This window comes from Carya illinoinensis, chromosome 12, assembly GCF_018687715.1.
Source record: "Carya illinoinensis cultivar Pawnee chromosome 12, C.illinoinensisPawnee_v1, whole genome shotgun sequence".
NCBI classification, from domain to species: domain Eukaryota; kingdom Viridiplantae; phylum Streptophyta; class Magnoliopsida; order Fagales; family Juglandaceae; genus Carya; species Carya illinoinensis.
In genome coordinates, this window is record NC_056763.1 from 18,727,371 (window position 1) to 18,799,459 (window position 72,089).

Here is a 72,089-nt window from a genome sequence, read left to right on the forward strand (position 1 = left end):
CTCGTGCATACACTTATGTATCTAGATTAAAAAAATTATACTCATCATCTCCTACGTCACATATCGATATATGATTTATTATTTTTATTATTTTATATATCAATATATATATTTAGATAAAAGGATAAAAATGATAAATTACATATTAGTATGTAGTGTGAGGATAATAAGTAGCAATTCTCTGTAAATTAACGTTAGATATAGTGCACAATAATCATGCATATCTTTTTTAAAAATTTATATTTGCTATAAAAAAAACATAAAATTTCTTTTAGATGGATGCCGTTTTTTATTTTTTATTTTTATTTTTAAAAAAGGCCTACACATATTATTTTCATAACTTGACATGATATGAGCTGAACCCTTTACTTATAACAACATATAAAGTAAAGGGTTCAATTTTGCAACTAATTCACACCCTTCATTAATATAATCATAATGTGCATGATCCCACTGCTTAATTACATATATATGATACATGACCTCTCACATGATCTTCGCGTATATATTCAGTCTCAAAATCAACAACAAGATCTCAAATCGTGGCTACATGTAAACCCTCAAAACTTAGTTACTTTGTATTGGCTTGGCATCAAACTTCTTGAGGAAGAAGCTGAGGAAGCATGGCACTACTAGTACCATTTGCTTTCAGTTTCGGCTAATTCCGGCCAGCCCTCTATATATATATATGAGTGCAAGGATGGCTAGGCATGAGAAAGATTATTGTCTCGTGATTAAGCTGATGCAACCTATCAAAATTGGGAGTTTGGGGTACCATATTTATAAGAACGTGTGATAGTGTGTAGGTATAAAGTGCATTTTGTTTTTTCATTTGATGTTGATGTATGGCCGGGATACAAAATTAATTTGATGATGCGTATATATTTGTCACATTCTTTGTTGATGTCATTGTATCATCTTGAAAAGGCATATGATCAGCCAAAATATGACAATAAGTGGTGAAAGCAATTCCTTGAATTGGGACAATACCGTGCATATAACTATTTTTGCCATAATTTTTGTTACGAGTATCAAAATTGCATATAAGACCCCAATTTAAAACATCTTTTTGTCATGTACATTCATGTGGTACTCACCACACGTTTGGACTCTAAACTCAACTAGCTATTGCTAGATCTCTTCAAATCATCAATATAAGTTATTTATCAGTTTTAGGAAATATTTAGTTTCAAATTTTGGAAAAGTGATTTTAATTATTTCAGCTTTGGGCATATTTGAGGTAGGATTCTTGTTTAATTAATTATTTGATTTTCAAGCAAGATTTGAGCTGATTTTTCCTTTTCTAGCAAAACTCTTATAATTTTTAGGGTTTCCATATCTATTTAAGCCCAAGTTGTTGGCTTCAGTGAGACATTCGAATTTTTGTTTTTGGTCCATATTTTTCAGAGTTTATCCTTTTGAATATCTTTTGAATATTCTCAATCTTTTAATTTCTGTTGATAACTAGTGGTCATTTTTATTTTGATCGTCGTCATATTTTATAAAAAATATATCACACACCTCCCGAAATGGTTTAAGAGCACTAGCATTGGACTCATCAAATGAGTCCAATCTCCAAATTTTGATGATTTTTGCTTTAAAATCCTCGCATTGGATTCACCATCTACCCAAATCTCAAGCTTTGGCTACAGGACATTTTCATTTATCTTTAAATTTGAAGAGTCACTATTCACACTATAACTATTATTTTATTTACTTAAATTATTGTTTCCCAATTTTGAGCCACAATATATTTAAGTTGGGAAATAATAATTTAAGTATCAAATTAAATTATTAATTAACATATAGTTAGTGTAATTATAAAATATGAAAAAAATAAATTAAAAATATTATTATAAAAAAATAATATTATATTATTATTTTGATAAATGTAATAACTAATCTAATGTGTGGTTATAGATAGAAATGTTTTAAATTTATAAAAAATTTGTTATTTTTATCAAATTTTGAAAATGATTTTATTGAAACAATGTGTATGCTCTTAGACAGTGATTTTGTTGAAACCAATGTGTATTCTCTAAGACCCTGTCATTCAACTGTATCTTTTTCTCATTCTCTTTCATTCATGTATAGGTTGATCTGGGTTTTGGTTTTGGTTTTTTGACTTCTAGCCGGCAACCCTAGGATAGGAATTAGGATGTCCCCCTGGTCTGAGGCTTCCTCCAGCTCCCTTCATTTGGCTCTCCCTCTCCCCCACCGGCATCCATCCCGAGGATTGGCCGATAGGTTTTCTGTTTCACTTCTATTATATACTGATCTTTATCGTTGATTTGCTTTGATATTAGTCACAATGACGGTGAGTAGATGCCAGCCAGAAAACCTCGGCCTGTACATGCCCTAGTACTGCACCTACTCCCTAACTTTAATTCACAGCCACCCGGCCATCAAGTGCATATATATATCATCAGGTACACATAAACGCTAGCTAGCTAGTGTGGCCACCCATGGCGGCACATCATGGATCGAGCACTTTCATTCTTCTACCTTAATTTTCATGATCAATCTTGTAATGAGTATTTATTATGCGCCCAATCCCAGTACTTAACGTGTCACTGCATGCTGATCTGCACATCAGCATGCCTCATCAAGCACTCAATTATATTCTGGAATATCGTTCCTGCAACAGCTTTTCCATATTAGACCTTTGACTCATCGAAAAAACTCTAGAATTTGACAAAGTGGTCGATGTTGCCAATAATTGGGGTTCACTCTGGGCCACCTATGTAATAATTTTCAAAAACTAATATATTAATGACAAATTATTGAGGAAAAAACAGCTGCCACGTAATCTAAAAGTACTAAACATAAGGGTATATTGCCATTTTTTTTGGTACGCCATAGTACTAGTGCACAAAACTAGCTAGATCAGTGATATATGGTCACTTTTGCCGACTCGGAATAACCTAGCTAGCTAGCTACCTTATAATTAAGCCATTTCAACACTATGTGAAAACCTAGTTAGAGCTAGTATTCCTTAATTCCCCTCAAATTTTAGAGGGGTCCATCACTAATCAGCAGCATAATATTTCTAGGAATAAAACATGATATTCTTATCCAAGATCCTGGTTTAGTATCTACAAATAAGAAATGGTATTTGACTTCATAAATAAGTACTCAAATGCAGAATATATATTTCAAAAGAAGAGCATTTCTTTACCTCATAATCTTGTATTTGTTTATGATCGCATTGATGGCAACCATCATGGCAATCATCATTGGTAATCTGACACAAAGACCACTTTATGTATAAAAAGTTAAAGCTGGCATGCATCAATCCTACAGAATAACCAAAGCAAAACATATGAAAATCAGTGGTTATTAGCCACATAAAATTACCAGCTAGCTTTTCTAGAACAACTCATGCATGTGGCTCGATCTCGCGCGTGCGTGATAATTCACGAAAGCTAGCTCTATACTGGTATAGGTGCATGCCAGACGTTCTTGGTAAAGTACACTTCACAGTACTAATAGTACTGATGCATGACAGACTAATTAACCTGGGAAAAAATCGAAAATTTTTCATGTTCATGAGTTCTCGATCTGGTCGAAAAATGCGGCCTAGACCGAGGTTGATCATAAATCTGATATTCTGATCAAGTAGCAGTAATTATATATACAGCATGGTTTTGATATCACTAATTAAAATACGTATAATAAAGGCATATCCATATTTAGATTTGAGTCATGATGATGCATTCGGCGGTACTAAAACTGTTCGATATTGCATATATATCATATATAATTAAGTACCAGAATGCATGATTGAGTCCTTTAATTAGTTGAGATATGTGCATGCATTCTACCCATTATTTTAGAACCAATTATTGATTAAGTGCTGATCTTTCGATATGTTGCATTATCTAGCTAGATCAGATGGATCTGGTTCCTCAAATAATTGATGTACGTACTTTTCTCATATCTTTCCTCTTTTATATTCATAGATATAATGCAATCATTAATGCTTAATTGATGACGAAAAGTTGGAAAATTAGGCATTATAACTTAAAGCAGGAGGTCCAAAATTAAGCATTAACTAAAAATAAAGAGAATTACAGATCGAATTATATATATAAGCTTCATTACAACTCATGTAAAATCATCACTAATTCCAAAATCTTAAAATGATGAGAATGTGTAGATTTAACTATTTATATTATATCTTAATGCAACCCTCACGTATAGGCCGGACTAACAACCCTCACGTATAGCTTAATAAGTGGGTCTAATAAGTGAAATATTTAATTAAATAGGTAAAGTGTAGAATTAAAATTTGAATTCAAAAGTTGATCTGCTCAAATATTATGTAAAATCGCGGCCACCTAACCCATAAGTTTAAGATGAACAACTACTTGGAATATTTCGAGTGCGACAAAGAACAAAAACTTATAACGAGTTAGTACGCACGATTAATTTGGTATATATGCGTTTACATCACCAAAGGAGTGGATGATGATTTATATACGTGACCCTAGATCATTAGGTTTGAAAAGTCTATCCATATGAAGATTTTGTTGAAAGATAATCGATTTAAATGAACCATTAGTACTCCTATATATATATATATAATCGATCCTAGCTACATCAATCCAACTTTTCAAATGCTTTGAAGCATCTATTATATGTGCATATATCTTCTCACTTTTAAGAATTGAATTTATGAAAAAAGTAGTTGCAAAAGCAAATTATATGATCAGGATCTCCTTTTTCCTCACAATGCTAGCTTTCTTAAATTAATTATGATCACTTTTAATGTTCTCTTGCGGTGCTTTCATTATATTTGAATATATATTGCCCGCAGCTGGTTATACTTTTTTTTATTTATTAAAAACATGCAATGTGGCCACCTGCATGGTAATTGAAACAAAAAGATATGCCTAGCTCGCTGGGTTGAAATCTTCACACACACACACAGAAATATATGTATGCATGTATGTACAAGTAATGGAAGCTGCTAGCCCGCTTGGCTGTAAGAAGTGCAGCTACCTTGGCCCAACAGTATGCAGAAAGTGCAATGGACAATCATGCTTTCGATTCTATTTCTTCACAATTAATAAATAAAAGAAAAAGTACAGCTCGTAAAATATTGATCAAGGGCTCATAGGGTATACTTCTTGAAGCAATTAAGATATTGACTTTGATAAAGAATCAAATCGTTAGGCATTATTACCACTTCATCTAATTGTGGTTAACTCAATGATTCTTGAGCTAAAATGTCCAAAAATGGTGAACCCTCTGTTCCTATATATCATATAATATGTGTATATATACCGTTGTAGTTTCCTGAACTCCTTGAAACTTTTTTTTTTTTTTAATTTAATCTGAAAACATTACAAGCAAATTAAGGGAAACTTCTTTCATTTCTCTGCCCGTGTACTCTGGACAACCTTTTCATCCAACAATGATATGGGTAACCCTAATAATTCCCACTCTTTCGGGTTTTTGGTTGTATTGCAAATAACAACACATGTGTTGGGTCAGTGCGGGTGCTGTTCCTCTAATAACTTTAGATATACTGATCAGAGTCTGAGAAGGAGTGATGTAGAGAGTCCCAGAAATCCAAAAACATCCAACCTGAAAGGAACAAATCCAGCGTCCTTTTTCTCTGATTTATTAGAACCTCACGAGGGACTTAAAGTATTTCTTGTGGGGCCTTCAAATAGAACCCGGCCCCCACTGCCTATTCTGTTTGTCCTTTGTAATAGAACTCCTGCAATTTTTCACCTGCTCTTTGCTTCTTTCCCACGTCTCCGCAGAGACGAGATTAAACCGATTGGTTTGATGGATTCTGGACAGATAACTATTGCAATCTCAGAGAAAAACCCAACAAGAATATATTCAGAAAGCCATGCTACTTCTTCCCCTTTCTGAGGACCCTGTGAACGCAACAGTAAAAGTCTCTGTTTTTACTTTTACTTTTTTTATATAACTAATAACAAATTGCAAATTTCGGTAGATATGGTGGGTGGGAAGGGGATCAGATGATTTGATATATATATATATATAGAGATTATGGGGAGAACAAAAAATTTCCGAGACACAATAAGGAGAGGCTTTTGGTGATCATCTCGAGGATGAGTGGAGTGACAGAGGGAGAGGCGATGAATTAGAGAACATGGACGTGAGTCACTGGGAAACTTCTGTCAGACCCAGATCCAGAGAGCTATCCTTTGTGTGTGAAAGAGAAACAGAATAGGACAGTTTCAAATTTACTGAATTTTATTAATTTAATACATGTAATAGTGTGCGCGTGTGCATCTTTGTGTGTCTGAGAGATAGAGAGAGACGTCTGACAAAAGTGAAGGGAGAAACCAATAGTTGGTCCATGTTTAATGATGATGAAAGCTTTGTGCTGCTACAGTTTGCCAGGATAAGAGAGAGAGAGAGAGACTGTCGTAGAAAATAGCTGAGGGAAAAAACTCCGGAAAAATAAAGACAGTCGTTGAAAATAATGACAAATCCTCTCTCTCTCTCTCAATCTAATCACATTCTCCTCTGTCGGACGCTTCGGAGGTGTATGGTTTGCATCTTTTTTTTTTTTTTTTTTTTAAATTTCCTTGGCTGAGAAAAAGGAGAATATGCTGCTGACCTTCGCCGAATGTTTTTTTTTTTAAGTTGTAATATGAAACCTGGACCTATTTATCCAGAAAAAAGAAACCCTAACCCTGGTATATATGAGCTACACTCTTTCCGTCCTGATCTCACCTTTAGTTTTTTTCTTTTCTTTTAGTGGGACGGACACTTTTGTTGCGTTGCACATTGTCTTGATTCATGCATGCATCAGAATACTCAATAACACAGCAAAGTATATATAAATAAGCTTATACAAGCTGTGAAAGCATAGAGGGTTTTACTGTGCATGACTTAATTTTGTCTAAGGTTTCACTGTTGTGTCTGGGGAGTGTTGGAGGATGAAAACAGTGAACACGTCTGAAAGGCAAAGATGAATTAAGAACGTCTCCTTCTTGGTAGAAGAAACAGCTTTACTGATCGGATCCAATGAGCCTCCCACTGTTTTAGATATTTGCTGTCTTTGATTAGACAAGATCATCAGGTGGATCGAGCTGATCAATGAATTTCATAAACAAAAATGATATGTGTAGTCAGATTTGCGTATTCTTTTATATATTCTATTGATATGATTAATTGTGTATTAAAAAATAATTAATACGACTAATCACATCAATACAATTCATAAATAATACACAAAAATGATTATATATAATATTACTCTTTTATAAAACTCCACAAAAGTAAAGATGCATATAGAAGGCCAATTGCTGCTTTTCAGGAATGAAGTATCAGCGGTTTTCCATCAAGTTATAAAATCTAAATTAACGATTTCGGCAAGAAAAATAAGTATTTATGACAAATTCTTTATGAACTATTTGTAACAAAAATATATTTATTTTGACAAGAAAAGAAATAAAATAACTGATAATAAATAAACAAATAAATAGTAATAATGTAAATTCAATGGTATAAGGAAGTGCAACTTGGAGCAGTTGGATGACATCTCTCTATGGGTCTCCTAAAAACAGTGGCTATCAATCAGCACAAAAGATAAATAAATAAGAAATTGAAATAGGCAGTGGTCCTCGAGATCAATAAGAGGCAGAAACAAAGGTGCAATAGATATATGTATAGGGTTAAAAAGAAGTAAGCCTTAGACTTGGGGTTAGAGAATCCTCTTTGAGATAAACTAATTAATAAATGTTATATATATATATATCATTCATTATTGACCATGAAACAATGATATATATAAAAACATATATATCAACTTGATCCACATGCGCATGCCTTGAGAGACTCAGTACACTAATGACACAACAAGAGATCTAAATAATAGCCTTGCTGTACTCTATGTTCTACAGCCTTATTTAGGTCCCAAGTTCCACATGACTGATAAAATACAGCTCCAGTGTTTACTCTTGGTTTTGACAGAATTATTATGCAGTAGTACTACTACTACTACTACTTAAACCCACCAAATTATATATAATTAATTACTAATTAAGAAATATTAGGACTTTGGGATCTAGCTACAAGCTAGAGTAGTACTACTACTACATGTGCAGCTAGCTATAATATACCATACCAATAGCAAGCAATATCTTTCTTCAGGTCATGATGCCCCAAAGAGAGGAAGCTAGCCCTTGTTTCACATACCATCCTGGCTGCCTCCTTCGTCGTTATTCCCTGAAGGATTTTCATTCCATGGAAAAGCGTAAGGTAGAGGGAAAGCAAGAGGTTGTTGATAATTAAACCCTCCTGCTTGATTGTCAACTCTTCTACTAAGCTGAATCGGTCTTGAACGAGCTGGAGCCATTGATTGAACTGGGTTTAGCCCCGGGTGTGGAGGCAAAGCCGGGGGAATTTCATTGTAAGCATAGCGTATCAGGTCAGCATTGGCTGCATCAAGTTCCTTCTGGAGCCTTTGAATTTGTCTCTGAAGGAATGAAATGGCACCAACACAGCCATAAACGGGGTCTTTTACTCGTGCCTCAGCCTCATATGCTAGAGAGTTAACTGCATCCTCTCTCTGGTGAGGAAGAAGCTCATTGAGGAGCTTAGTCACATTGCTGGCACCAAAGATCTTGTGAACATTGGCGAATTTTTGGGGCTCCTCTGGCGGGAAGTAGGGTGCAAAGATGCAACCTGGCATGCATTTTCTCCTCAAGAACTTGCAGGCAGCACAGGGAGAATTGTAGGAGCTGGATGAAGCCATTTTCACTGCACCAAGATAATCAGACTAAACCCATTAAGCATTTTATTTTATTTTTTGTCTTCTTCACCTCAGGGTTAGCAGTTTCAATTTTATTTTTGAAAAGAGAATCTTTATCTATGAGTAATTGCTAGCCGGCCTTTTTTCTTTCTTTTTTTTTTAAAAAAAAAAAAAAAAATTAAACAAAAGATTCAAGTAGAATCCAATGGCCCCGTTTTTTTCCCTCTCCCCTTCTTTCCCTATCATATCCGTTGTAATCATCAACAACCTCTGAGTGCTAGGGTTATCTATGAAGATTTATAGTAGTGATGAAAAATCAGCAAAAGAACCCGGAGTTTCTACATGCTTTCTTTGTTTTGAACACACGTAAGAAATAATCGCAACCGGAAACCACCACAACCCTCTCTCTCTCTCTATCTCTCTCTCCCTCTCTCCCCTACACACACGAACACTAAGAAATACATGCTTTCTCGTATAATTCAGGAAATTATATATATTTGTGAGATCACATCCTGATCAATCTAGTTATATCTATCTTTTCTCGCTTTCCATGGCCTTCTACATGCTTCCTAAATTTTCGAATTCCGTCTCTTCTTTAACACACACACACACACACACTCTCTCTCTGTGGAAGAACTCTAATTAGCATGATAAATACATGTAGAAAGTTAATTATGATGCATATATATACATATATCCTTTTAGACTTGTTGAACACAGGATCTGATTGGTGCAACTCGATGTAGTTATGTTAACACAGCTTTATTGAGGTATATAAACATAGAAAAGCCCTAAACAGAGGGATCTAGTCTCTCTTTAATTGGCCTTTACCTTAACCAAAAAACAAACACAGGAAAGAATTAGTAGCATAGAAAAGGAACAAACAAGCTACATATGTTTACCTGTTTGTGATCTAGGTTTCTTGATCAAATGAATAAAAAGGGAAGTACCTTTTCCCTTGCAAGAGCTATTTCAAAAGCTGTTCAGTGTCCTTCCAAGATAAAGTAGCCTTAGCAAAGGAATGATGTGAACATTAAAGTTCTGTTTGGCAAGCCATCAATGGAGAAACCCTAGTTGGAGGGAGGCAGAGAGAGAAAGAGCTGCAAATTCAGTGACTAATACTGGTAATGGTGGGAGGAGCTAGCAAGGCCAAGGGTATTTAGTGGATGGAGAAGGAATGGAGGCAAAAGACAGGTAATAAATGGGAGGTACACTTAAAAAAGATATAGATGGATTGTGACCTTCCATCTAATAATAATATCAGGCGAGTGGGGATGTCTCCCCATTCTCATTCCTTACCAATATTTCTCATGTATTGAGACAATAATTACCTTCTTTTTTTTTTCTTTTTTTTTTTCCAGAAATAATATGAAAGTGAAAGATGATTAATTATTCTGAGTATTTAGCTAAATTGAACTCTTTTTTTTTTCCTTTTTTTTCTCATTCATATGTATAAATAGACACACAAATATGAATGAAAACAAGCATGCATGCATGAATATGTATACTACCAATATTTGTTTTTTTTTTTCATTTAATTTACTATCAAATTATTTAATTTTCTTATTTTTAAACCTATTTTACTTTCACGACATGTAATCATGAATGTATATATTATTGTGGGACAACTTGTTCCACACCGTACGTAGTACTGAAAATAGTAGGCTAGCTAGGACTGTTATAAAAGAATAAAAATACACAAGAGAGCTAATTGCTATAGATGTTCGAGCTAAATATAGCCCTGTCTGTCAATTACTTATGTTTCTCTTTCATGGAACCCATAGATTTGGATCGTTTCATGAACACCTAGCTGATAAATAATTAGTACGACTCATATCTTTATTTATTTTGCTCAAAATAAACCTAGCTAGCTTCATGCATCTTTACTTTCCAATCAGACATTGAGAAGAAGAGTTAATATCTGATATAATATACTGATGTAATTTGTTAAAATAGTTATTTTATATTAAAAAAATGACGCAACCAATCACATTAATAGAATATGTGACGAGTACGTAAAAATGACTGCATATAGAATTTTTGTATTTTATTTTCAACCAACCAAAATAATTGGCATATAATTGTTATGAATTGGAACATATAATTGAACAAGTTTTTGGCTGAAGTAGCTTAAAGAGTTGATTAGTATATGAATTATTCAGAAATTAAGCACAAAACCTTAGATACAAATTATATTGAGAAAATAGCTAGCAGCCAGACTACAGACAAACTAAAATACTTTTAACGTGTATAAATACATACATACATATATATAAACTATATTGATAACCCTAGCTAATATATATCAGGCAACCATGTCTCTCTTTTCTGAATTATGGGAAAAACTCAAAAGTAAGCCAGCTTGAGATCACCGCATATATGCTGATCAGCCAGAAATACAAAAGAAATTAATAAAAGTGTATACATCAACATATATAGAGGAAGCTAGGAGAGAAAGGCACGAATGCTTGAAGACCTCTGCACTTTAAGATGAACAAACAGGTCACTTTTCCTAAGTTGTTTAGTTGATGGGCATGCACTTTTTATTATTAGAAAGATAAGAAATTAAATTATTAATTGCAGAAGAGCCAATAGTTGATCATGAGCAAATCAAGCGCGCCGGCCACTACTGAACGGCCAGCACTAGATGATCATGAGGAAACCGGCCATCACGCGGTCTAAAGACTTAAGGGCACTTTTCCTATTAAGTTGTTGGGCTGACAGGCATCATCATCATGTACATGATGATATGTATCTGATCGATTTTGATCAATATATATATGTATAATGGTAGGAAAAGTAATTATTTCGTAATTTTCATGAATTTGTATAAATGTGTAAGCCTTCAGATTAAGTATTTCTATGCAATACGTTTGGTTCAGGTAATTTTCAGCTATATTACGAGTAGGACTTTGACAGTACTGAAAGGAGTGCTTTGCCGCCAGCAATGTTTGTTCGCAGTCCTCGTCACTCCGACCATATAATCTTTACTGGTAATTTATGTCCTATATATACTCGATCTTTTCCCCTTTAGCGGCCAGAGGATAAACATATATATATAAGAGTCATTGTCAAAGAGATCATGATCAGGGAGCATTAATTAGAGGTCAGAGAGGTCAGCGAAAGTTGCTTTCATTAGAGATAATTGGCCCAAAAATTAGAAGAGAGATCCACGCGCGAGATATCAGATGCATGCAAGGGATCTTCAGTTCTCAACTTCAAAAGTACTTCTCTGATAATTAATGTCCCTCTTGGTCATATTAATCCACTATTAAGCTCTTTTCACAAGAGGGACAAGCTCTCTTCTAGTAGTTCATGTCTCTTAATCATGATGTGGTGCAGTAGTATATCAGATTTTAAAATATTTTTTTATAGTAAAAGAAATCATATTAATTTTAAAATTTGATACATTATATTAAATCATATTATTTTATAAATTTATTTTTATAATATTTCTATATAGATCTAATACTATATTCTCATTGGTTAATAATCGATCATGCATGCATGATTTTATGTTCTGACTCGATGACTCGTTTTTAGTAAACCAATTAGGCTAGATTCAAGTTTGATCGAACCGATTCCAAATGGCTTCTTCAATAATTTTATTTATTTACAATATTAATCTTGTGATATATTGATTATATATATGAGTAATGCTACTCATCATCCCATGATATGGTATTAAATGATTAGAAACTATTTATTATGTTTCAATTATAGGCTTATCATTTAATGCTACATCAAGAGACGTTGAGAGAATGATGATAAAAGAGTTTTTGGTTCATTGTTAATTAAAGCCAAAGGTTAAAATAAATAAAAATGTGAAACGGGGATGAAGGGTATATATATAACTCTTACATAATAACTATTTATTCTCAATCATAACACATCATGCAATTGACAATTATAAGGTGATCATGAGAAATTGAATATATATAACACCAAAACAAAGGAAAAAAAGATCCCAACAAGAACTTGAGGGCCTTAGATATATATATATATATATATACACACACACATACACATAAAGTGAAACATACAATATTTATTTATCCAAAAAATATACATGTATTCATGAATCAAGACGGGTGCGTGTCATGAAATGACATGAATATACATATATGCAAAAAAATATTCAAAACTAATTAAAAGCAAGACTAATATGCCGGCCAACATATACATTAATATTAGCACCATTTGCGTCCTCTAATCATGGCATTAATCCAGTTGAGTTCTATATGTTTTTGGGTTTGTAATAAGAAAAGCAACGTTACTCTCAAAGGCAGGACGGTCTCTTCATGGGTCCTAGGTCAACTAACACATATTTAATTGAAACTGCCAATGAAGATGTTTAAAGGACAATGTTAGGGTGCATGACTATCAAATGTGCTCACTAGTATAAATGAGTTTTATTATTATTTATTTTTATTTTTCTTTAATTGTTTTTTAAGCATCCTTAACCATTAAGAAAAAATAAAATATATATATATAAATTCACTAATAGTCATTTCATTAACCATATGTATTAAGAAAAAAAATTATGAGTAAATAGATTTGGTGGACATATTTGATAGTCATACTATCATTTTTTATGTTTAAATTAAGAATTTGTACAACCTAATTAGAGTACTGTGCAAGTTATACCACGCACTACTTAAAAAAAAAGTAGATAAATTAATGATTTCTATACAAAAATTTATTTTTTAATAATAATTCATACTATTTTCAATAGGAGTACCACACGAGACTTACATATTTTAAAATTGTATCTAACGTCGCAGAGAATTACAATTTTTTTTTTTTTTGAACTTGAGATAAACCCACTAGTACTGTCATTTTGTCACGCCTTATTAGTGGCGGCAGGGGTTTGCAAATGGCTGATAAAGACGGTGTACGTACAATATTTAATTATATATACTAAGCATCAAATGACCCTAATGATTGCTTGGAAAACATCTATATGGCCCTTATAATGATTGGAAGGATCTTAGTGGTTCATGCTTGATTTGTTATCATTAGTAATTAGGTACGTATTTTAATTAATTAATTAGGTCCAAATATTGTTACTGCAAATTGCTATTATGCTGTCTTAGTTATATTTCTCACTATGTTTTATTGATATGGCATCACCACTTCGTGCCACATGAATTATTAAAAAAATAAAAAAATATATTTAAAATAAAATGGCATTTGAAAATACAAAAAGGTGATAATTGAAACCCTAGAGTTCCTTTACCCCTTTCATGGTAGTGACATGTCAATGAGGCAAAACGAGCTGTATAACTAGAGTGGCATATATAATAACATATATTTTTATAAAAAAAATTCTATTCAGCAGCGTAGCCTACACCACACACTTGCTTTTACTTTTTTCTCCTTAATAGGTATGTGGTGTAAGGTGTTAAGTCAAAGAGCTCATATAATTAATATTATTCCTTTGTATATCTTCACCACGTATGTACACACGTACATATCATGAATTTGGGTCGATTAGTCGGGAGTACTGCTGATTTTTGGGTACTGATGCATATTATATGTAATGTAACATGATGGGTCCAAGGAATTAGTCTAATTTTAAGCTCTGAAGATTGTAGTTGGAGATCATTTCTTAATCTATATGTGCTCGTCCATTATGCTTTGTCCAAATTAAGAAGGGAAGATCAAATAAAAAAGTGAAAAAAAAGGAAACTTGCCTATTCTCTTGCAACGAAGAGGAAGGAGGGGGGGAGGGGGGGAGGGGGGGGGGGGGGGGGGGGGGGGGGGGGGGATGGTAATATACGCATAAAGACTTTAATGCCAAATAAAAATATGATATACATGAATTAATGATCTAGTGCATAAAATGAAACTAAAAATGCAATGGACCAAAAGTCTGAACCCAGGCGCGCTTGTTTTTTGGCAAAACCGAGTGGGAATTGCATGTCAAAAGAGATGCATGGTTATATCCAAAAAGTGTAGTGAATTATTTGCATTGGGAGCTGCAACTTAACTTGGTGTACTATATATATATATTAAAATTTTTATTTATAGTCATTTTTGCGTATTTTTTTACACTCTTAATTAATGTGATTTGCTGCATCTATTTTGATAAATCATATCAGTAGATCAACGCTAAAAAAATATGTAAAAATAATTGTATATAGCATAACTCTATATATATATATAGTTGATGGTCTTGGCACATGATATTATTAAGTTTTCCACATCCATTGCTTCCAAATGCACATTCAGGTAAAAAAGCTAGATCGAACATGGTATGATAGCTAGAAATATTACTCATGAATTCTGCTTAAAGTAGTGGTACTGGAGCTAGCTAGCGTGAGGCTCATGAGCCACATGGTTGGTCATGATCTGGGTACACTAATGCTGCACCACTATTTGATCTTGATGAACAGGACCAGTAGTACTACTCGGAGATCATGAGTGCAATACCATCATGCATGAAGCAGGCACGGGGTAATTAGCTAGCTGATGGTTGCCAAAAAGTGTTAGATTTGGCCGATCGAGGGCCGGGGAAAACTCCTAATTATGGAGAATTAAAGCTTGGCATAATCTTGACCTTGTGTATGAGGGGAAGCTAGGGGAAGGGGAAGGGGATGGGGAAGGGTTCGACGTCTTATTTGGAAGAGATCACGAGCTTTAGTTAGATAGAGAGAGGATCAGATTCTTTTGTTTTGTGAGAGAGAAATTTGCAGCCTGCAGATACAAATTAGCTGATCTACATGATGATTTTTTACTTGATTTGGCAAGATTAGTGAAGTACCCCTAGAGCTCGAAAATAGGCCATAAGGTTGCTGATAGATCTCTAGGCTGAGGAGGCGCAATTCCTATACCCTCTCCTGCTTGCAAGATTCTGATTCTTTTTATTCAAAGATCAGGAATCTCATAAATCAGCCCTATATTCTCCACAGCCTAGGCCTTTTCAGGATACCATTTAAGAAGGATAAAGTAAATTGCAATTAGACCCACTGCAACACTAGCACGAGTTGAGATTACAAGATTCTTTCTTTTTATTTTTATTTTTTAAAAAAGAAAATAACTAGGGCACATGTGAGTTTTTAAAATCGAAGAATTCAGCTTTTTAGTGAGCATTTGCTTAATATATGTTGTTTTTTTTTTTTGCTTTTTTTTTTTTTGTCTTTTTGTTGAATGTGGGACTAAAGAAATTTGCGATCCATTTTTCTACCAAAGTTAGTGCCCAATGATAAGGTTGAACGACCCACGATGATGGCTTGAGTGTTGATACGATACTCGGACCATATTTCATAAAATAAATGATAAATAAAGCATATAAATTAAAAATAGAGAGAGAAACAGAGATTTACATGGTTCGACTTAAAAGCCTCCATTCACAGATCTTTTGGGGGTGAAATCTACTAGTGATTTCTACAATCTCTCATGACCTTTTATAGCTCTCAATATTATAGAGGAAAATAGGGTTCTCGGGATGTTGAAGAAGACGTCCTCGCTACAAAAGTCTAAATGGAGGAGTTAATAACTTGTCTTGATTTGTAGAGATTCTCTCATTTTATAGAGATCTTTTTATTTTTTTGGAATAGTTGAGTCCTGCTTGCCTTATATTAATTTTTTGTTAGTCAACTTTCCTTTTATTCTTGATAATGTGCTTCCAATAGGCTGGAGCTTAGTTTGTTTCATATCTAAACATATATAAGATGGTGATATTGGATAATGCTTAACAGAAGCATCATGGGGATTTAGCAAGACATCTTAGGTGTTGGCTCAAATGGGCTAAAACCCAAATAATGCCCATTTCAAGCTTGTAATTCTGGACCGTGAAGGTCCATCTGGGATAAAAAAATTGCAATATTGCAATATTGGATTCAAAGCCGACTTTCATTCAAGCAAAAGCACTGTCAAATACAGTAGGAAGAGGTAAAAGTAGACTGTACAACAAAATATGTAGCATCAACAACAGCAAGAGCTGCAGCACCAATTCTGTAGTGTCAGCATATGTGATTTAAAGGAGAGCAGACAAGGAAATGGCTTCAAAGTGAACTTGGGTTGTAGTTATATTTACATTACAAGCCACCTCAGAGGCCAGGGGATCGATAAAGGAGTTGAACTTTAGCTGTTGTCTCAATACCACTAGAAGCTAAGAGCCATTTCTCTTCCCAACTCATATACAACTCTCTTTTGTACCCAGCATGTCTGTTTGGACAGGAAAAAAGGAACATCTTCAACATTCCAAAATAATAATGATTACTGTTGGGGGTAAGTAACTAGGCCTAGCCCAAGACCCATTAAGCCCAAATCATTTTCAATGAGCTAAAGGGGAGAAGAGAAAAGGGATATGGTTAAGAAAAAGCAAGAGGAATTGAACAGACAATTAGAGGATAAAGAAAAGTAAGTGTCAAATAGCAAAGAAGGATGTGACAGGAAAGAGAGAAAAAAAAAATAAAAAAGAAATGAGAGGAAAGCAAATCCAACATGCAAGAGAAGAGTGACAAAGCTGATTTCCTCATTTACTATTGAAAAGGCCACAATAAAAGAGATTTGAGATCTAAGGGACATGAGGTAATTATTACGAGAATATAGAGATTATCTTCAACCTTAGAATAAGAGCTCTAGGATATTATCTTCTCTAGAAAAGAGGTCTTCAAATTTCATAGTATAGAGAAAAATGAGAGACCGTGAGAGGCTATAATGGATTTGTACTCTAAACAACTTGTGAACGTAAGTCATGTGTCAAATCATATAAATATGCGTGTCTTTATCTCTATTTACATTTCTTATATTTATTTTCTATCAATTATTATGGATGTACATACGAGCATCGTACCATTGCTCCGGACTGCCATCACAGGCTTCAAATGACACCGATTGAAGTACAGGTCACCACTATAGGTTGAAAATGACTCTTTTTCCTGTTCGTATCTATTGTGAAATTTTTGACATTAACAATTACTACTAGACCTAGATCTAAACTACACGGCATGAGCCATTAAGCATCTAACTTCTAAGGAATAACTCAAAGGATAAGAAGAAACCTTAGTACTTTACTTCCCGATGAAAAGTTGATATGACAACTTTTTGTTTGATGGTGTGAAGGACAGTTTACACCAGGTTTCGATCTTAGTTTCTTTTTTTCTTTTTCTTTTTTTTTTCCTCTCTCTCTTCTTCTGATTAAAATTTATAAATTTTCGATTATTATTAGACTTTTTCATTTAAAGTTATAATTATTATGTTATATATTTTAAGTGAGTATCATTTGAATAGTTACCATTTAAAAATATATACAGATACGATTGCAGATGATAGGATACAATTGAATTCTTCTCCTATTTATAGTATTTGTATATAGTTTTTTTAAGAGCCAAGAAAGAAGCTCTACAATTTCCACAATGGATGTTTAGGACTTCAGACCAAGACAACTTTAGTTTGAAACGGAGAGACCAAACCAATCAAATGTAGAGAGAACAATTTAAATCGCATCAACTGAATCTTCTCGGTGGTAGCCGGAATTTTCAAACTGGAATTTGAATAAAACAGAATGCCAGCGTATAGTAATTCAAGTTATTTTTTGGGTGCAAATCAGGCATTGCATTGAGCTACATTTCATTAGATCAGAGAGAAACCAACTTCGTTGCATGCGGAGTGAATGAAAAAGAAACGCAGCTTTAACAATGGAAGAATTATTAGGAGACGATTCAAAGGGATCTCTAAGCACACCAACATGGAGCTGCCATTAGTAATGGGAAGATTGAGAGCCGCTTGTGTTACGATCTTTCCTGGAATTAGTCTGTGGTGGTACCCCGGGAGAATTTCTTACCAATTCAGCTAAGATGATTGTGAGACATGTTATGTACTGGCTGAAGAGAACATTAAGTGAACTATTTGTCTCTACTGAGAAGATGCAGGGGGCTAGGGGGCTTTTGGGCTTGTATTAGAAGCAAAACATACACTCAACAAGTAGGTAAGTTTGGCTCCTCAGAGGGGCTTACCACGTTAAGATTAGGTTTGTCTCATCTATCTGAGAACTCGTATTGACTAGAAAACTTGTTGCATGGTGAACGGTTGGGAGGGAAGACAAACAGGGGACGGTTTTGTGGAGTTGTTCTGTCTGGCAAACTTGAGGCTCTCAACATTTCCTCTCATGTTCTCGAGCAGTCCACCAAGACTTGCAGTTTGTAAACACACTGGAGCAGCCAGATATGCTGTATTTGCTTGATGATCATGCAGAGAAGCTGAAGCCTGAGAGTGGGAACAAAAATCACAAAATTAGACACCATCGTATCAATTAGTACTACCGTCCATGTCTGATCAGAGGAAGTCATGATAAAGTATGATAGGGGGGGGGGGGGGGGGGGGGGGGGGGGGGGGGGGGGGGGGGGGGGTGCACGCTACTTCAAACATGCAATACCAGGCTATAGAGGTTCCTTATTTTCCCTTTTTCTCGGAAGTGTTTAAGAATTACTTTCCAGCATGAATCTATGAAAACTGTTTCAGGAACCAGATCGATGGGATTGCTAAATATATAGATCTTCATACTAGCTGAACCGTAATCCTAGGTCTTTGATTAAGCATCTGGTTTCACTGCATCCCAGATTCCCAGTCACAAGGTAGCAGTGGTTGAATAAACATTATAGCGTGGAGTATGAACCAGTTTTTCTTTCTTGGATGGGCAATGGGCTATATGAACTATCTGAGGTTATCCTATATAAATGCAGTTAGCCTCTACAAAAGCTCAACTCCAACAAAAGCTCAACTCCTACTTTATATGAGCAACTTTGTAGACATTTTGTATAAACTAGTTCGGCATAGACAATGTGGCAGAGAGTCTGGCCATCTGCAACTATCACGAGGAAGGTGCATATAAAACCCAGAGGTAACAGGAAAAAATAGAAGGCAGGTTTGTTGTTTAACCTGAAAGCTAAAGCTTTTAATTACTGCCATAGAATGGTGTAATTATTCTTTCTTTTACTTATTTGAACAAAAAAAAAAACTGAAAGCTAGAGCTTATATATTGCTTTACCCCTGCAAGAGCATCTCATAACACGGTTTCTTATCCATATGATGCCCCTGGATGGTCTGAGGAAAGGTTGATCAAGAATGTATATATATTTTCAACAGTTAATGACCTCTGCCTCCAATCCAGCTAACCCCAGGCATTTTCCTCAGCTCTCCTGTCCTATCATTCCTAAGCTTCTGCACATCATCCCACCTCCCATCACCAGCATATATGTTTGAAAGCATCACTCTGTAAGCATTTTTCTCAGGATTATCTTCAAAAAGCTGCTGAGCTACAATTTCTGCCAGCTCAGAATTTCCACAAGCATCGCAGCATGACAAAAGGGCTCCCCAGATGCCACAATCCACTGGTTCTGGCAATGACAGGATAAGATTATAAGCCTCTTCCAATTCACCAGCCATCCCAAGGAGTTTTACCATGTAAACATAATGCTCAGTTCTAGCTTGAATCCCAAATATATATTTCATTTGCTTGAAAATTTCTCGGCCATCTTTGACAAGGCCACCATGGCAGCAAGCACAAAGGAGAGCAGAGAAAGTAGACTCATCAGGTACTAATCCTTTTTCCAGTACCTCTTCAAACATTTTGAAGGCCCGGGAGGCAAGTCCGTGCAAACTGAGCCCTGAAATTACTGCATTATAAGAAACTATATTCCTTCTTGGCATAACCTCAAAGACACGAATCCCCAAGCCCAGAAAACCACACTTGGAATACATGTCTATGAGAGAAGAGGAGACCCTTACATCCGAATCAAATCCATGTCTAAGTACATAACCGTGTATCTCACAACCAGGCCTTACATCTGCCGATTGAGTGGCAGCTGCCAGTACACTGGCAGTCAAAACGGGATCTGCCTTCTTACCTTCCACATTCAGTTTCCTGAAGAAAAACAATGCCTTCTCATAATCACCAGATCGAGAATATCCACTTATCAAAGCAGACCATGTAACTAAATCGGGCTGGAATAAGGTATAGAAAACTCTATGCGCGGAGTTCATGCACTTACATCTCGAGTACATACTCACAAGCACACTACCAACATGAGCATTAGAATCAAAACCAGTTTTCAAACAAAAGCCATGTATTCCTTCGCCAATCCTCAGTAAACTGGAACATTCTAAACCTGAGAGCAAGCCAACTAGCGTATATCCATCTGGCTGCTTCCCCTCACTTCTCATTCTACCAAACATCTCTAGCCCTTTATCCCAATATCCACAATGCCCATAACCAGAAATAAGTGAATTCCACATTACCAAATCCGGCTCAATTAGCCCATGAAAAACCCTACTGGCTTCATCAACAAGACCCAGTTTCGAATAAGCCATCACAAATGCACTTCCACAAATGGAATCCAATCCTAACCCAGAAACTATTGCTCCACCGTGAACAAGTCTCAATCCATCTGAATCGAAGTTCTCAGAGCACGCGCGTATAATACAAGCATAAGAAAAACTATCAGGTTTAGTTTCAGTTTTAAGCATCATGTTAAAGAAAGAGAACGCTTCACCAAAGTTGTGGGCCCTGGCATAAGCACGAATTATTGAGTTCCAGAGAAAAACACTCCTATGGGGAGTTTTGTCGAACAGTATACGAGCAGAGCCGACGTCGTTATTGATAGAATAGAACCTCACGATTCTAGTTGCATAAAACGGGTCGTGGGCAAGGTGGGTCTTTATGATAAAAGCATGCAGTTGTTTGGTTCTTGAAAGGGATTGGTAAATCTTGGAGAGTTCTAGGAGAAGAAAATGGTGCTGAAAGACCATTTCAGTTTGAGCATTTGTTTTGCTATATGGGCTGTGATAATTCTACGAGGAAGCGGGATTGATGCAAGAGAGAGAAATGTAACGATAACTGAGCCCCATGAATTCACTCCCATGATTAATCTCTCCCCGTCATTGTTAGTATTTCCCCGAATGAAACATCAACGAAATCAAAGGACGATCACGTTGGTGGGCAGGGGTGGCAATATGTTATACGACCTGTTAACTCAATACGAACGCGATATGATAATAGCATGTTAGAATTTAGTTTTAACGGGTTCGGATCAAATGGATTGACCCGTTAAGACACGATTGCTTAACAGGTTAATAACGGGTCAACCCGTTTTGACTCGTCATGACACGTTAAGAAAATTAAAATTACAATTATGCTCTTATACCTAAAAGTAAAATTGTTAAAATTTGAATTTCAATATTTTTATTGTTTAGATTGTAATTTTATACTTGTAGTTAGTTTTATAATTTTTATAAATATTGTGATTTTAAAATTTATATAAAATTATATTAAAGTTAATCAGGTTAAACGGATTAATTTCAGACCTATTCAATCCATTTATATAAATAGTTTGAAACAAGTCGTATTGTGTTGTGTTAACCTATTTCGTAATATTTACTAATGGGTCAAAACAGGTTGACACGACATGACCAATTATGTTAATGAGTTGTGTTAGGGTTTGAGATTTTGATACAATAAGCTTAAAGAGTCGGGTTAAGATTGACCTATATAATATAATACACATGCTTTGACACGACCCGTTAACACGATTTGACATCTCTAATAATGGGCCAGTCCAAAACAGCTGCCACGGGTAGCTGACCTGTCCAAAACAGTAAATTGAATTTGGTCTCTCTATAATTATTTATATTAAATATTATCTATAATTAAAAACAATGCAAATAAAATATATAAACCTCTCGCGCGTGAACAGTGTGAAAGCTAATTATTTCATCCGTACAATAATTATATAAAAATAATTTTACATGTTAACATCTCAATAGATGAATGTGTTAAAATTAGAATCTTGAATTAACTATTTATTAAGTTTTGTTAGGTTAAGCAGTTTAGATGAGATATTTTGTTAAAAAATAAATAAAATATTATTATAACATAATTTTTTAATATTAATTTTGTTTTAAAATTTTAAAAAGTTAAAGTATTTATAAATTTGTATGAAAATCTAAAAAAATTATAATCTTTATATTAGATGATATAATTTGATTTTTTATGACCAAACATGCCCCCTAAGTCGAGATTTGCCAGAGCAGCATATGAGTTACCTTTTATTTTGTATCTATTTTACAATAAAAAGTTCAATAGAGAAATACCATTTTTATAAAAATTCTACTAGTTATATTTATACTATACATCATACATAATTTTTTTTTTTAATATTCTTATCACATGTATGATATATAAATAATGAGTAAAAAAATTTAGTTAATTTAGAAAGAATAAAATTAAAAAATAAAAATAAGTGTGACGTGTAAAGATAATGAATAACAAATCAGATATAGTAATAATATAATAATAAGAGAAGTGAATACTTTAAACTGATAAAGACCTGAAACATTTGGCTGATCCTCAACATTTTAACAAGCACCTTAAAAACACAAAACAAAAGCAGGAGAGTGCAAGGCTTGCCTAAAATGCACCAGTACGTAATTTGAACATGAACATGTCCTTCTGAGATTAATGCATATATAAACGCAGAACAAAGGAGAAACATCTATATAAAGATGATGATAATCAGGTGGGAATCTGCGGCGGAGGTGCAGGCTTGCGCCATGATGATTGTCGACTTCTCATGGGAGAGGGTGGTGGCGGAATGAATTTTCTCCGTATCCCTCCTCCAAATGAAAACAGTAATTGATTACTGTCAATGTTAACCCTTTCAGAGCTGCCACCTTCTTTTTCCCTGGGAAACATTTTCATGAAGCCATCTCTACCCTGCACAAGCCATAAACTCTTCCTGCCTCCTTTCAGGCCTAACAAAATGCAAAACTACATGAGTACTTGAACTGATGAAATGAAAGATTTCCTCGATTTCTTATCCAAATTTGAGAACCTCAAATTCGGATAACAACTTCGACAGATCTTTCCGTTCAGCATAATATAAACGTACATGAACTGCATGATGAAATGCTAATATAGAGTCTTAGCAAGATATGTGATAAAAATGAAATGCTATACCGGAAGAAAGTAAGGCAGAAGTTGTTGGGACAACACCCACGAGAAGGAATACTCCCACCAGTACTGCTGCCATCAACTTTTTCAGAAAACCCATCATCATCGTGGAAATTAATTAGTTGAAACACGAACTTGTACTGGGAAGGCAGTTCAAATTGTGATGAATTACTAGGATAGTGAGATCCAGGAGGAAGCTAGATTTAAAGGGGCAGGGTAGCCTTAGACAGAGACCTAAGAGCCATCCTATTTTTTGGTTCTTTCGTTGCATATTATTATACTATGATTCGGTAGATGAAGAATCATACAAGTCCTTGGGTATATTATAAATATCATTATTATATCCACAATCTTGACTTCAAACTTCAAAGGTGCACTTCTTTACCTTTAGTTGAAGGTGCTGGATGCCATATGGCCCATATATGTGGTGGCTAAATGGTAATTGGGTTACTCTCATATGGTTTGGCAATTACTGGGTCTTAGCTTCGAATTTGAGATAAATTCATCTTAGACTATTAGTATTAGCCGCAGATTCATGGAATTCTCTAGTATAACTGAAGTCTAAATTATAGCTCAAATTCAATTTAAGGGAGCATTGCGGCTTCATACCATTGAAGTCAACTGGAGCACAACACCACCCAGTCTAAGGTTTCTCTTCAGATTGCGATTTGCGGGAGAGGAAGATTGCAATTTGCGGGTTGAAGAGAGAGAAAATAACAAAGGAAAGGGAGCGGGAGATTGATGAAAAGAATAAAATAATAGTATAGTTGGTGAACAGTAACTCACCAACAATGAAAAATCCCTTTAATTTACTGTAACTCAAGTGTTGAGCTTTGAACTTTTGGCTAGTCTAATGTGGAGCCTTTTTCTCACATCTAACTAAAGTTTAGACTTGCATTGGCATTTGGCTAGGCCATTATCAATGCTCTAAGCCGCTCATTTATAATTTCTAGTGGATGGAATATTACTAAGTCTATTGAGATTGGAGTCTAAGGTATGACTCAAATTCAACTTAAGCGAAGTCATAGCCCCTCTTATTGAGTTCTCAACGGATAGGGTACTACTGTAGGGAAGCCACATCCTACCCTTTCACACGGCCAAAGAAGAAAAAAGTTAGAAGGTGCTTGGCCACTCATAGACCTGGGACTATGAAAACGTTGACTTGGAACAAAACATTGGAACTTTGTACCCAATTTGACGCGCATATGAATGTGTCAAAGTAAACTGTTCCAATGCAACTTGAGGGTGTTGTCTTATATATATCTGATCAATAAAGCAGTTTGGAATTTTCCTGCAACCAAAACATTATACAAATTATTAGATGAGGAACCGACGTTTTCCTAATTATTTTATATTTTGTACTTTGGTGTTTGGTAGAATAGTGGAAGACCAACTAAAAGAAAGCTCCTCGTAGTGAACCCAGGCACTGAATTGTCAAGTACACCTCACCATTAAGCCCCACCCAAAACATCTCTTTTGAGCAATCCAAAAGGCAAAGGCAAGCAGAAGACAGCCCCCCAAAAGAGAAACTTTCTAGTCTTTCTAGTGTGAAATATGACTGACTTGTGGATATCAAGGATCGTAATAACGTGGCATAAACTCATAGCATAAGTATCAAAGCTTTATTTTTCGCATTACAATTATCTGCCCAAGAACTCAGAACTCAAATGAGTTCGTTGATACAATAGAGCAAGGCATTGGAACTTTCTCTACGAGAACAACTCAGTTAATAGGTCGAGAGGATGTGAAATATTTTAATTATATGGGATGAAGTATATACTTTGTCTGATAACAGAGTTAAAATTATATACTAACCTCAAGTGATATGCCTCGTTCAAGGTCAAGTTAATTGCACTCAAGTCTACCTCTACTGATTGGTAATATGCTAATACAACCCAAAATGATCCCGAAGCTTCATTGTTAAACTCATGACTAATAATTCTCTATCAGCTCCCATTTCCCTACCTCACAGTTGATCCAAAGTTGGTATTAATTTCTCAGTGAAACAAACTCATGACATGAGGTCCATAACTAAGAGAGGAATTAAGACGAATACAAGAACAGCAAGCATATGCAGGGTTTGTCGACATTATACACAGGCCAGCAATGCCATAAAACCAGAAAGATCAGCAGCGACGTCCACATTTCAACATGAACACCTCAAAGATTGAGGAAGCCCCTTCTTCCACGAACTAGGATCCGGCAAATCACTGGTAAGAAAAGGAAACTCAGCACCCGCCACCCCCCCCCCTCCGGCAGCGCAGGGCACCCGCGAAAAGCTTAGGTGGTACGGATGGATTCAGCTGCCATCCGTAGATAACCAATTTGGAGGACCATTCAGGGCAAAAACAGGCGGCAACACTCAGCCCGTACCCGATAAATCCTCTTATGACAGAGCAACTATTCTGGTTATGACAGTCCCTCCTTTGGAATCTTCAATTTTATATAATTGTAAACATTCAAAGAGAGAAAATATGGTTAATATTTCTCTCGTGAATTTTAATGTTTGGAAAGGCTGGCACTAAAAAGAGAATTCAATGGCATTGCCAATTCCTTACAGATTGATTTTCTTTATTTTTATTTTTTAGCTGGCAGCGGTAGCAAAACCTAAACAGCTAATAACAAGGATAGCAATTGGAAGTCCAATTAGGGAGAAAACTTTGTCCTGCTTGTAATCAAAATCAGATTATAACTGCCAGCGATCCAAAAATGGCCTAACATTCCTAATGATAAACCAAAATCCCCTACACAATTAGTTGCAAGCATTAATAGATAAAAGCACGCTCCAACTAATTCGTTATGGACAATGTAAGTATCAAATACTGTGTATTCACTCTAATTCCAACTCTGATACATTGTAATTAACCCCAACACCCCCCCCCCCCCCCCCCCAAAAAATAAAAATAAAACAAAAACAAAAAAAAAAAAGTACAAGAACAAGAAGAAAAGTGGGTACACTTAATTATGTGTAAAGTTCCTATTCTAATGCTCCCTTACCAACTGATAAGATCTCGGCCAAATGTCCCAAATGAGACAGAAATATAGAAGCTACAAAGGTAATTGACGTCAAGACGTTGGATGCTCATTGCTTTTATCTTCATCCATTTCATCAACTACGTTTCTGCATACACAATCACATAATATTGACACAGAGCTTAGACAACACGCAAAGACATTCTGAAAAGCCATCACAATAATTTTTCTGACTTATTATTATTATTGTTGTTATTGTTACTACTACTATTATGGATTGTGAGAGATGGTTAAACATCTCATGTTTCTTCACATCTCCATGACTAGAGCCACAAACAATCTCATTGATTTCCTCTCCCACACACTCTCCGTTTGTGTGCATGTGTGTTATTTGTCTACTAGGTCAACCACCTTTGGTCATGCAACTCCTTTTTTGAGTTGGGAGTTTGTATATCACCCATTTGTATCTAAACAACTACAGTAATCTGCAGAGAGAGAGAGAGAGAGAGAGAGAGAGAGAGAGACTGATGCCAGCATAGACAGTATTTTTATTTCTTTGAGGTTAGCATAGCAATCCTAATCAAACGGACCAAGTCAAACTGATGTTCCAAACAGTATCACAATTTCATGGACAAAAAGAGTATGACATCTCTGATGTGCATGATGAGAAATAAAGCTTACCTCATCTCAGAATTTGGCTCAATATGTCGAGGCTTCACATCTTCATCAGGGTCAGAATCATAGTCCTCACCATTCCATATGCGACGTTTTGGCCTTCGGTCCATGTCCTCTTCCGCCTAAATCCAACCAAATTCTCCAGTTAGACCAAAAACAAGGGCACAGTGATAAGGTAAACATTCTTGATAAATATAATTGAGATATTTGCTATAGGCTCCCAACCTCTTCAGGAACTTGTGACGTGGGTGGTGTCGTCTGAAAAGGTACACTAGGTACATGCGGTATTTTGGAAAGTTGCTCTAGCAGCATAATCCTGAACAATTACTTAATAGTTATATGAAAGTAGCGCATATCTACTACAATAACGGCCATGTAAACTGAAATAACCAATACAAGGTGCTGGAGAAGGGATAACTTCAATGAATGATGCTCCATTGGACAGAGACACATGCCCACAAAAACACGAATACACACATATTATTCTAGATAAAGGTGCGGATTTTATTAGCAGTTTCGCCACTAAAAGGTTTAGCTTAAACTTATGCAGCGAAACCATCAATTCAATCACTAACAGTGAATATGATATTAAGTGAAAGTAACAGACTTAACTTATTGGTGCCTTTTTTTTCTTTTGTTTCGTGGCCCCGGGACGGGGAGGGGGGGGGGAAGGGAGGATGGGGACCAAAAAGCAAATAGAACTTAAAAGTACCTAATTTTCTCCATGTCTTTGGGCAAGTTTAAATTCTCCATGTTGCATGGTTCTACATGAAGAGTATAATCTGGACCAAAATATTCATAATATTCATTGTAAGGCAATTTATTATCAGGCTCCACTCCAACTGCAACCGCCGTCTGTAACAAAGTAACAAACCAACTCATAAAGACAATGGTAAGATCACCTCCTACAAAGTCATTGACGAGTGTGCCAAAAAGATAAGAGAGAGTAAGGAAATGGAGAGAAAAACCTCGTAGCACCAGCAACGGGCAACATTGCGGATTGTATACCCTCCCCCACCCAAGACCATTAAAGGCACATTGAAAGATCTAAGAAAACGGAGGCAATCTGCATGGCCCTTAACAGACAAGTTGAAGCAACCCAACCTGTCACCAGACAGTGAATCCGCTCCACATTGAAGAACAACCGCATCTGGCTGATAAACCTCCATGACTTTGTGAATAATGGGCCTAAACAGACCACGGAAACTCTCATCATCCAATCCATCATTTAATGGGACATTCAGAGCATAATTCTTCCCAGGCCCCCATCCTGTATCCTTAATGTGCCCAGTTCCCGGAAAGAAATCTCCAAATTTATGGAACGACACGGTCATGACTCTGTCCGTGGCATAAAATGCCTCCTCAACTCCATCTCCATGGTGGACATCTATATCGACATAAAGTACACGCTGCCCAGAAAAATAGTGTTCAGAAAAATGTATCAACGTGTGAGCCGAGAAACATTCACCTCTAGTGACCAAACACCACTGAGCTCAAAATTCAAAACTACATGGCAAAAAGGGCGTAACTTGTCTGGTCTTGCGATGCAAAACATATCAATATCATTCATGTTTCACAATAATGAAAAGCCAAACAACACCTCTTAAGTTTGAAAGAACAGAGAAATTTTCATACTACTTGAACGCAGCAACATCAAAGTACTAAAAAAACAAACAAACAAACTCAAAACTTGATCACAACTACTTATGAATGTCTAATGAAACACGGCCCAAAATCCGAAGCACATATAACAAATAGCACAGTAATGAATACTAGTGAATATTACGAGAAAAAAAAAAAAAAAAAAGAATAAAAAATACCCTATGAACTTTGAGCAGCTCAAGAATACCGAGCACAATATCATTGACGTAGCAGAAGCCGGAGGCCTCGGACTTCTTGGCATGGTGAAGACCACCCGCCCAATTAATAGCGATATCGGAGTCGCCGCGGTTGAGCTTGACGGCGGCGCCGATGGAGCCACCGGCGGAGGATTGGCAGAAGCCAAATAGGCCATCGAAGACTGGGCAGTCCTCACCGACGTTGAAGCGCTTAGTGTGGCGGGAGAAAGCGTTCTCTGAGAGGGTGTCGGGGGAGACGGAGGCGAGGAAGTCCACGTACTCCTCGGAGTGAAAGCGGCGGATGTCTGCGGGACCAGCGGGAAAGGGGCGGCTGATCTCCATGCGACGGTGGAGGGCGTAGTGAACGATGAGGTTGTGGGCCATGCGGATCCTGTGTGGCTTCATCGGGTGGCCCTGACCGTAGTAGTAGTCCCCGATGCAGGGTTCGTAGAAGTAGCTCACTCGCCGCTTCGTGGCGTCCGATGCCGCTGCGGCCGGGAGCGAGGCGCCTTCTCTGCTATCACCCATTAGCCCACAGGTGAATCAATAAATCCCTACGATTCTCGCACTCTCCAAACGGGGGAATGGTGGAAGGTGTAGAGTTCGAAAAGAAAAAAAGAAAAAGAAAAAAGAAAATAAGGGTGAATCCGTCTAAAAACAAGAAGAATTGATTTAAAAGCTCAGGCTGGGCCCATTGGGTATCAGATTAACTTCCAGGGGCTTCAAACCCAAACCCACTTAAAGGGCTTACAAATAAGAGAGTGACACGAGAAGTATGACCCCGAGCAACATTATAAATCTTTTCTTTTTTTCCTTAAATAAAAGCATAATTAAATAATATAAGCCACACTAAGGGTGCCAAATTGTATTAATGGATCGTATTTATACCGTGTCAAAGTATGTATCTTATACTATATAAGTCAATCCTAACTCGACCTGTTAAACTTATCGTATCAAAATCTCAAATTCTAACATGACCCATTAACATAACAGATCGGGTCGTATCAGCCCGTTTTGACTCATTAGTAAATATTACGAAATAGGTTAACATGACACAATACGATCCATTTCAAATTGTTTATGTAAATGGATTGAATATGCCTAAAATTAATCCGTTTGACGTGCTTAAATTTAACATAATTTTATATAAATATTAAAATCACAATATCTATAAAAATTAGAAAACTAAATACAAGTCTAAAATTACAATCCAAATAATAAAAATATTGAAATTGAAATTCTAACAATTTTACTTTTAGGTATAAAGGTATAATTATAATTTTAGCTTTCTTAACGTGTCATAACGGATTGACCTATTATCAACCCGTTAAATAATCATATTTTAAAAGTTTTGTGAGGAAACCAAAGTAAGAATGAGATAATATATTCTGATCAATGTTACTTTTCATCTTAATTTGAATCATTCTTAATCACACTTATTAGTACGACACAATTAAGTTATTAAGTTATTTCATATATCAACGACTTAAAATGTAATATGAGAATGATAAAAACTAGATTAAATAAAATATTTTTTATTATTTTTTAAATAATAATTTTTTTAATTTTTTTTTCATATTTTGCAATTACAGTAATCATATGGTAATTAATAATTTAATTTAATACTTAAATTATTGTTTCCCAACTAATATTTTTCCTCAATCTAATTATCCAACAACCACATTTTGCCAACCCTTCTTTTACTTAACAATAATATATACAATTTATGAAACCAACAAACATATTTTACTAACCTTTCTTTTACTAAATAAGCACATCTACAATTTATTCATTCAACAAACACATTATGCCACTATTTCTTCTACCCAATGCCCACATCTACAATTATTGAAACTAACAAACACTTCCACAAACCCTTCTTCTTTACCCAAACTTCACATTTACAATTCTAAAAACTAACAAACACATTCATTCCACCATGCCTAGTACCCAACATTTATATCTACAATTCTTAAAACCAACATGTAGATATAGCCAACCGTTCTTCTTTTGCCAAGATCTTTAGTTTTAGTTAATAGTGTCGGATTAAGCCCTATAAATAGATCCTTCCTCTAACTACTTCTCACTTATCAATGGCCCTACAACCAAAACAATGTGCAGCTGAGGGAGCATTTGCTTCATGTCGTCGTAATTTTCAACCTCGTATGTTCATCAGACATGATCCATTGGAAGGTCATGAACGTCTTTGAAATGATTACTTTGCTAAGCTGCCAATAAATCTGCCAAACTTTTTTAGGAGAAGGTTTCGAATGACTCGTAATCTCTTTTACACATACATTCTACAGTTGATGCTCATGATGATTATTTTATCTAAAAGAGAGACAGTGGGAGACTTAGATGGTCTTTCCTTCAAAAGATGATTGCATAAATTAGGATGCTCGCATATGGAGTAACGACAAATCTTATGGATGAGTATGTAAGAAGAATTGGAGAAAGCACCACATCGTTGAGTATGAAATAATTTGTAAAGGAGATTGTTTCAATTTTTAGGGGTGACCAGAGTACATACATTTCCAAGCACTAGGATGGTTCTTTCATTTCCAATGCATACAATCAATGCTATTCAACATTTTTGGAAACCCACACATTTGTTCGATTTCTAGTAACTTTGCTATATTATTGCGGTTTGGAGACCTCAAGTACTCAACCCTAAAAATTGACACAATCGCCTTTACAAATTTCTTTATACTCAATTTTACAGTGCTTTCTCCAATTCATACATATTCGTCCATAAGATTTATTGTTACCCCATATGCAAGCATCCTAATTTCTACAATCACTTTTAAAGGGAAGACAATCCAAATCTCTCATTGATGCATTTCTTTTGGACAAAAATAATCATCATGAACATCAATTACTGAATATGTGTAAAAAAAGATCACGAGTCATTCGAATCCTCCTCCTAAAAATGTTTAACAGATTTATTGGGGCTTAGTAAGGTAATCATTCCAAAGGCGCTCATGACCTTCCATTGGATCATGTCTGATGAACATACGAGGTTGAGAATTACGATGACATGAAACAGACGCTCCCTCGCTTGCACATCGTTCTGGTTGAAAGGCCATTGCTTCTATCATATCGAACTCATGGTCAAAATAATAGTCGTATAAAATATGATCAATATTCCAAAATGGACCCATAAGGAACTGAGAGAAGAAAATTTGAAAAATTGGAAGAAGAAAGATTAGTTTTTGATTAGTGGGAAGTAGTTAGAGGATAGATCTATTTATAGGATTTAATATGAGATTATTAGCTACAACTAAAGATCTTGGCAAAAGAAGAATGACGGGCAACCTCTACATGTTGGTTTCAATAATTGTAGATATGAATGTTGGGTATTGTGCATGGTGGAATGAATGTGTTTGTTAGTTTTTAGAATTGTAGATGTAAAGTTTGGATAGAGAAGAAGGGTTTGTGAAAGTGTTTGTTAGTTTTTAGAATTGTAGATGTAAGTATTTGGTTGTAGGAAAAATTGGTATAATGTGTTTGTTAAATAAACAAATTGTAGATATGCTTGTTGGGTAGAAGAAAGGTTAGCAAAATGTGTTTGTAGGTTTCATAAATTGTATATATAATTGTTGGGTAGAAGAAGAGTTGGCAAACTGTATTTGTTGAATAATTAGGTTGAGGAAACAAAATAGTTGAGAAACAATAATTTAAGTATCAATTTAAATTATTAATTAACATATAATTAGTGTAATTGCAAAATAAGAAAAAAAAATTAAAAATATTATTATTAAAAAAATAATATTATATTATTATTTTAACTAATACAATGTGGAATCATGACTCGGGAGGTTTTGGATTTATGAAAAATATGTACTTTTCATCAAATTTTAGAGATGACTTTGATGAAACCAATACCAATGTTCTAAATATATTGAGTGGCTCTACAACCACACACGAAGGATCCCGATAGGGGACCTCAATTGTGCAAATTTTTTTTTTTCATGTATTTTTTAACACTGTTAAATATTTAAAAAAATATTTATAATATTATTAAAAAATACTTTTTTAATCACTAAAATATATATATCTTCTATATATAAAAAGTGTGTATGAAACGGAAAATCTTGTTTTAACGGTTTTTCTTATTTTTTCGTTAAAGTTAACACCGTTTGTTTTAACGGTTTGGCACATAAAATAAAGACATAAATGTTGAGAGAGATAGCATTCAATATTGTTATATGATTTATTAATCTCAATAATTATAATACTTAATAGTTTATATAATAATAAGTAATTAAAGATTAGTTATTATATTTTTCTCTTTCTCCTTAATATATACACGTATATTAGGTGCATAAGACGTGAATCCTAAGTATAATATACGTGTATTATACGTTTCATTAACTCAGATTATTGAGTATTGCAAATTTAAAAATCTCATATAATATATAATAAAAGTGTGTTTAATCAAAGTGTTTTTTTTCCCCATGGTAGTAGGACATAACTTCCGCTAAGTCATATTCCATAAATGGGCTTGCTATGATAGGCACGTGACAAAGGCCGTGATCCTTGAGCTAATCAAGAAAGAGTAAATTCGGCCAACAATTTCAAAATATATTTTATGATTTATATATATGCTATATATAGAAAATATTATACCACAAATTTTATAAAAAGATTATGTTTTAACTTTATGTTGTCCCTGATCGACTCAACCAACAGCAAAATAAGAATTTCAATGTTGTCTCTATTGATTGTCTACAGGATGACATAAATTGATGAATTATAATACAAATATCAAACGACACATATTTTGAACTACCGTTTGTGTTAGACTTTTATTAAATTTTTCGTATACATCTTTGCTAAAATTATAGATGTTATAAACATGTATTGAATTATATGATATTTTGAACTAATTTTTTTATTTTCTCCAATATGCCTTAAATTATTAAGTGACATCAATAATTTTTATAAAATATATATTATGTTTTACAAATAATTATTTTATAAAATTAGACAAACGTGTTTACACGTTACTCCCACCTAGTATATATATATACCACTATCGGGAGTCCCTATCAGGCTATCAGGAGCCCCATACAGGGGTTTAGCATTTCTCAAATATGTTTGGGCACGCCTCGGCCTCGTATGAAAGCCATAGCTCAAAACATTTTGGACATAGACCCAGAAAATAAACACCAGCTGGGTCCGTGAAAATTCTCCAGAAGGACCAATGCCTGGATTAGAAGGCTTAAAAAAAAAACACATTGATGCGACATGTTTTAAATATTTTAATAAATTAACCATTAAAATAAAATCGCTTAAAATATATCACATTAATCAATACAACTGAAAAAAAAAAAAAAAAAAAAAACCAATACGTAGGTTTTTAATCCGTACACATTACTTGATTACGTGGCCAATGATTCATACATATATCTTTATAAATTCCTCATAGATTGCAATACATATTTTTAAGTAATATGTAACTAGGATTAGAATTATGAATATTTTATGTCCAGTTTGGATGCAGAGATGCTTCTATTTCATCTCAAAATTCAAACACTATAAATATAAATAATTTTTAATTTTTTCACATCTCAAAATAAAAATAATATTAAAAAAATTATATCATAACAAAATTTTAATTTTATAATATTTTTATTTAACATTGTATTCTTATTTTTTAAAATCTCATAAAATATTTTAATTAAATAAAATTATTTTATTATTATTCACAAACTATCACACTATTATTCATAAATCATCTCTTCTCAACGTACTGTCCAAACTAGGCCTACAGAAATGTTTCTTGGCAAAGATGATAAGTACTTATGATGGTAGTTGTAGCATACATTTTTTGACTTTAAATGTGAGCATGAAGAAAACAAGCTTTAATTAATTTTGAAGAGCTCCTTTGAAATATTCGCAACTAATGAAATTTGGAAAAATATTATTGGTTTAAGCTGTCAATCATGCAAATGAGATGGATGTAGAATAATTAAGAACATGGAGATCATGAAGAATCAAACTTTTCCCAGACAACAAAATATTCGGATTTCATTTTCCAAGTTTGAAATAATGATCGACCACTCAAGGAGTTTTTGCGGAAAGCAAGCGATGTCGGTCAAGTGTTACAATGTTATATATCCTTCATTATAACACATGCTACTAAGATGAATTTGTAACATAAATAATGTCATTCATCATCATTTTCTTACATTTAATTTGGGGTGTTAAGAGTCATTCTTTCTTAAATCTTCGATATTCTTGTTAAGTCATACTAAATACCATTAAGTTTAAGATTATCATTGATATTATTTGTAACAATTTGAAAAAGATCTAAGTCACATCTGAGCCTATACTTCAAAATGACTAGTTGGTAATTATATCTGAAGCTCATACATAATACAATTCAAGTTGTTAATGTAAAAATCGCACAACAGTTTGGAAAAAGATAAAGAGTAATTCACAGCCCACTATGAAGATCTGGATCTTGATTACTATAGTCTAGAGCCCCTGACGTGGTCCAGTGTGGTTGTGCATACATTCATGATAATAAATGAAAAATAAATATTGAGAATGTAAAAAAGAGATAGACACACAAATTTATGTAGTTCGGCATATTATTATGTCCACAGGATTTTTGAAAATGTGAGAGTCTACTATAATATGTTTATGTTTATAGTCTCTCATAGCTCCTCTTTTCTTATTTTACAGAGGAGACCTTGAATATCTTTACTGGAGAGTTTCTTATCACTAAAGCTCTTATTATGAGATTGAAGAAGCTAAAGAAGTGATCGAAATCCCAGAGGTCCCTCTGGAGTAGTCTGGTTGTTCTTTTTATATCCATCTCTTTTTGCGTACCCCTACGGAGTGGTGAAGATTGACTGTCTTTCTATTGAGTGTCTGACATCTTTCTTCCATTTCCATTTTTTTCCTTTCCTTTTTATTTTAGAGAAATGATATTTGCAGTCGTGATTGTGTAAGCGGCATGCAGTCGTTTTAAAAAAAATGAATTAATATGAGACCCACATGAAAAAAAAAAATTAACTTTTTAATCGTGAACCTTACTCTTTTTCAAAACGATTGCGCGACGTTTACAATTTCACGACTGTATGTAACATTGCTCTTTATTCTAATACCCTCTTTTTGCTTTTCTCTTCATTATTTTATCTTTTTTTCCTTTTTTTTGTCTTCTAGTGGTGGGGCTTCTCCTTTTACACTGGCCCTAATAAACTTACTTTGGGCTGGATATATTTTATCTCGTTCACAAATATCACACTTTTAACTAAGATTAACTATAATATCATTAATTTATAATAAATTTGGGTCTATACCATGAAAGAGGATTAGTCAATAAGAAAGGTTTCAATCAAATTTGGGCCTATACACTACGAAAGAGGATTAGTCAATATTGGACATAACCATTAATGTTTACCCAATTTAAGTCCTTTTCTTACGTACGTTAAACCATGAAATTTCAATCCTTCTCCAACTAGAAACCACTTTTGGTGTCGGCTGGTATCAACGTTGGCCTCTAAACTCGAATAATACAAGAAGGAGGAGGAGGAGGAGCAAGCAAAGTAGTAGATCAGTGTATAGAAATGGGCATTATTATTAATTACAGAGCAGTTTTCATTGGTGTCAAATCAAACATTGTCATCAATTGCAGACATGAAACTTTAATTAGGGTTATCATTTTGGCTTTTCGATTAGACATGGAAGGTGTTGTGTTTTCAAGGCATTCTAATTGCAACTTTTGACTTTGATTACTAGTGGATTTGGTGCATGGATGGACTCAAGAGGGACCAAAGGAATATTGGCACACTGTACAGCTTAGTTAGAGAGAGAGAGAGAGAGAGAGAGCGGGGGAAGAAGTTAAATGACCCCAGTTTGAAGTTAACTTATGCAATTATGTGTGATAAGTATATTTCAGGACTAAAGCAACTTTGGGCATAGCAACAAAAGGATCCTAATAATTATAATTTTTTTTTTAATCTTGTCTAAATTTGAGAGTTTAAGTAAAAAACAATAGACATATAAAGTGAGTGATATAATATTTATAATTATACTATTTATAAGTCTTGTTTAATTACACAATTCAGATGAAATATTTTATTAAAAATTAAATAAAATATTATTACAAGATAATTTTTTAATATTAGTTTTATTTTAAAACTTTAAAAATTTAAATTATTTATTATACATTGTATAAGAATTTAAGAAAATTGTAATGATTATATGAGATAAAATGATATGGAATAGTTTTGTATAACTAAACCTGCCCTAAGTTTAGTTTGTTAACGTATATAACACTTTATATGACGTGTCTCTATATCCTCCACATAATTGATGTGTTTTGATACATTAAAATATGGATTTGCAAATAGAGATTATCAATATTGAATGAGCATTTAATTTTGATTAAAAAAAAATACAAAGGTAACAATAAATGTTATATGGCTTAATTTATGTGTTTATCTTTTTTTCAATTGAGACCTTCAAGTTTGATAAGATTTTGAGAAGATCTTTGATCCTAAAGAAGACAACCTCTTCTTGCATCCATTTTCCCACCCATTCATGTTGCTTTTTAGGATGGCCAAAATGGTATCACAAGCTATAATCTTCATGCCTTAGATTAATCTTTTTACAAATTCTCCTTCATGTACAAGTGCCAACTTAGAGGCCGCTTGGATTGAAAAACACTCTCATTTCATTTCATTTCATCTTATTATTACAACATTTACAAATTTTTACACAAAATATAATAAACAATTCAATTTCTTCGAATCTAAAAAAATAATATTCTATCAATATTTTATTCAACTTTTATAAAAACCATTTCATCTCATCTTACCATCAAACAACCTCTTAATTGACAGGTCTTTAAATGAATATAGGAGTAAAGAATAATGAAATACACACAACTCTCTTTATAACAATAGGAAATATTTATGCAAAATTTGAAATTAGACTATGATAAATAAATAAATAAATGCTAGTATTTTTTAAGAAGTGACACTATCTATTATTTAGCTATAAAAAAGAAGTTGTAAAATAGTTGTATTTCCAATATTTTGGGAAGAAATACTAGATTAGTGATATTATAAAATTTATTAGCTTGGCCATGTGTCATTGTATTGGACAGACAGCATGAGAGTTCCATGCCCTTGATGGTGAAAGAATCTTTTTTTTTTTTCCCCCCCTTTGTGTTTCTATGGAGAGAAGCAAAAGTTCGAGACAAGAGGTAAAGGAGCTAATCATTTGGGGGGAAGGATGAAGGGAAAGAAATGGGTTTCCAAAGCTTTACTTTCAGTATCATTTTGTGATCATCATCTCTTGGAAAGGAAGCTTTAATATTGTTGGTTAATTTGGATCGTTTGAAAAGGACAACACCTTTTCCACCAAAGTACCACTTGCTAATTTTCTTTTCCCTTTTTTTTTAATGATATAATATATTTTAAATAAGAATTGCATATGTTTGTGTAGTACATTTTAAGGGACTCATGTTTCTTTTTAAATTATATATAATAAAAATTATTTAAAATATATTATATCAATATATGTGATTAGAAATAAAAAATTTCCGGGTAAATTAAGCACGTAATAGAAATTAAAATGATGCAACAAACTAACTAACAACATGAATAAAAAGGAAATTGATATTTTTTTAGAAAGAGAAATGTTATTTGTAGTCATGGAATGTGTAAATATCGTATAATTCTTTTTAAAAAAATTGAATAAATACGAAATTTATATGAAAAGAAAATTAATTTTTTAAAAATATACCTTATATTTTTTTAAATGACTGTATAGCACTTACAGACTTTATTACTGTATATAATTTTACTTTTTTTAAATAATATTAAGCCATAAAAAAGATAAAAAAAAAAAAAGTATTGGAGAGCTGTTCCATCATATATAAACCAATTGCCACTTGTCTAAAAAATCTAAACCCATAAAAATATTTAATTTGATTGATTAAATTATATTATAAGTGAGTAAACTGTTTATATATAATAAATAGGCTTACCATTTAGTTATTTAAATTATTTTCTACACATATAAGTGAATTAATCAACCTTTTCTAAAGTTGATTTGAGACGTCAGTGGTCACTATCAATCTTTTAACCTTTAAAAGAGTAATTTTTCCCAATGGAAGTATGGAACTGGTCGATTAGGATAAAACCTATCCGAAGAAGTTGTATGCACACCTCAATCTCTACTTATAAAGGGCTTATATAATAATAAGATAAGGTAAATCTACTCATAATTATTAAAAAAAAAAATTTACATCTTGATATCTTGTGATGATAAATAATCAAATCAAATTCTTTGATCGAACTCTTGATATCTCTAACATTGGTTGGTTGCAACTCCGCGCCCATACGAGAAAAGAATCACATGATGGATGATATAGCCACAACATGGCATTAACATACTAGGACTCATGTGTGATCATCACCATCTAAAATTATACCATCTTGATCATCAAGATTAATCCTTTCAACCCAACGGTAAATTGTTACATATATATATATATATATAGTTTTAATGGTTGACATGAGTGTAAGGGGATTTTTTCCCTCAAGTCAAAGGCTCAAAGAGAAGGCTCAAATATGGGGAGCCCAGGTTGGCCAAGACGACCCATCGACCCCTTAAGGGCCCCCCACTCGGACAAAACTGAGGTCGTCCTGTGGCCATAATCGCTCGGGAGGTCCTAGAAGGTGGGGAAGGCAGGTACACATCACCCCAGCTTCCCCCTATGATGCCTAACCTCAGAGAACCTGTACAGGGAGGTAGGTGGAAAACACAAGAAAATTTTGATCTCTTGACAACAAGTAATGAGGAGTCTGATAGAGCGCAGCTGCTACAAGGGATAGGAAGCTATAATGCATTTATTGTGCCATCTCAAGAGGCCACACCGCATTAAAGGGCTCTGATCAAGGGGATAGCTGAGGTGACATGTATCACTGATACATTATATAGACAGTTAACCTCCAGAAACCAAGTATATAAGCTAATCTCTATGTACAGAGAACACTTTCTGACTCTTTTTACTCTCTCGCACAAACAACTAAAACGATACTAATTTAGGTATTGGAGACTCTTCACCTCCACCAAGGCTTCAGTTTCTGTATTTTCTTTATGTGTGTAGGCTCAAGATCAAAGATCCAAGTTGTTAAGAATCTAGTCTAAAAGTGTACGAAACATGACGTTAACGATAAAATTGAAAGGATGAGATTTTTAGGTAATTAAGTGTACAAATTTGAGACTAACTTCCAACTAATAGGACATGACATAAAACTACATACAATGATCACTAATTGAGATATTTTATTGATTCATAAAATGCTTGAGATGCACGATATTGAAAATTAAAAGAGACAACATAAAAAATTGCCACTAGTACTTCAGCTACCCCATGCATGGGGTCGGAAGATGTTCACCCCAAGCTAGCTACTTCGTGTCGAGATGGCGACAAAACCAACTTCATGGCGGCCGGCCACCCCAATTGCCACCCACCTTTTTTTATTTACATTTTGGTTTGTTTTGCTTTATATTTTATAAAAATATATGGTTTGGTGTGGCTATGTTCTTTTTATTGAAAGGTATAAAAGATCACATGATTTACATATAAAGTACTCTCCAGCTCGAGACAACACTTTTACCAAGTAATTGTTACAGCTTTGGCTAAGGTATTTGGATTTCGGATTTTGTATATTCATGGTTAAAGAAATGGACAGAAATAATAAACGTGTAGTTAAAGTTATTATTTCCTTCATTATTCCTAACTAATTTTGATAGAAATTGGTTGAAATTGCTATAAAATTGGATGGTGATCATGATCATGATCATGATCTTATGCCTTTTTGACTCTAATGTCGTGACCAAAATCTTACTCTAGCTCTTAAATACAGCACTTAAATGGAGGAAAACCCATCCAATTCCCATCAGTTCGCTCTTCCACACGTCTGGCAGAAAATGATGTAACACAAAAAGAAATCTTAAAAGACCGATTCTTAGGAAAGAGATACCTCATGCAAATAGACAGACACACAAGCCTAAATTCTAGTTAGGTTGTATTCCCCCACCTCATTCTTTATTTGTAAGCACCCATTTCTCTTAACATCTTGCTTACATCGCTTTCATTTCCAATACAATTTTTAAGGACATAAAATTGACATTCACCATATAGACATTTTTCAGTATTAAAAGAACTTCTATTTAAGCACTGTGCCACGGTTTAGAATCTTTTAATTTTTTCATCTAAATACTGAGTTTAGAATAGAAGCAAAATAGACTTTCGAGATGGATCCATAATATTTATTAATATTCATGTAAGAGAAATATTTCAAATACAAAAATAAACCCACAGGGAAACATTACTTGATGTTATACGTTAGATTATAAAATTAATTTTATTGTAGAGTAAATTTAACAAATCACATGAAATATTATGGTTCACTATTATTTTATTATTACTTTTTATCTATTTTTTATTACTATTTAATAGTTTACTATTATTTTTTACTAATTTTTTTATAATTATTTATAAAATATTTAAAATTATCTCACTATCCACTTAAATCTTCCCTTTTTAAATTATGGTTTTTTATTAGACAAACTAACATACTTTTAAAAGAGATAATTATTTGTTAATCTATCAATCGGATGTGATTTTTTCTAATAAAACAAGTGAATTAAATAATATTAAATTATAAAATGAGTTTTGCTACATACAAGCATAGTTGCGCACTAATCTGTGTACCAATACTGATTTATTCATACTTAAAATTTAAATTAACATTATTTTTAATAAAATCTACTTTTTGACCAATCACATCACATTGGTGCACAGATTAATGCACAATTATATTTGTAATTATATTTTTCTTTATAAAATTAGGCATGTTTGTTTTCAAAAAAGAGATGAGATAAATTGAGATTAAAGTTAAAAATTAAATAAAATATTATTAAAATATATTATTTTTACATTAAAATTTGAAAATTTTAAATTATTTATTTTATTTTGTATAAAAAATTAAAAAAATTATAATAATTAAAATTAGGTGAAACGAGACGAGAATTTTCTGAAATTTCATTTTCTTTTATGAAAAAGACTTTTAAATCCAACGCTGACGGCAGGATTTTTCTTTCACACTCCGACAAAGCAAGTTTTCACGTGCGATACCAGATCTTCATGGCCCATTACTATTTGTCGTATGATATCATTGTCCTTTTTTCAAAAAAAAATTAAAATAAAATTATTATTATTCTTGAAATTAATAAACAGTAATCCCAGCCGTGCAACTCAATAATTTCTCTAAACTTCAATTGGCATCAACCATCGATTAATATATATATATAAATAAATAAATAGAAAAGCCAATATTGTGAAAAGACCAGAGTCAATGATTGATGTAGAAAGCATTGTCCACCTGTTCTGAGATAGAACCACAATATAATACAGAGTCCATATACATTACGCCTCGTTTATTTTCAGACACACACGAGACATGAGATAAGATTGAAATAAAAATTCAATAAAATTTTATTAAAATATATTATTTTAATATTATATTTATTTTAAATTTTAAAAAATTAAATTTATATTTTATTTTATATAAAAATTTTAATAATTAAATAAAATAAAATATAAATAATTGTAAAAACAGACAAGACCTTAATATTTTGTATGGATTCCCATCCTAATTCATATTGCTAGAAAATTCAGTTCTTTTAGAAAACTTTTTGTTTGGATAAAAAAATTTTATAAAAAATTAAATTTATAAATTAATATAATTTTATATTATATATTAAATATATTTTATAATAAAAATAATTTATAAATTTATTTTTATAAAAACTTTTATGGTTATAAGACTTTTCATTTTTAATTTTATATATTCTAAATGTTTTTTCTGAAAAAGCTATATGAGCATAAAAACTTGAAAGGCGAATACAAATAAAAGATAAATATTTACCTCATATATAAATTTAAAAAATAAATTATTAATTGATGCGTTCATTATTATTATTATTATTATTATAAAATTTTATTATAAATTGCAAATTAAGTTTTTTATATAAATCAAATATTTAATAATAATAATAAAAAGAGCTGTACCAATTGGGGGGTACGCGGGGAGTGTCTGTGTGGCGCTGGCTGCGTAGCTGTCAAGACTATAATGCATTTATAAGAGCTGACGTGTGATTGTCGGTCATGGTTACGTGTATTGAAGGAAGACTCCAATCTAATCAATGAGATCAATTTCAATCAGTTTTTATGGTTTTGGTTTCACTTTTTAACTATAATTTACAGCTGAGATGGCGACAAATCAGGAAATGTGTGAGATGTTAACGCCAAGTTTTTTTTATCTTATTTTTTTTTAATTTATAGTAATAATTTCATAATATTACAACATATTGTCAATAACATTGTGTGAATTTTAATATTAATTATAACAAAGTGTACTAAGATATTTGGTCAAATGCATTGCATCGTGTGCATACAGACTGTACCTTCGATGATAGCTGTGCATGCCGAAGCAATAAAGTACCGTACGTGTGGATAGCCTGAAACACAGTACTGCTTAATGCCGCATGCAACATGTGGCCGGGAAATGAATAAATACAGTAATACTGTAACTCATCATTTTAGTTTTTATTATTTTATAATGTAAAATTAAATAAATAAAAATTATTTATTATATTTTATTTATAAATCTATCATCTAATTTCATACTATAAGATGATGAGAGAATAATAAAAAAATAAATAATAAATAAACTGTTTCATGTAAATATTTCTAAGATCAGGAAGAGAATTTTTATTTTTATTTTTATTTTTTTATTATTATTTAGTTTCAAACACAAGCTGCTAGGAACGGTCGGTTTGTAGTACTGTACTATTAATTGATGCAATTATAAATCTCTTAATGTAAACATAAACATTATACAACTGTATTCTTGATCTTACTCATATATATATATATATATATATACACACACACACGTTTATGGGGTTGTACACGTTTATATATAGGGATATCTTAAAAACCAATTCAGTCCTATGCAAAAGCAGCACCAGATTTGCGTAAAACCCACTTGATTGCTCTCTCTCTCTCTCTCTCTCTCTCTCTCTCTCCCCATAACTTGAATTCTAAGTATGAGTTATCCCTATTCCCTTTAAAATATCAGAAATTAGTGTTAAATTTTTCCACTCTTGTAACACCTCTCAAACATCGATCCCATGTCCGAGTGATCACGCTAGCTAGCAGCAGCTGCATAAACATAACATTATTGTCCTGATCTTCATAGCCAACCCTTTGAAGAATGGGACGTCATTCGTTCGGTTTAAAGCAGAAATTAAGGAAAGGCTTGTGGTCTCCTGAAGAAGATGAGAAACTGTTCAATTACATAACAAGATTTGGTGTTGGCTGCTGGAGTTCAGTTCCTAAACTAGCTGGTATGTATATTTATTTACATAATTCTCCATCACCGTCTGTGTTTTTTCTTGTTCAATGGTACCTGACTATCAAGCTTCTTGATATTTTCACAAAATCTAAATGTTCTGATTCTTGCAGGATTGCAGAGGTGTGGAAAGAGTTGCAGACTGAGATGGATAAACTACTTAAGACCTGATTTAAAGAGAGGAATGTTCTCACACCAGGAAGAGGATCTTATTATCAGTCTTCATGAAGTTCTTGGCAACAGGTAAATGACATATATATTACATATGGCAGTCATCTGAATTTCAATCTTTGAAAGAAAAAATCTGATTTTTTTCTTTTTCTTTTTGGCTGATTCTTAGGTGGGCTCAAATTGCTGTACAATTACCAGGAAGAACTGACAATGAGATAAAGAATTTCTGGAATTCAAGTTTGAAGAAGAAACTGATGAAGCAAGGGATTGATCCAACAACCCACAAACCATTAAGCGAAGTTGAGCCAAAAGAAGAGAGAAAAATTGCAGAAATGGCATCTTTGTACATACCAGAGTCTCAAGACCTGCAAACTATATCAACCTTAGTTTCACAGGGTCCAGCATTTTTAGTTGAAGACTCAAATTGCTATGATGGTGAAATTACAGAAGCGTCAGGAGAACATCTAATGTACAAGCCCGCCATTGATCCACTCACCTATTTTCCGTTCCAGGAAGGTGTCAATTCAAATGGGTATGATTCAAGTTTCCTACTTCAGCATCAACCAACTATGATCAGAGCCCCTATTGACCAAACCCATTTGGAGACAAATTCCAACTATGGATTCACTTCAATGCCAAGTCTGGCCAATTCTGATCACGGAAACTTTTCCGGGACACAGTTTTCTGATAACTCGGGTTCGAGAATGAGTTCCTTTTTCTTAGATGAGGTGAAGGAAAGTTCAAGCAACAGCTCAAACATGAGCAGCTACGCTGGCTTCCAGATGAACAGTAGTACTACGGTCGAAAATGTAGCGTTTTCATGGGATTACGCCGACAAGAAGATGGACTACTGTTCGTTTCCCTTTCAGGTCAACGAGATAAAAACCGAGGAACTGAAGCCAAGTTCCTGGCAAGAAGGTCAGCTTCATCATGTTCATAGTTCAGATCATGATCTCAATACCTATTCCTTAACGTCGTTATCAGAAATTCTAACAGCAGCAAATTTTGATGCCTTTAATCAGATATGAACTGTAAATTTTTATTTTTTTTTCCTTACCTTATAAATTTAAATTCTCGAAGTTGATATATAGTACAGGAAATTGCAGCAGAAAGTTTGAGAGGAAGTCTTGTTTTATACTTTTTTTTTGGGCTTTTTCTAGCAGAAAAGAACAATTTAGCTAATAATCTTTGTTTGAGCTTTGATTTGTATTTCTTTTTGTATTTGTTTTCATAATGGTTGAAAATAACATTGTGGTCCTAATCCTTCCAAGCTGTCTTACTAATTATCATTATTAGATGCAGTTGAAGTGCTTTTTTCCCGCTTTTTTTAACTAAAAACCGCCTGTTTAGAGCAGACAGAAATTATCTGTGCCCGTACACAAAGGAGCAAAGCCTTTTCCATTAGTAATTTCCCTTTTCACTTAGCAAAGCCTCAAACCCATCAAAAGTGCATCATTATCAATGCTAAACAGACGGCAGTAATTGAAATGAACATATAGAAGAAAAGTGGGATAGGTTCAGATTGTGATATTTTGAAGTGCTGGAGACATATATCCGGGCCTACATTATAAGATTTCCTATGATATGATATGATCCCGCTGCGGGCTCCATGCTCCTCCATCCTTTTGAATCCTCCGAAAAGACCAATTTTTTGGCTGTCCTCCACATTATTAGTGAGAGAGACAGAAGAAGGGCAGGGGGGGCTGTGGAGGGAGAGTATAGGGTCATCCTGATCTCCCATTCCATGCCCTAGGCATAGGTTTCCAAGAGTCCCCAAACCTTTTTTATCTTTTTTTGGGAGCTAAAAGTATCTAGACAGAAGGTTATAGTCTAATTATTATTGTATGTCATACACGGAATGATAAGTAGAATTTTTCTATCATTAAAATTGAATGTTAATTTCGCTTAAGAGCAAGGCAAAACTAGTCAAAGTTATTAAAAAAACATATACTCAATCATTAAATAAAACAATAAAATAAATAAAAAAATCCAGCAAACGAGAGCTATCAGCGGAAAAGTAGCATTACCCTATACTTAATGTCACTGTACCTCTCTAACATAATTTTAGTAGTGCTGCATGCATGCCCATCTTGCGATCAAACTAATGGTGTCCGACAAGTGAGTGATTTTATCATGGTCTCCCTAATGATAGGTCTCCGAGAAATTAAGTCCTTGTGTATCTTCATCGATAGGGACGATAGTATTTTTTTATTTATTTTTCTTTGGAAGAGAAATGATTGAGCTACTGGAGTTTTGCACTGAAAAGAAAATACACGAGGGCACTAGACAACACTAGACAGAGCTAGACTCTTCCCCTAACTTTTTGCTTAAAAAAAAAAAAATTCACCTTTGATTCTTTGAGTAAAATTACGTTGTCTAAAATCAGCTCTTGCTTTCTTAAAATGACAAATTCAAAGATTAGTGAGAAAATGCCACATCATCACAGCAATTTCACTTGTAGGAGCTCTCATCAAGATTGCTACAGAAGGGTTCCCTACTGATGTATTTAATGGAAGTTAATGTTCACACGTACAATGAAACTAGATGATTTTAGAAAGTCTTCTGCCTGGTAGGTAGAGCAAACACCCCAAATACTAGATGACTTTAGAATGGTAATAAATTCTTTGGCAGAGAGGTCAGAAGGAAAAAAAAAAAAGTTCTTGCTACTCATTGGCTGAAGTACTCATTAGATTCTGTATGCACCTAACTCTTGTGGAAAAATGGACCAAAATCTAATCGGAACGATAATTGCTTATTGGTGATGAATATGATTGGAGACTACATTGTGAGGTTCAGTTATGGTTTTGGGCACTTTTGGAACTCATATCACATCACATGGGCCAAGGAAAATGTAACTAAAATCAAACATGTACTTTTTTTTCCCCTACATGAAAAGGTTAGATGGCCGATCGGAGAGGGGTCTACTCATCTGAATCATAGTAGCACTCAACTCGGTGGGAATCGGAGTAGAGGGGTCTAAAATCAAAAGTTATACATGCATAACAAATCGATGATTCTAACAATCATGCAAATTGACATTTCAAACAGTGTCGTATATATAAGCACAGATTTAATTGAGAATCATAGTTAGCAATGATTTAGTGCAGCTTACAATCCCCTATATTTGCAGTTTGACAATTTGGGTTAGTAATAATAATGAGCATAAACGTGAAAGGGCAAGAGAAACTTAAGAAAAGGCTGTTTCTTAGTTTGAAAGTATTATTATAGCTCCTCATTAAAAGGTAAGCTACAGTCTACATATTGTCAAACTCCGATGGAGAGTGTTTTCACGTCTCAATTGATTGAAAAGCCATTGATTACTTTACTGGTTCAGTGAATGTGTCTTCTCTCCTCTCTGGCATTCCTATGAATTGGGAATCGCTTTCCTTTCTCTCCTCCATTACACAACTATTTTATTGGTTTGGTTTAAAGAAGTTAGGTGGAAGGGGGAATTTTTTTGATATTTTCAATTACTCTTTTTCCCGACCCATTTTGCTTATCAGAAGGGAAATTGAGGTTGGGAGTAGATTCTAAGCTAACATACAGTGTATCCAAAGTGGCAGAAAGCTAACCTTCACGTCTAAAGCTCATTCTCATGAGTTTCCATGACCTGAACGTTTTCAGCATACTGGGATGGGAGATAACATCTTTGGAACATTTCTTTTTACCATCATATAACATGGCAAGTGGCAACATTTCTTCTTCCTATAACCTTTTGCTCCACCTTAGACACTATGATGGGTCGAGCGGCGAATCCATGCTACTCAGTTTGTTCACTCTCACTGCATGGCCAACGATACATCGCCCAATCTCACTGGATGGACCGCCTATGTTTCATCACTGGTTGCATTCCTATCTTTTTGTTCTCCCCGTCCTAATCTCTAACAGGTTTCTTGACCAACCAATTCTACCACTGACCCTTGAATTTTACTCAAAAAATAATAATAAAAAAAAAATAGATCTGATCTTTCAGTTAGTTCAATTACATTTTTTTTAGCATTTATTTTAGTTACATAAACGTGAAGAGAAGGCAACACTACCCCTTATCCATATGACGAGATTGAAAGGAGAAGTACCACATTAACATAAACTATTCTACTGAAAAACCTTTAAAATCTCTCGTGTCGAACAGTCATTCGAACTTTTCAGTTTTTCTTGGAACTTGTTTCCCCCTTCCTGTTTCCTCCTAATTTGCAAAACGATCTTGCTCATCTTCCAAATAAAAGTCAGAAAAGGTAATATTTCAGCCACAAATAATTGACCATGTCAAAAATAAATCTCCCAAGTTTCTCTTCATTTTCCCTTTTTTTTTTTTTTTTTTTTTTTTTTTCTCTTCATCCCCTTCTCCGGCCCGTTTTCTTTCCCTCATTTCCTTTTCATCTTTTTTTCCTTCTCAAGATCACTTTCTCAAACTAGCCTAGATGAAGGAAAAAAACTCAAAGTCATGCACGAGTTTTAAATAAACTAGAGGAAACACCGAAAAAAAAAAATATATATATATATATATATATATATGGAAAGAAGAAGAAGAAGAAAGAAAAAGAAAACTGAAGGAAACAAAACATCTCCGCGGTTCCTTTTGACAATCTGTTTTCAAACTAGTACAAGAGTTTTAAGCAAGGTTATCCAATGAAGTTAAAAGGAACGTCTTCCCGAAATAAATGTCAAGAATACTGATAGCAGTACAAAACACAATCAGGACTTAATACAAGAAAGATTTCCAATCTAATGAAATTTGTAAACATCCAAATCCATAACCATGAAATACTTGCAGGAATTCAAATCACAACCAAAATAACGTTCCATTTGCAGAGACTGAAGTAGTGCATAGCTCGTGTCGCTTAAAAGGTAAGATTGGACAGGGAGGAGGGAAGCACCATAATGGAATCTTTCAGTTACCTCGTAAGACAAGTTCACTTGGAAAGCAGTATCTCTTCACATTTTTGCCAGCAATGCAGGCTGAATTGGCTTGGCTACCTCATTCTCCTTGACCTCATTGTCTTTGGCATCCAATTCACAGGCATTGGGAGGAACATCCACTGCAGGAGAGCAGTTGAAGAAACCATGAGGCTGCACCCACAAGCATCATTAGAATCAGTAACTGTGTATCAGACACGTAAAGAAGATTCAGGAGGCAGGACAGTCATTTGACACACACACACACAAAATAAAAAATAAAAATAAAATAAAATTTCAACAGTACGTGCAGAGTAAAGCAACTCGATGATCACGGCATATACAAACTGCTATTGTGCCCATTCAAGAAAAATTCAGCAAAGGATGATCTTTGAAGATTACAAGGGTTGTAGTTGGAGAATAAGTGTGGTAACAATAGTATACTCTAATTAGAGGAGTAGATACAGCGATCAGATCTTGCTCCTATTACAGGCTTGGATTCAGATCACTCTTTTGAAAACAAGGGCATATTTACACCGCTTGCCAGTTCTGCATATACAACAATATACACTGACAAGCGCTAGTGTTCTCAAGTGCATGCAACGTGGGCTAAATTCACTTATCAATACTGTCATTACTAGAATTGCCAATTGATTTACAGTGTCTCATAACTGTAACAAAAGGCCACAAGCATGTGCCAATTACGCAAATTCAAGAGAAATGCCAACAAAATATGCAAGGTAAGATTAACCAGCGATTACCGTAAGCATAAAACCGATTCGCTCCACCGGCATAACCGGCCAGTCTTCCAACCGAGGGACGTGTGTGACTCCAAATACATACCTGCGTGTATAAAAAAAATACTAATAAACTTGTAGAACTAATTGTAATCGAGACATGATATTGAAACAGAACCAACAGCAAGAAGAAGAATCATGAAAAAAAATGTAGAAAAATAAAAATAAGATGATACACGACCATCATAATTAAGATTTCACCTGGACCCATTAGTTAAGTTTCTGAATCATAATTTCAAGAATGGCCATTTGTCATGTACCAAAGGAAATTTAGTGCAAGGCAAAAAATCCACAAGTACAAATTATATAACATGAGAAAACTGCGCTATATAATTACAGAAGTTCTGGCTTATTTACACACAGAGAGCTGCCTATGTGATGTTATTTGCAAGGAACAAACAAAGAGAGAGACAGGAGACCAACCAAAGAACTATATCTGTTTCTTCCAGAGATCGATTCTGCTTAACCCATGTAGCCAATCCTTCATCAACACGTGGATTTTGATTGGGGAACTCTCCTCCAGGAAACATTTCATCATGGGCATATTGTGTAACCCAAAGATTATGCTTCAAGAAAGCGGCTCTTCTCAAAAATTTAGCCTCTGAACCAGCTAATGGCAAACAGTTCGAACCAGGTACGAGTTTGTAGCCTGTTAACTGTCCAGTGCGATTGACAGTTCTTGTATTCCTTACCTGGAGTATAAATTATACAGATTGTCAATTAATGGAAACAAGTAGCTCTAAATCCGGCAATGTAAGAGGGTATAATTCAATTTTTAGCACAAATTAGGTCAGCCCAGACTAATGTCTAGTGTGGACAAAGTCCAAAATCCTAGATAAGCTCAACTAGAGCCAAACATTCCAGCATCCCATTATATTAATTTGTCTTGACAGTATCATATAGACACTATAAAATGTTAAAATATTTGCTATGACAGTATTTGCACCTGATACCACACATTCATATGCTGATACCTAGAATTTAATTGCTATAATTGGGTTTTTTTTTTTTTTTTTGTTGGGGGGGGGGGGGGGGGGGGGGGGGGGGGGAATATATTTTCACAAGCATTTGTTATGACAATATTTGTACCCGATGTCATGTTGTTATAGGTTACTACCTAGAAATTATATGCTAAAAGCAATTTGCAAGCCTAAAATATTTACTAAAAATTTGTTATGACAATATATAACATACAGTAAGCTATTACCTAAAGCTGAATTTGATTGCTTTAGGTTGGTTGACTAGGCCTTCGCCAGGGCTGGCAAGAAAACTAGATATCATAAAGCCCAGTCAGTTTTCAGGACAACATAGCTCACAAAATTTGTTTAGGCGGATTAAACATACATCAGGGATGAGACAGTCGCTTCTAAAATTCCTACCAACTACAAATTCATTCTGAAAGCAAGAAAAAAAATCTTTACTTTTTTTAAGTTGTACAAAACAAATAAATATCATTAAAGATAGTGTCCAAAATTGCACAATAACTTTTTGACAAGTAAAATAAAATTTTATTAAAAAAAAAAGTAACAAGGCATAGCCCAATTATGCGGAGTATAAAGGAGAGAATGCAAAACTGCTCAATAAATGACATAGAATTAAAGAATTCAAAAGCTCTAAAAGCAAGATAGGGATGTCTTACAATCCAATGGCGAGCAGTGTAAGGATCACAATCACGCATTGCTTCCATCTCAGATTTGAGCAGTCTCTCTTCAGCATAGAATGCATTATTGTGAACATTGTTCTCTCCAGGTTCCTCAACTTTGACATTCACCTCTACAACCTACAAAACGGAGGGACAAAAAATCTGATATCATGAAGCAAACAACAAAAAAGCACTTTTTCGATCTACAGTTTCTTACAAACAAGAATAAGAATCCATTACAGAGATTTTGATTTGTGGGGAGTAAGCCCTGTTGCTTACAACCAATATTTCCCATACTAGATTCTTTTTGCAGACTACTGAGCTTTATTTCTAAAAGAAAGAGCAAAAATAACCCTCAACATCTTTTAAATGCTCTTTTTACCTATAAAAAAAAAAAATTCTAAGAGAACAAAATACAGATAAACCAATAGCATTCTTCACTAAAAGCCCATGCCAATGCCCACGCCAGACAAAACCATTCTTTGTAAGAATTTTAGTTTATACCAAAGCCCAGGCCCATTAGTCCCCATAGGAGCATAATTGACAGTATCATGAAACTTCATTGAAAAATATAACCCCAGGATTAAATTCTGTATGTTTAGTTCAGTGCTAAATGCAGAAATTGTATAAACCTGAGACATACTGAAAAACAAATAGTTATGTTTTACCATATTAAGCCAAAGTATGTAAGTGGCGTTTTTCTTGCTTGAATGCAGGTATATATAGATGCTTAGTTGCTTTTTTTTCTCAAAGATTTGCAGTATCGGGATCAACAAAGCTTCCTACTCGTGTAATAAATTGATGTGTCAGGACTACCATGTGCTAAATTTTTTAAGTTGATCTGTGAAGAATCATCATATGCAGTTAGCAATCCAAACAAAGAAAAAATGCATCGATGAGGTTCAAATCAGTGCACCTGGTTGAAAGCTTCACCGGGTTTGCAATCGACAGCCATGTCCATACGAGCAACAAAAAAATGCTGATGAACCGGTGCATATAAACCTGGTGCTATCATTGTACCATACTTTCGGAATTCTCCAGACTGCAATGCTCCTAAGCTGAGAATTCCTGTAAGTTTAACTTCAGCTTCAATTTTTCCATCCTGTAAAAGAATATAATTTACAACTTAGGGAGACCTGAAAATCACTTTACGCAGAAGAAAACAATAATATGAACAGATGCAAGTAGCTTCTACAGAGGCCAATAGAAGATTTGGCATATGAAAACCTTGAAATTGTTGTCCAAATGGAAGTAAAGTCAACATTGAGCATGTCTCACATTATACATCTGCAAGCTAATCTCTGAATACATTTAAGTATCATAGGTATTAGAATCCTGGTCTAATTTCACCCATACAAAATTTCTTCCAGTTCAAAAGTGGCATACAATTGGCGCTTATAGAAACTAAAACATACTAGTTTTTGCATTCAAACAATGTGGTCTTCAACTTACCTGATAAAAGTGCCAGAAGAATCCATACTCGTAATTTGCCACAGTACATATAAAAGACACCGATAGCCGTCTAGACCTTCGAACTTCTGCTAAGCCTGTTCTCCAATCTTGATGCTTCCATAGAATTCCATGGTCCTCTTCATGCAAACATACACAATTTTCAATCGTTTCAACACCTCCAGTGAAGTTGGTAAAGTGGGCATCAAAGTATTTGATATATCCCAAACAATCACATCCCTGTGAATCATAGTATTGTTTCATACCAATCAAGTTACACTAGAGGAAAAGTAAAATTTCACAGAAAATAAATATGCAATAAGTAACAACTATAAACCTTCTTAAGAGAGTGTGCATTTTTTCCAAGGCCATCTTCCCCTGCATCAAAGGCATTTTTTCTGTAATGCGGAGCATTGGGATCTCCATAAGGAACAACCATCTCCACAAAACTCAACCTGTGGGCCACAGGCCTTCGACCTCGACTACCATCAACGTATGCAACAGAATATATAACCAAGCCCTCTCTAGGAGTGAAACCAATGCGGAAGCTCCACTGCCAACGACAACAAAACATAGGAACTTTACTTGAGTTTCTGAACTTAGAACAGCAAAAGTTATATTTTCCAACAAAAATTTTATATCATAATCTGGAAAAACAGCACCTGCCTTCTGCCATTCTACAAAGTAGCCATTAACACGAAAGCTTGGACCTTCAGGCTGGATAATTTGTAAAGGCTTTACATCACTTCGATCAACACCACCTCTGGTTTCACCAGCAGTATAGTTCCTCAGTGGATCAGCTGGAGGAAGGGGCACAAATTTACGGTCTTCAAACTCAATCACCACCATGTTTTGCATATCAACAAGTACATAGATGCCCTCAACTGGGCGTGCATATCCATTTTCCATAGGGCAGTCACTCTCAGTTCTACAGAATATAAGTGGTTTGGCAAGTCTTCGGCTGGGAGCATCGGCTTCACTGTGATAACCAACACACCTGCATACAGCACAGGTAAAAGCAAAGTCAACAATGGAGCATGCCTCTTATTTACACAGAAAATCTGCAGAAGCCAATGGCTTTTAAAATTAAATTACCATGGATCAACCATCACAAGATCCATGTCTTCAATACCCCTCCTCTTCATTGCCTCTCTAAATGGGGCGAAGTCCTTCACAACAGCTTCGCATTCAGCATATTCCACAGCATCCTGGATATTATTGATAAAAATAACATTACATTGAGAATTTTGGCGGCAGTTTAGACACAATGTGAAAAAAAACACAACAAATTGGATTTCTTTTATCCTTTAATGTGGATTTGTCAGTTAGCATTGAGAAAGAGTAAATTTTTTAAGAGGCAACTCCTGCGCATAGGTTGACCCTGACAAAAACACTTTTGTAGTAGGCTAGGCTAGGCATGATAATATACGAAGAAGAACAGGATGTTATTTTACTGCAAATCAAAAAGATAAGATTCAAACTTTTACTAGGGGAAAGCATTCATGCTATTCATGAGTTTGGATTTTCTTGCTCTTATGCACATACCCTGGTGCATTGTAGCACAATATACAATCTAATATGCTCAGTCCCTAAATTAACATCAGCACCCTAATTGGTTCACAACTGACCTTAGAGAGGTGACACGTTCTATGTACCTATCAAAAAAAAAAAAGGTGACACGTTCTATGCAATTATCAGAGTGAAATGTTTATATGGATCCAATCCATAAAGAAACTACTCGGCAAGGGCTTAAAGAAGCGACCAGCTCAAGCGATTTGAGAGAGCTCGACCTTTGTGACAAATTCAACAAGAAAGAATCCAGATAGAGCATTTTTGACCGAGAAGGACATAAAAAAAGTTATAACAAATCAAATTGACAAAAGACCTTTAAAACCACACTCCCTTTAGGGTAGAGTGCCATCTCATCTCATTACAATACAAAAGAGAGTGAAGTGAATGCTATTTCCTAGTCTAAATTATACTTCCTCACAATTATCTGGGGACACAAGATCATAAATAAAAGAGGAAAATAATTTGGACCAGGCTCATCCCTAACATAGCAAGTTAGTTTTGGATTGAAAGCTTTCAGCCCACTAGTCAAACAAGTTGGGTTAGAACAAGCATGAATGTATTACCTACTGCCCATGAAGTAACAACCAAACCGAATCATTGTTACCGCACTGCCCAAGAGGGAAAAAACCTCCTAATTACTTGACTCTCAACTGAAGCATGCAACAGCAAAATGATATGCAGAAGACTAGCAACATAGTCCTTTCACATTTAACTTGATTAAAACAGTATCCAAAGTTGTAATGACCAGAGGAAGGCAAAAACCCAACAATTGCAATGCTTTTTCTATGTCTGTTCCATGGAAATTTCAGTAAATTTTATGTTATCCAAACTTCATACTCTTACTATATGTTATTATCTTAGCCAACATGAACAAAAGATGCAGCTGCATAGTAGAACATCAAACATGGTAGGGAAAAAAAGACCATACCATTGGAGGCTGAACATCTGGAACAACTTGTGATGAAATTACTTTTCCCCTGTGATGCCCACCACGGGTTACAGCATGTACTTCTGATAACTCGACAATCCATACACTTGTCTCATTTGATTTTTTGTTATAGACAATAAGTCTAGCTCGCCTTGGAGGGAGCTTGGTAGGAATTACGGGCCCACCTTTGGTTTTTGGAACCAAAGATGGTAGGAAAGGTGGGAAGAAATATGCATCTGCAAGAGCAACCACATTTTTATTTGGTTCAAACAAAACCACTTCTATGAAACGCATGCTATCTCTGACCTGAAATGGGCAATATTGATTAGTTTAATACTTCAAAGAATAAAGAAAATATTATTGTATAAACAATTTCTAAGGAACAATCAGTAGAGTGATTAACAACCTCAGGTGTGGCTCCAGCAGCCCTGACAGTAGCAACTGCCACAGAGATCTCAGTGGCAGATAAAGGATCCAAAGGATGACTTGTTTGAGCCCTCAGCATGGTTGGGATCACTGCACAACCCGCATAACATATGAACGTCCAACATATTGGAGAAGATAATATCTGCCACTTTTGTGATAATAAAACAAAAGAAAGCATCCAAGCAGTGCACAATTCAAGAACATCCAGAAGAAATAGACAAGGATGCATTTATAAGAGTCACATTTGACATACTTCTAGTGCGGAAAATAATTAGGAGCATTATAATTCCATATAGAAACTCTTTGCAAAGATTTTATAGAGCTGCTAGAAGCAATCAATAAACAAGCACATAGCTTGTAAAATTTCTTTTAGTAATTCAGAAACTAAAGCCAACTGTTACCAATCGGGAGAGGAATGAAGCTGTAAATTCGATTGAAGCATTAAGATTTAAACTATGAGAGAGGGAGAATAATAAAATGTCTATCTGGTCCTCTGGACCCCCGCCCCCCCAACCCAAGGAAAAAAAAAAATCTAAACACAATGTGTTCTTTTAATTGTTTAGAAGACATGATTGCTATCATAAGATTAAAAAAAAAAAAAAAATTCACTCCAAACTACGAAGCTGACACACTACCACAACTGGTCAAATAGCACCCTCCGTTAAGATTAAGATTGTGTTGTGTTGCTTATTTTTCATTCTTTTTGTCAGATATGGACGAATAGACTATCTATATCGTCTGTTAGTCTAGGATGCAAATTGAAAATGCGTCATAGTTTAGGGCTGAAAAGTATAAATAATGAACTCTTAACTGAAATGCATATGTTCGTTAACTTGAACACTAGAAAAAGCTCAGGAAACACCACGTCAATTTATCTTCAACAATCTCTCTCTCTCTGCTCTTTTTTTTTCTTTCACTATATTCATTATACAGAACTGGTGAAAGACAAAAATAAATACCAAGGCCAAATACCTTAAAAATGAAGTACGGTCATTTGAAACCAGGAAAATATTTGAAGAACCTCACAAGCATCAATAAACAACACACACAAAGAAGGACAATAGATATAACATAATCTATTTCTAACAAAAAAAATAGAAAAGAAAAAGGAAATGATAAGTGTATGCGTAAATATAGAGAGAGAGAGAGAGAGAGAGAGAGAGAGAGAGAGAGGGAGAACCTTTGGAAGAGGCATTAGCGGAAGGTTCTGGAAGCGAATCGACGGCGCGGATCATGGACGCCATGGCAACCTTCTTGCCGAGCTGATCGTCGCGACGATCGGTGGAGGCGACGCTCCAATCTAGCGCGGCATTGGCGGAAGCTGATGCGGATACCGGAGCCGCCGGTGCCGATGCAGTGTGCTCCCGGGAAATGGAGGAGGAAGAAGAAGACGGCGAAGACGAAGCGGAACAGCCGTTGAGAAAGCAAGAAGTAGAACGCGTCGCTTTTTGCGAAGCTGAGGCCATTGCAAGGGATTAACGAGCTCTCCAAATCCACCGCAATAGGTCTCAATGCAATCCTCTGACATACAGCACTCTGAGCTTAATATCACTGCCCTTCCCTCTCTGTCCTCCCCCACCACCTCTCCACTCTTTCTCTCCCCTCTCTCTCTCTATCTATCTATATCAATCTCCGAGAGAAAAAAGGTACAGGAAGGAGACGAAACAAGGCCCGATTATGACCAATACGAGTATTTATATAGCCAAAGAATTTATGAGAGAGAAAGAGGGACTGATGAACAGAGATGGAAACGAGAGAGAGAAAGAAAGAAGAGAGAGAAGGTGGGGTCAAAAAAAAGTGGTAAGGGTGGAGCCCAATAAGATAAGTGCGGTGGTGTCGGTTGATAGGCCGATCTGCTGCCACTCCTAAAGGACATTACATTTAGGAGGAGGCGAATAAAATGAAATTTTGATAAGGCCGTTTAGAGATGGCTGTTATTTTCTTATAAGGACTTCTTTTTAGAGAATATGCCAATGGTGGCCCCCTCGTTCCTTATTCCTTTTTCTTTCTTTTTTTCTATTATATAAGAAGGATGTCATCCTATTTACGGTAAATAATTTACCTTTGGTCATTTTTACATATTTTTTATATATTATATTAAAAAAAATTAATTATAAATATAATTATATATTAATATATACATCAATTTAATATAATTAATTAAAAAATAAATTTTATTAAAAATAATATTAATTTAAATTTTAAATATGAATGAATTAATATTAATACGCAGATTAATATGCGACTTTACTTATATGTAGTAAAATTTTTATATTAATATGATTAATCAAAATAATTATTTTAAATTAAAAAAATAATACAATTAATTACATTATTAAAATATATAAAGTGATTACATATAAAATATTTGATTTAGAAAGCATAATATTTTTGTAGTATTTTATACATCTCTCTCCAAAAATATCATTTTTTTTCCTAAACTCTCAATTACTTGACAGATGTGATCTAATTTTGAATAATGTTAGATATAGTTATAAATTGTGAAATATTTATGCATTTCTTCTAAAATAATTGAGATCCACAAAAAAAGTAGACTTTTTTACAAGAGTCCTAAATTTTCACTGGTATACTTTAAGACGGTATAAATTATTTCTTTTTTCTTGTTTGAGTATTTAATATATGAATTAAATTAAAATGCCTTAAATCAACTTTGTGATTTGGAAATAATGAATTTACAATCGATAATTACATTACCTATTTTAAAAAAATAAAAAAAGACATGTTAATATGGTAAGAAAATCGTCTTGATTTGGTAGACGTTTAAAATTTATAGAGTTTTATTATATACAAGCAAAGTCGCGTATTAATCTGCGTACTAATACTGATTCTTCCATATTTAAAATTTAAATTAATACTGTTTTTAATAAAATTTACTTTTTGATTAATCATATTAAATTAGTGTGCAGATTAGTGCATAATTATACTTGCAACTAGATTTTTTTTAAACTTATATAATTCGTATTTTGAATCCTTAATCATAAAAGGTAATTCAGATTCGTGAAGTAATCCTTCAATAATAATAATCTAATAAATTGAATGAATTTAAATGAAATATGATCGTGATCTTAAAATAATAAAGACGACAAAGAGGTACAAACACAACCATATTCACCTACTTCTTCCCTTTTTAAAAGGGCAAAAATAAATGGAAAATGCTTGGGATACCGTTAGTTTTTTTTTTTCTTTTTAATGATTAAATAAGTATTTTTTAATAATATTGTAATTTTTTTTAAAAAAAATATTAAAAAGTATTTAAAAATACATGTAAAAAAAAAAATCAAAAAAATACACATTACAACTGGCGGTAGCTCCGGAAGCTACCAACGAGAGGTGTAGCGCTACCCAAAAGCGATACAATATAGGTGGGATCGATGGAATTATAAAAATGTTGATATCTAGTTTAGTAGCTTGGGTTTGAGGAATTTATGTCGGCATTCCGAGTTCAAAGAAAACAAACAAATATCACGTGTCTCGACAGCCAAAGCTTTTACTGGCTTAGCAGTACATATATATTTATATGGTGTACCCCTATGCTTAATTTAATTGCTAGTTGTCCATGACCATGCAAAGCATATTCCCCTGTCTTCCTTCCTTATTTCTTAAAGTACGAGTAATGTTATGATTGAGCAGTATTTTTACACTCACGATTATAATTATCATTTCTCTTAAAGTATTCTCAAGCCTTGTGAGTTGCAAATTTAACTCTAGCGTCTATTTTCTTTTGGGTCCAAATTTTTAATTGAGATCAAAATCTCTCTGAAAAAATAGTAATCTTAAATACAATTTTAAAATATGTAAATTCCGTATATTCTTTTTAAAATATATATATATATGATTTGTCATTAAAAAAATTTACGTAGGTTTAAATTTATCCACTTTTTTAAAAGAAATATACGAAACTTATACGTTTTAAGTATCAATCTTAAAGAAATTCAAAGACATTTTTAGGAGGGGGTTAGTTATTCTTTAGATAGTATAGAAAATTTCTCATTTTAGGGGGAAAATGGAGTGGAGAAATAAATTATGCGAATTGAGAAATTACTCGTCCATTCGTTATTACGTTACAAAGCTCTTAGGTACAAATTGGAACTGAATGTTTTTTAGACTCTACCCCCAAGTTTAATGTAAAAGAAGTATGAAGCTCTCTGCAAAATGGATAAGGCAAGTCCAAAAAAGCTTGTCGATTCACTATCATATTCCTTGGCTCACCGTGATGATTTTTTGTCACGTTTCAGTTTTATAATGAGACGACACAAAAAATATTATTTAAAAATAAACTCATAAATTAATATAATTTTATAAAATTTGTTGAATCTATTTTATAATAATAAATCAATTTATTGTCTGACGTATCATATCAACTCACGTCAGTTTGTGAATTTATTTTTATATAATAACTTTGTAGCTAAACCATTCTTGCATATTTTCTTGGTTACGAGTGAACCTTCTGAATTTTCATGATATACACCATATTTTAAACATTTTTTGCTGGCTAATTATCTTATAACAAAGTTTCCCCTAATGGTTGAGGGTTCTAATAATGTGAATGCAGAATTTTGAATAATGTCTTGTTTATATGGCTCGCCTTGGTACCACCGCACTAACCCTTGGGATTACTTTATTGGAAGATGTACCTCTCATTTGTACTGATTATTATTATTAATTTTTGTATTTTTTAAAAAGAATATACACAAAAAATGATTTAAAAATATTTAAAAAAATAATAATTTAACACTATTAGTGCGCTACAGTAACTCGACTACAGTAATTTAAGCATAAAATGTATGTGGGTCAAGCATTCTCAAACACAAATTATTCTAGACTAATTCCTATAACTAATAAAATAAGTCATTTTAATAAAATAAATAAGTCCAAAACCTTTAATAATATAAACATAAGAATAGTCCTAAATTATTTTGCATCTTCCATAACTTATATCACGTGGATGAGAATTGGATCTCATTCTTTCAATCCCATCTTAAATATTGGGCTCTTGCTAGACTCGTCTTAAGTGGATTGCCCTAATCTCTACATTATTTCCTTACTCTTCTTAACTCTTAATTTTATGATTGTCTCATTTGGAACTTGCAAAAGATTTTTCAGATTTGGTCCACCTTGGTACCCATCAATCAGTACAAAGTGTCAATAAAAATTTTTAAAACACGGCTATAAACTTTTTAAAATTGTTTAGAGAACTTTCGGATTTAGAGTGAGAGAAATAGACATATAAAATAAATCGATAATAATTACTAATAATTTAATGTTTATGAGATATTGACTTAAACAACTACAAAAATTATAAGGTCTATTTCGTGTCTGTCTTTCACTCTAAATTTTTAAAATCAGGTTAAATGGGATCTAAATCTTGATAATATAGAGGAGCATAATGAGTTTAGCTTAGACAATAATGGTGATCCTAACCAAACACTTTGGTCCGTGATAACTTGCCAGACAAATGTAGCACTATGTAGTTAATGCATGGAATCAAAGCTCGTTTGAATTGATGACATACTTTGTAAAAGAAGCATAATAGAGCCATATGCACTGTTTCAGTCACGGATAGTGTTGATGTTTTATAGCCAGCGAAAGAGAAAGAGAGCATCCTCAGTCACGCACCCACAGTTACTCCATTTTATCATGACTTCATCACGCACCAATGTCTATTATAATTACCCTCAGCTTCTCCCAAAAAAAGCCGCTCTGAGAGGAAAAGATAAAACAAGGAAGACTAGTCCAAAAAGAAACATACTCTAATTACCATCTAAGGGACAATTATTACTTCTTTTCAACCAATATTTTATCCAAATTGAAAAAATTATGAGTCTAATTCATTTTATAAAATTGGTTCAATAAGAGAGCGTTATTTATTTTTTATAAACATGTTCAAGACCTTGTCCATAGATAATATGGAGTTATTTCTCATCAGTACTATCTCTTACATGCAGGCTAGTATTTTTGTTGGTCCTTATTACGGAGTAAGTAGTGTGGATCCCTTTTCGTCCTGTGGCAGATTCTGATACTATAACGAAATTCATGAGTTTAACTAATATCATAAAACCAATTTAATAAGAGAATGTTGTTCATTTTTTATAAACATACCCAAGACTTTATCCACAAGCAATGTGAGATTATTCTTCAATAATACGTTCTCTCACGTGCAAACTAATATTTTTGTTGATCCTTATCACAGGATAAGTAGTGTGGATCCCTATTTATCTTATAGCAGATTCTAATACCATGATAAAATTCATAGGCCTGACTCATCTCATAAAACCAGTTTAACAAGAAATGGTTGTTCATTCCTTATAAATATACTCAAGACTTTATCTACAAACAATATGGAATTATTCTTCAACATTAACTTTCGTTTTAATTCATCTTAATGATCTCATTGAAGAATTGAATCCAGCCGGGAAGACCAGTGTTAAATGGAGGGGGCGCCCACATGGGCAGACCCCCCTTTGATTGCATGCGTTACACAGCCGGGAAACGCATGGCTTTTAAGCCATGCGTTTCCAGCGTATTGAAGGCTGGCCTTTAATTCTAGTGCATCAAACACAATAGTAAAAATCTCTCTCTCACTTGTTCTCTCTTGAAATAGTTTATAGGCTGTGGATTTGTTAAGTGTTACTCTAGTCTTATAACTACGTAGTACACTTTACCACTAAGAGAAAACGCTTGGTTTTTGTCGCGCTAGAGAAACTTGTGGATCATTTCTTTAAGTTAAGTCTGAAGTACTTTCCGCTGTGCTTTCTAACATTAGTATTAGAGCGTAGTTTATAATTGCTTCCAGTTTCTTTTTGGCATATGCATGTAAACTGTGATTGTGTTTTTTTTAATGTGATTTGCACACATGTGGTGCTGCATTTTTTTAAAAAAATAATAATAATAATAATAATTTTTTTGGCCGAAGCCACTGCAGTGGTGCAGCGCTCACCACCCACACACGGTGGTGCAGCGCGCACCACCTGAGCATGGTGGTGCAGCGCGCACCGTAGGGTGCTGCGCGGCACCCCTGCAATGGTGCTGCGCGCACCACGGTGCCGCAAGCACCCATGGAGCCCACGGTGCATGGTGCACCGTGGAGGCACCCAGTGGTGCTGCAAGCACCGCCTCGGTGCTGCGCGCACCAGAGGGGTGCTGCCAGCACCAACGTGGTGCTGCGCGCACCAGTGAGGTGCTGCAGTAGCACCCAGCCACCTCCGAAGGTTTTTTCCGACGAAAAACACGGCCAGTGAACTCCCTAAACAGCGACTAGAGTTGTTGTGTTTTTCGAGTTACTGTTCACATGAACAGTACCCGCTGGAGGAAGAAGATGACTTATGTCATCTGTTTTTTGCATGGGCTTGGGCCCTTCGGCCCATTTTGTTTGGGTTTAAAAAAAAAAAAAGAGACAGGCTGGGCTTTTCAACCCAGTGTTTTTTCTGAGTTTTTTTTAAACCGGAAAAATAATAATAATAAATAAATAAATAAAATTTTTTTGTGGCATGATTTAATATATGCTTAGATATATTGTTATATTACATGTGATCTTTTTTTTAATGTTATAGATTAAATGTGATAACATGTGAATATTGTTTATTTTCATGCTATTTTTTTTTCCATAATGTTATATTACATGTGATATTTTATTTAATTTTGAGATTAAATATGATAACATGTATGTGTGTATTGAACATGTGGAAATGTGATTATTTTATCATCTATGAATGTTAGACTTGAATGTTTAGACATTAGTCTTTATTTCTTTTAGTGATAAAATAGAAAAGTCATACTAAGTAGTCTTAGTTAGAATTGTCAGTGTGAATGATAGGCTGAAAGAATTGCAGTGACCCCAGTAACAATTGTAAATGCACTGTATAGCCAAAAAGACTACAGTGGCCCCAGTAAGAACTGTAAATGCACTGATGGAACAAGAAAAATGGACTGTAATGGTCTCATATGAACCATCTTTGTAGACTGGCCCAACAGGTTGCCATGGTTTAGGTAGATGTCCTTGTAGACTGGCCCAAAAGGTTACTGTGATTTTAGTAGGTTATGTCTTTACATGTGACTAAGCCTAGATGACTACTTAAGATAGTGAGAGTATGGTTGAGATTTATGATGAAAATTCTCCCATATTTGTTTTTTTTTTTAAATTTGCGTGGGAATTGAGTTAGAAATCTAATAATTGGATATTGTGGCACAAGAGATGATTCTGAAACCTAGCGATTTTTCAATCTTGCGACATGTCTAAATTATTCTCTTTCTAATTTGAAAGGACGCGGCAGATTTCTTAGGTATGTGAGTAATATCCATTCTTTGCGTATTGTAGTAAAATGGCATCCAAGAATATTGTTGCCGACTTAAACAAATAGGAGAAATTAGATGGGAAAAACTATGACATATGGCATTGCAAGATCCAATATGTCTTAGATGAGCAAGAGGTCTTGGACGCCTTATCTCACACCCTTACTATGCCCGGGGAAGGGAACTCGGAACAACACAAGATAGATCAACAAGCTTATACCCAATGGGCTAAGAAAAATCGATGCGCGCACATAATTATGTTAAGCAGCATGCACAATGATCTAATGTGTGAATTTGAGATCTATGACACTGCCTAAAGCATGTGGGAGGCTTTGAAGTTGAAGTTTGGTGGAACTTCAGCCACTAGGTTGCGTGAATAAACCATGAGGTTCGACTCCTATAAGATGCGCTCTGACCACACGATGAAGCAGCATCTTAGGGCTATGTCAACTATGATCCGCGAACTTAGGTCAGCAAGAAACAACCTGACAGATGAACAGCAAGTACAGGCAGTGATAAGATCACTACCGAATTCTTAGGGGAATATGAGCCAGAATCTGACGCATAACGAGAATATCAAAGACTTTGGTGATATCTCGCGTCAGTTGGAATTGGAGGCTAAGCGCCTAGAGGCTGCTAAGCCCAATCATACGGTCTATGTGGCGAATGCTGGTCCGCGCAAGGAATCAAGGCCTAAGCGCAAGAAGTCCAAGAATGGAGTAGTTGCTGGACATATTAAAAAAGTGTCAGGAACTTCTCAGCGCACCAAGAAGGGCAAGCGCGGGAAAAACAAGTCAAAATTAGAGTGCTTCAACTGCGGAAAGATTGGCCACTTCGCTCGTGACTGCACTGAGCCGAAGAATGTACACTCTGACTTTTCTCACATTGTTTATGTAACTAGCCATGTGATGGTTGCCGACTCCTATCCTTTGTGGACTGTTGATTCAGGAGCGACCGAGCACATAGCGCGAGATAGAGTCGGATTTGTGGAGTATCACCGGATTCTAACTGGGAGCCGTGATATCAAGGTGGGGAATGGAGCTAGCGTGGAGTTACTGGGACTTGGTACCTACAAGCTGGACTTGCGGGGTGGCCGCACTCTTTTCCTCCACAATGTGCTATACGCTCCCGAGATCCGACGAAACTTACTTTCAATTGTTACTATATTAAAACTTGATTTTCGAATTGTTTTTTAAAACAATTATGTTTCCTTTCATTTGGGCCATGTGTTTTATGGCAATGCTTTTCTTCAAGACGGTTTTATGATATTGGATTTGGTTTATTTTAATATAAATGAATCTATTGCTTTTCTTTCTTCATCTATTGATAATTTGGATTCATACACATGGCATGCTAGGCTTGGCCATATAGGGCAAGATAGAATAACTCGATTAGCTAGAGAAGGCCTGATAGGCAATCTCGCTAAGGTCATCTTGCCCATGTGTGAATATTGTCTAATGGGAAAAGCTAAGAGAAAACCGTTTGGAAAAGCCACTACAGCATCTTTTCCACTGCAATTAGTCCACTCAGACATCTGTGGTCCAATGAGTGTGAGGGCAAGACACGGAGGTGTCTACTTCATCACTTTTATAGATGATTTTTCACGTTACGGTCATATCTACTTAATCTCCCATAAGTTTGAAGCATTGGAATGTTTTAGGCGATATCTAAGAATGGTCGAGAATCAGTTAGATAAGAGCTTAAAAACTCTAAGAACTGACCGACGACGAGACTATCTCTTTGAGCAATTTAAAAGGCTCTGTGATGAAAAATGAATCAAAAGACAGTTAATGATGCCGAGTATGCCACAGGCGTGGCCGAAAGGAGAAATCGAACACTGCTTGAGATGGTTAGGTCAATGATGGCGCAAGCAAACCTACCAATTTTTTTTTTGGGGATGCACTTTTGACTGCTGCCTACATTCTTAACCGAGTGCCCTCCAAATCAGTAACTTCTACCCCATATGAACTATAGACCGGCGAGAAACCCAATTTGAGTAACTTGCAGCCATGGGGTTCAACGGGTTTTGTTCATGATCTTTCTCATAAGTATGAGAAATTAGGCCCTATAGGGAAGAAGTGTATCTTTATAAGGTACTCAGAACACTCTAAAGGGTATGTGTTAATAGGTGAACAAACTGATGGAAATGTAACTGAGATTGAATCACGAGATGTGGACTTCATTGAAAATGAATTTCCAAGTAGAGGTGAGGTTGATAGGAGTTTAGAACTTCATGAGATTGTGGAACAAGAGGAAAGTGCTCCAAGGAATTTAGTTGAGAATGAGGAAGAAATTCTTCAAGCTCCTACAAATGATAAAAGGGACTTAAATCCGAGTGGGAGTACACCGCTTGTCAATCAATCACAACAACCTCAGCCACGTAGAAACACACGTGAAAGTATTCCCCGTCGTCGTGTTGAGATTGAAGGGGAAGCTTTTATGGTAGCTCCGCATGATGATGATGAGCCTAGGACAATTCATGAGGCTCTCTCATCTTCTACTAAAGATGAGTGGATGAAAGCTCTTAATGATGAAATTGAGTCTATGAAGACTAACCAGGTTTGGGATCTGGTTGATCTACCGACAGGGCGTAAGACTATTGGGAACAAATGGGTTCTTAAAGTCAAACGCAAGTCAGATGGATCGATAGATAAGTACAAAGCTCGCTTAGTGGCGAAATGATATACCCAACAGGAGGGTATAGACTATGAGGAAACTTTTTCACCAGTGGTGAGGTTTGCTTCAATTCGTCTGATTCTAGCTATAGTAGCAAACATGGATTTGGAACTCTACCAAATGGATGTTAAGACAGCATTTCTCAATGGAGAACTAGATGAGGAGATCTATATGGATCAACCAACAGGTTTTGTGGTCAAAGGTCAAGAGCTCAAAGTGTGCAAGCTCAAACGATCAATATATAGCCTAAAACAATCATCTAGGCAATGGTACCTTAGATTCCATCGAGCCGTTCTTTCGAACGGGTTTACGATGATCACAGAAGACCATTGTGTCTATGTCAAAAGGTCCAAGAAGAGTTTCATTATGTTGTCATTATATGTTGACGACATACTACTAGCTGGAAATGATAAAGGGTTGATAGTCGCCACAAAAGAGTGGTTATCCTTCAATTTTGAGATGAAGGATATGGGTGAAGCAGAATACATTCTGGGAGTTAAGATCTACAGAGATCGCTCAAAGAGACTTTTGTGTTTGTCCCAACAAACTTACATAAAGAAAGTCCTCGAGCGTTTCCTAATGAATGAATGTAAACCCATTGACACCCCTGTTGCAAAAAGCGAGAACTTATCTAAAGAGTTATATCCTAAGACTCAAATAGAAAAGGAAAAGATGGCCCGTGTCCCTTATGCTAATGCTGTGGGTAGTCTGATGTACTCAATGATGTGTACTCGGCCTGACATATGCTATGCAGTTGGATTAGTAAGTAGATTCCAATCTAACCCCGGACTGGCTCACTGGAAAGCAGTTAAGAGGATTATGCGATATCTCAAGGGAACTGCAGACTATGTGCTGTGCTATTAAGGTTCAGATTTGCAGCTAAAAGGTTACAGCGATGTCGACTGGGGCAGTGACCTGGATGAGCGTAAATCAACCACTGGGTATACCTTTCTGCTCAATAATGGCGCCATTACATGGAGCAGTAAGAAACAACCCTGTATAGCTTTATCTACCATGGAGGCAGAATACATAGCTTGTTCTGCAGCTGTTCAAGAAGCTGTTTGGTTACGGAGATTCCTCAAGCATTTAGACATTGGCACAGATTCTTCAGATCCGGTGACAATATTCTACGATAGCACGGCTGCTCTCGCATATGCTAAGGACTCTAAGTACCATGGAAGAACCAAACACATAGATATCAGATATCACTACATCAGAGACATGATAGCACAAAAGGAAGTGGTTCTGAAACACCTCTCTACAAGTCGCATGGTTGCTGATCCCTTAACGAAGCCCATAGCAAGAGATGTCTTTGAGGCTCATGTTAGGAATCTAGGACTACGTAGACTGTAAATATATTTTGTGTTTCAAATAACATTGAGATGTAACCTTTCCTTTGGGATATTAATACAATATAATTCAGTTATTGTCTTTATCGTATTGTCTTTCTAATTCATACACAAGATATGTCAACAGACTTAGATCGGCTCACTCACACGAGCGATCGCCTCTAGCGCTTGAGAAGCGAGTAGAGATGAGATATTATGTTCTTACATACTTGTCCAAATGGATAAGTTAGTTGACACAAAGATACGTCGTTTTAGTGGGAGCTAAGATCAGGTCCAATGAGAGGACTATGCATGAGTTACCCCACAACCTATGTAGCCTGTTGTTAGCCAGATGTGAGATTCTCTTTGACGCCTTGGAGGCGAGCAAATAGAGGAACTCGAGTTAGACCCTTAAAGAGCGGCTAGACTAAGATCTGTACGGTGTTGATATAAACATATGCTCTTTAAAAAAGAGAAATGCACCGTAGCATGTGTTTCATATTACATGTGCTTATTCGACCAAATGAGTAAGTGAGTAAATGGTTCCCCTCTTTCTCACTGTGTGAGTCTCATTTTTTTAAGTGTCATTTACTTTTGACTATGTCACAAGATGGAGGTTATAATGTCTGCTACTTTGGCATGTTGTCTATGGCCATGATTAATACGGTCTAAAGAGGCATTTCTAGGAAAGCGGTTTGACCAAAATTGAATGATATGAGTGCAAATGGAAGATTCTTCGATATCGCATCTTCGATAGTGTTTGCTGACGTCAAACTATGACGCTACATACTGGTAGCGACTAAGGTTGTGAACATATTGAAATGATTTAGAGATAGTCAAGCATTGTTCTGAGTTTTCTGAAACTCAATAGGGTTTAAAAAATGCTTGAATTGATGCGATCGAATGAATCTAGGACATAGCCAAACACTTTAGGGATGTTACTATGCTAGTCTTCTCTGTGAGAGATTTAGTGTATGTACTCCCACCTTTCTAAAGATATGCTTGGTGGTCGCACGGCCTATTTACTTGTGTGAACAAGATTAAGAACATTAGAGAGATGTAGACCTAAGGTCATGCCCACTGTGTGCGAGTGAGAGATGTTAAATGGAGGGGGCGCCCACACGGGCAGACCCCCCTTTGATTGCATGCGTTATAACGCATGGCTTAAAGCCATGCGTTACACAGCCGGTAAACGCATGGCTTTAAGCGTATTGAAGGCTATATATAGCCCCCCTCCTTTTGATTCTGGTGCATCAAACACAATAGTAAAAATCTCTCTCTCACTTGTTCTCTCTTGAAATAGTTTATAGGCTGTGGATTTGTTAAGTGTTATTCTAGTTTTATAACTACGTAGTACACTTTACCACTAAGAGAAAACGCTTGATTTTTGTCGTGCTGGAGAAACTTGTGGAGCATTTCTTTAAGCTAAACCTGAGGTACTTTCCGCTATACTTTCTAACAACCACAAATATATGCAATAAAACAGAAGGTCAATATGTTTGTGGAGGACTACTCCATGTATCATTGTCTCTTATCTAAAGCCAAGACTAGACTAAAATATATGGTGTCGAATCTCTTAAAACTTATCATTTTCTTTTTCTTTTTTTCTTTATTTTAAAAAAAGAATAGATATGCATATCTATGTCTTTTGGTTCACCAAAGTGAAACAGAATGTAAAACATATTTATTTAATCTTATATATAAGATGTCATTTTCTTTTCTTTATTTTTCTGTTCTTTTTTCCTGTTTTGTATTGAGCCATGAACCATCACATGAACTGGTGACAACGTGTTCACGATCAGGACGTCATTGTCGATGGTGGAAATTAAAGAATAGACATCCACTTCGTAATGATGTTAATTTGCTTTAATCACGACTGACCTACCTTGCCAACCTCCACTATGCCTCTTGTTTACTTTGTAATCTCCATCTCTTTCTTATTCCCCCTCACAAATGTTTTGCTTATCTTTGTTTAATTACAACTGTTATAGTAACCAAGTTATAAATTGAATAAATGTGATACGTTAAATTTATCTTATAATAAAAATATTTTTATAATATAACATATTACATCAATACACTTTAATTTATCAATTTATTTTTATAAAATTCATTTATAACTAAAGCATTTATCTTATTTAATTATATATTTCTTACAATTAACTCTTGGATTCATTGCAACAAACATTGTCCATGCCACATAAATATATCAATATCTATAACACATTATTAATATGAAAATTTGTCAAATCAATTAACATAAAAAGATATATACATTTAAACCTTTTTTTATAACTAGATAAATGATATTTGCAGTCATAGAATATGTAAGTGTCATATATTTCTTTTTAAAAAATGAGTAAATATATGATGCATATGAAAAAATTAATTTTTTAATAATGAATTTCACAAAAAGAGTGTCCAACATTTATATAATTTATAACTATATTTAGCATTATTCATTAACATTAATGAACACTTTTTCTCTTTTCAGTTTCCACTCTCTTGGTATAGACTTAAAATAAACAACCCAAAAACAATATGGGAAGTTTCAAGTTTCAACATTTTTATTAGTGACCAAATTAATCCAAAGAGTAATGCTACTTTGCCGTCCAGTGATCGCCCCACAGGCTAAATGCTATTTTTTAGGTTTTTTTTTTTCTTTTTTTATAAACATTTTTAATTATTTTTAAAAAAATAAAAAAATATATATCAATATATTAATATTCACTTTCTTAATTATTAAATAAAAATAATAATAATAAATTAAAATATATGAGCGATCAAATTAAATGGATAAACTTATAGGACGCACTAGCATTTTTCTAATCTAAAAAGGATAAACTGACAACTAGGCACTGCTTTTTATTTTTTATTTTTTTGTTTGAGCAAATAGGATCAAAGATTTCCTGATAAAAAAAACCTGCTGACAAAATTATAATGAATCACTTGATGCAATAAAATAAGGTTGCTTCATACCATCAAAGAAAACAATGGGAAGAAAAGGACAAGTGACGAGGAATCAGCCAAATAAATATTAAAACAAGAAGTGGTGTTTAGCTTCTAGCGATGGATACCATACCACAGGTTTTACCTTTCAAATGAATGTGCTTATACAACTGGCCTTGACGTTTTTCCCACTTAAAACTAAGTTCACTACGAGACAAAATAATTTATGCAAATTTAAGATGTAAATATATTCTTTTTTTTTTTTTTTAAGAATTAGATTCATCTTTAAAAATCTTATTATTTTA

At 34.5% G+C, this 72,089-nt stretch overlaps 5 protein-coding genes across 6 annotated transcripts; 1 reads left to right on the forward strand and 4 right to left on the reverse strand.

Moving 5' to 3' along the window:
* Positions 1 to 7,690: 7,690 nt before the first annotated feature.
* Positions 7,691 to 9,998, reverse strand: LOC122289180 (protein LATERAL ORGAN BOUNDARIES-like). Of its 2 annotated transcripts, none has more exons than XM_043096144.1 (2): positions 9,649 to 9,998; positions 7,691 to 8,754 (listed from the first exon to the last, which is right to left on the reverse strand). In XM_043096144.1, the coding sequence occupies exon 2, from the start codon at positions 8,747 to 8,749 to the stop codon at positions 8,183 to 8,185; it is 567 nt and encodes a 188-aa protein (XP_042952078.1). In that variant the 5' UTR covers positions 8,750 to 8,754; positions 9,649 to 9,998; the 3' UTR covers positions 7,691 to 8,182. The 2 variants fall into 2 exon arrangements, with proteins under 2 accessions (XP_042952078.1, XP_042952077.1); XM_043096143.1 differs by having other exon boundaries at positions 9,697 to 9,991.
* An 8,221-nt stretch (positions 9,999 to 18,219) lies between these two features.
* On the reverse strand, positions 18,220 to 21,718 carry LOC122289032 (putative pentatricopeptide repeat-containing protein At1g64310). Its single transcript, XM_043095915.1, has 2 exons — positions 19,743 to 21,718; positions 18,220 to 18,961 (listed from the first exon to the last, which is right to left on the reverse strand). The coding sequence occupies exon 1, from the start codon at positions 21,500 to 21,502 to the stop codon at positions 19,841 to 19,843; it is 1,662 nt and encodes a 553-aa protein (XP_042951849.1). The 5' UTR covers positions 21,503 to 21,718; the 3' UTR covers positions 18,220 to 18,961; positions 19,743 to 19,840.
* Positions 21,719 to 26,471: 4,753 nt separating this feature from the next.
* LOC122290207 (histone deacetylase 6) lies at positions 26,472 to 29,825 on the reverse strand. Its single transcript, XM_043097793.1, has 6 exons — positions 29,171 to 29,825; positions 28,319 to 28,759; positions 28,063 to 28,205; positions 27,576 to 27,666; positions 27,357 to 27,472; positions 26,472 to 26,823 (listed from the first exon to the last, which is right to left on the reverse strand). Exons 1-6 carry the CDS (start codon positions 29,714 to 29,716, stop codon positions 26,769 to 26,771), a joined length of 1,392 nt encoding a protein of 463 aa, XP_042953727.1. The 5' UTR covers positions 29,717 to 29,825; the 3' UTR covers positions 26,472 to 26,768.
* A 14,423-nt stretch (positions 29,826 to 44,248) lies between these two features.
* On the forward strand, positions 44,249 to 46,074 carry LOC122289119 (transcription factor MYB86-like). The gene is made up of 3 exons (XM_043096062.1): positions 44,249 to 44,635; positions 44,754 to 44,883; positions 44,981 to 46,074. The coding sequence occupies exons 1-3, from the start codon at positions 44,503 to 44,505 to the stop codon at positions 45,837 to 45,839; spliced, it is 1,122 nt and encodes a 373-aa protein (XP_042951996.1). The 5' UTR covers positions 44,249 to 44,502; the 3' UTR covers positions 45,840 to 46,074.
* Positions 46,075 to 49,361: 3,287 nt separating this feature from the next.
* On the reverse strand, positions 49,362 to 58,291 carry LOC122290215 (copper methylamine oxidase-like). Its single transcript, XM_043097802.1, has 12 exons — positions 57,702 to 58,291; positions 56,502 to 56,611; positions 56,096 to 56,401; positions 54,691 to 54,803; positions 54,262 to 54,592; positions 53,933 to 54,148; positions 53,599 to 53,835; positions 53,063 to 53,248; positions 52,144 to 52,284; positions 50,928 to 51,196; positions 50,469 to 50,550; positions 49,362 to 49,881 (listed from the first exon to the last, which is right to left on the reverse strand). Exons 1-12 carry the CDS (start codon positions 57,985 to 57,987, stop codon positions 49,747 to 49,749), a joined length of 2,412 nt encoding a protein of 803 aa, XP_042953736.1. The 5' UTR covers positions 57,988 to 58,291; the 3' UTR covers positions 49,362 to 49,746.
* Between the last annotated feature and the right edge of the window lie 13,798 nt (positions 58,292 to 72,089).

What these genes read in the sequence shown, in the direction of transcription:
- LOC122289032 (XM_043095915.1), bottom strand. Translation starts at nt 21,502, where the DNA reads ATGGTCTTTCAGCACCATTTTCTTCTCCTAGAACTCTCCAAGATTTAC.
- LOC122290215 (XM_043097802.1), bottom strand. Translation starts at nt 57,987, where the DNA reads ATGGCCTCAGCTTCGCAAAAAGCGACGCGTTCTACTTCTTGCTTTCTC. An exon ending in ATGCACACTCTCTTAAGAAG is followed by an intron (nt 53,836 to 53,932) that starts GTTTATAGTTGT and finishes TATGATTCACAG; the next exon opens with GGATGTGATTGTTTGGGATA. An exon ending in GAATCGGTTTTATGCTTACG is followed by an intron (nt 49,882 to 50,468) that starts GTAATCGCTGGT and finishes TTGTGGGTGCAG; the next exon opens with CCTCATGGTTTCTTCAACTG.
- LOC122289119 (XM_043096062.1), top strand. Translation starts at nt 44,503, where the DNA reads ATGGGACGTCATTCGTTCGGTTTAAAGCAGAAATTAAGGAAAGGCTTG. An exon ending in TTCAGTTCCTAAACTAGCTG is followed by an intron (nt 44,636 to 44,753) that starts GTATGTATATTT and finishes TGATTCTTGCAG; the next exon opens with GATTGCAGAGGTGTGGAAAG. An exon ending in CATGAAGTTCTTGGCAACAG is followed by an intron (nt 44,884 to 44,980) that starts GTAAATGACATA and finishes GCTGATTCTTAG; the next exon opens with GTGGGCTCAAATTGCTGTAC.
- LOC122290207 (XM_043097793.1), bottom strand. Translation starts at nt 29,716, where the DNA reads ATGGGTGATAGCAGAGAAGGCGCCTCGCTCCCGGCCGCAGCGGCATCG. An exon ending in CCCGTTGCTGGTGCTACGAG is followed by an intron (nt 28,206 to 28,318) that starts GTTTTTCTCTCC and finishes ACTTTGTTACAG; the next exon opens with ACGGCGGTTGCAGTTGGAGT. An exon ending in AAAGACATGGAGAAAATTAG is followed by an intron (nt 27,667 to 28,062) that starts GTACTTTTAAGT and finishes GTAATTGTTCAG; the next exon opens with GATTATGCTGCTAGAGCAAC.
- LOC122289180 (XM_043096144.1), bottom strand. Translation starts at nt 8,749, where the DNA reads ATGGCTTCATCCAGCTCCTACAATTCTCCCTGTGCTGCCTGCAAGTTC.